This window comes from Salvia miltiorrhiza, chromosome 8 (assembly GCF_028751815.1).
Source record: "Salvia miltiorrhiza cultivar Shanhuang (shh) chromosome 8, IMPLAD_Smil_shh, whole genome shotgun sequence".
Taxonomy (NCBI): Eukaryota; Viridiplantae; Streptophyta; class Magnoliopsida; order Lamiales; family Lamiaceae; genus Salvia; species Salvia miltiorrhiza.
In genome coordinates, this window is record NC_080394.1 from 20,691,410 (window position 1) to 20,754,540 (window position 63,131).

The 63,131-nt window shown below is 34.5% G+C and overlaps 5 protein-coding genes across 5 annotated transcripts; 1 reads left to right on the top strand and 4 right to left on the bottom strand.

The window, feature by feature from the left end:
• Positions 1–17,206: 17,206 nt before the first annotated feature.
• On the bottom strand, positions 17,207–18,178 carry LOC130998180 (uncharacterized). The gene is made up of 2 exons (XM_057923611.1): positions 17,596–18,178; positions 17,207–17,487 (listed from the first exon to the last, which is right to left on the bottom strand). The coding sequence occupies exons 1-2, from the start codon at positions 18,176–18,178 to the stop codon at positions 17,207–17,209; spliced, it is 864 nt and encodes a 287-aa protein (XP_057779594.1).
• A 7,322-nt stretch (positions 18,179–25,500) lies between these two features.
• On the top strand, positions 25,501–30,558 carry LOC131001777 (auxin-responsive protein IAA9). Its single transcript, XM_057928355.1, has 6 exons — positions 25,501–25,891; positions 26,847–27,441; positions 27,567–27,793; positions 27,864–28,005; positions 29,081–29,142; positions 30,090–30,558. The coding sequence occupies exons 2-6, from the start codon at positions 26,888–26,890 to the stop codon at positions 30,125–30,127; spliced, it is 1,023 nt and encodes a 340-aa protein (XP_057784338.1). The 5' UTR covers positions 25,501–25,891; positions 26,847–26,887; the 3' UTR covers positions 30,128–30,558.
• Positions 30,559–45,989: 15,431 nt separating this feature from the next.
• Positions 45,990–46,968, bottom strand: LOC131001778 (uncharacterized). The gene is made up of 3 exons (XM_057928356.1): positions 46,834–46,968; positions 46,644–46,751; positions 45,990–46,554 (listed from the first exon to the last, which is right to left on the bottom strand). The coding sequence occupies exons 1-3, from the start codon at positions 46,915–46,917 to the stop codon at positions 46,123–46,125; spliced, it is 624 nt and encodes a 207-aa protein (XP_057784339.1). The 5' UTR covers positions 46,918–46,968; the 3' UTR covers positions 45,990–46,122.
• A 102-nt stretch (positions 46,969–47,070) lies between these two features.
• Positions 47,071–48,789, bottom strand: LOC130998181 (uncharacterized). The gene is made up of 5 exons (XM_057923612.1): positions 48,583–48,789; positions 48,409–48,502; positions 47,625–48,321; positions 47,293–47,525; positions 47,071–47,212 (listed from the first exon to the last, which is right to left on the bottom strand). The coding sequence occupies exons 3-5, from the start codon at positions 47,709–47,711 to the stop codon at positions 47,071–47,073; spliced, it is 462 nt and encodes a 153-aa protein (XP_057779595.1). The 5' UTR covers positions 47,712–48,321; positions 48,409–48,502; positions 48,583–48,789.
• A 9-nt stretch (positions 48,790–48,798) lies between these two features.
• Positions 48,799–52,304, bottom strand: LOC130998182 (uncharacterized). Its single transcript, XM_057923613.1, has 5 exons — positions 52,116–52,304; positions 51,960–52,026; positions 51,573–51,630; positions 48,967–51,217; positions 48,799–48,892 (listed from the first exon to the last, which is right to left on the bottom strand). Exons 4-5 carry the CDS (start codon positions 51,213–51,215, stop codon positions 48,799–48,801), a joined length of 2,343 nt encoding a protein of 780 aa, XP_057779596.1. The 5' UTR covers positions 51,216–51,217; positions 51,573–51,630; positions 51,960–52,026; positions 52,116–52,304.
• Between the last annotated feature and the right edge of the window lie 10,827 nt (positions 52,305–63,131).

Below are 63,131 nucleotides of genomic sequence, written 5' to 3' on the forward strand. Positions count from 1 at the left end.
ATGGTCTCCTCGAGTACCCCATCGAGGACCCGCGATGCGGGTGCTCTAAGTATCTCTTTTGTTTTCCTTTTTTCCTTTTTCTTTGAACTTGAGAAAAAGGTTAGAATAGAGTTTGAATACTCGTAGTAGACATTATGCATGCGTTTCCATTATAGTCCGTTGTTATTTTACAAGAGATGTTAATACAAATTCATAAAGTTGGAGTGTATATTTTAAGAAGGGTGACGATTTGATTTAGATAGTGAGTTGGCGTAGTGTGTGTTTGACGTAACCCAAACAAAAAACCATAATGTTTTCCACTTTCTCCATTTTCATTAATGCAGTTTCTTGAGCTGCAACTCAACTCATGTGTGTTGGTCCACCACTATCACCCGACCTACTCGCCTTTCGTCACCATATACTATTTCCTTTTTCTTTTATTTTTGGCAATCAAATAGTATAATTATTCAACACAATTTTGCCTAATAATTAACTGCTATTTTTTTAAAAAAAAGGAATAAGTGGTAATATTAATGTCAATTATAGTTTTTCTTTAGTACAAATATCGTTAGAGATGACAATTGAGCTTAACCTATTTGATTTTAGATAAGTTCATTATGTTTTTCGGCCCTAACTCTAACTTTTGGTTTTCAAGCTAGTTCATCGAGTCAGAAAATTTGTGAAAATTTTCTAATATGTATGAATTTTCTTGATGAATGTGCTCTTGTAACAAAAACTAAGTCGAGTTGTGTGCGTGTGATGCCTGGGCTTAAAGATCTCATGTTACGGTCCATCATCACTCGATCTCTTAAAATATTTATTTTGCATATTAAATAAAAATAAATCATGTTTTACCAATTTAAAAGCAAAGTGATGAATTTTAACAATGAAATAATAAAGAAAATTTTTAGTTAATTCTACCGCCTATTGAGCTCGGGCTAATTTCAATTTGAAGTAATCGATTTGAGTTATTTTTTATTATAAATAACTCTCTCTCTCTCTCTCTCTCTCTCTCTATATATATATATATATATATATATATATATATATATATATAGGGGACTGCTCCAATGAGACCCCCTAATTTTAGTGAGATATAGGACATGATCTGGTGCGTTTATTTTATCAATCCTATGGCTGATATTGTATCTGGAGGGTGACTTTTTTTTTTGCAGGGTTCGAATCCTGGAGGGAGCAAAATATTTTAAATTTTGTTATTCATCAGTATATACTGCATTGTTCATCAGTATATACAGCTCTGTTCATCAGTATATATGTCTTATTCATTACGAATTTTTAAAATTTTATTTTTCATCAGTATATACATCTTGTTCATTAGATATACGTTTTGTTCATTAGTATTATATGTCTTATTCATTGTACTCATGTTACACGAAAAATAAGGGGTCTCACTGGAGCGCGCCCCTATATATATATATATATATATATATATATATATATATACTAGCAGAAAGAACGTACGTTGTACATGTAATTAATGTTATTTTAATTGATAATTTATTATTTAAAAAAATTTATCAATTCATTATTTTTATTAGATAATTTATTGGATGGATATATTTATTTATAAGTCTTATCAATAACTATAAATATAAAGTATTATTTATAGATTTGGGTGACAAATAAATGTATATCAAAATAGATTTATATTTTATAAATATAATAATAAATATATAACAGGGATAAAATAGTCAATTCACAAATTGTGTCTTTCTTTTTCTATTAATATAGATATATACACTATTCGATCGGGACAAGTCGTAAAGTTTGAGGCAAAATTGACATACATATTTACCGATTTATATACTCATAATGGTAACATGTACGGAATTAAACTTCCGGCGGCATATTAATATTAATATTAATGTAGTGGTTTCTTAGCTGTGCAATGAATATGGAGTATTGTTTTGTTAAATTATTTGTGTTGGTTATTCGACAGTGCAGCGGCTACTCTTGTCGTCTATTTGTTTACTTTATAAAAAGAAATACAGCTATGCTTTGCCATGAGAATGCCGTACCAAAGACGTCCTTAAAATACCCTATTACTCTTCACTCTTAATTAATTCATCTCTCCCATCGTAAAAGTATGGAGTATGATTTAAGGACGATACGAATTTTAAAAAATAGTATTTAATAGATAATGTATCGGTGAAGAAAATAATTAATTTTTTTTAACAAAAATAATAATGTATGATAAATAATGTGTGGAGTGATCCTAAAATAGACGTGATACATTTTTATGGGATGAACGAAAATAGAAAAAATTGTACATTTTTTTATGGGATTGGGGGAGTATTAATTTTACTATTTTTATTATAAAATAAGTAATAAAATTATTATTATCTAATGAATTTTAAATTGAAAATTTATTGTGTACACTTTTTTAGAATAATAAATCCAAATAATCAATTTTATCTAAAAAAAATGCAAAATTAGATATAGAACAAAATATATTATAGATCCTAATTTAATTAATGATTTCCTTATTAGTTATTATAAATAAAACTATATTATAACATATTAAAATTTTAGAAGAAAAAAAGTTTATATGGACACTACAATTTGAACAGAGGATCCCAAATGGAGTTTCTATCAACTTTTTTGTTCTTACATAATTATACATCCTCCATCTCATTAAGTATGGCTCTCTATTTTTGGGCACGGTAATTAAGAAGTAGAATGATTAAATGATAAAAGTGATCACAACTTATTTTTGACAAGAGAGTAGTTTTCTTTTTTTGAATGGACCATTCTTAATGGGACAGACGAAAAAGGAAGTGAAATCATTATTAATGGGACGGAGGGAGTATCATTTAAGATTTTGGTCTAACGAGATGAGGTGATACATGTTTAATTTTCTTCATTTACTAGCAGAAATTTGTGATCGGTATCTAAAGCATCTCCAGTGCATGGCGCTAAGGGGTGGCGCTAATTGATGGTCCTCACTTTAGCGTCATCCCTCTCCAGTGCATTGGCGCTATAAGAGGAGGTGCTATGATCTTTATTTCCATATAATCTCATTTGTACTCTTTTATTTAAAATTCAACATTTCATTAAAATTAAAAATTCAACATTACATTAATTAAAATAAAATAAAAATTACATTAATTGAAATCACGATCCATTTCTCGAACTAATTTAGAGAGAATAATTTGAAATTAAAATTGAGGGAATAGATTGAAATGCGAAGAGAAAATTGTGTTGGATGTTAAAATATTTATGGGAAATATGTAGTATATATAGAGAAAGAAAAGAAAAAAAAAAAATGGAAGAAAGATACGTTGAGAGGGAACGGTAAAAAAAAAAAAAAAACAAACAAACAAACAACAAATTAAACAAAAATCGCTCATCAAACTTTTAAAATTAATAAATTTTTCTTTGTATGAGATGCGCATAACACTTTCGCGCGCATAACACTTTCGCCCCCGTGCCCGACACCATTATTAGCAGCAAGCTCGTGCTAAGTACGCGCTCGAGCGCTGCACTCCTCCACCAGCGCCGTCTCCGTCCGGCGTTATCAGCTGGAGATGCTCTAAGGATGCGCACAAAAACTGCACTATTTGTATGGGCAACCTAGATAGGTACGTAGAAGAAGGTCTATAACGTGTCCAAACACTTACTTATAAATTAGACAAAAACAAAGAAAAAAGATATTAAGACTTAAATAATTAAATAAGTACTTAATAATTTTTCCAATTGTGGACAAAACGAAAAATGTTATCATATGAAACCTTAATTCGTCAATTAGTGCAGCAAAAAAGGAGGCAAAAGCTGTGTAGTCTCCTCCTCCACCAATCAAAGATTCTACTAGAACGTCCCCTTGGGATGGCTTAGTGGTTGGGGTGGTTGCCTGTTGTCCAAGAGGTCACAGGTTCGAATACTCTCGGCCACAGGTGGGGTGTGTGTGTGGTCTGTATTATTTATAATATAATTTCATCAAAAAAAAAAGATTCTACTAGAACAAACTTGGATGGAACTTATTATTATTATTATTATTATTATTATTATTATTATTCCATGTGTATATATTAAATTAAAGCATGATTTGAAGGCGATTAGCTTCCTCAATGAATCATTGTTCATGTTTATTCTTGTAACTGTATATAGTAGTGTCGAATGCACGAATACAATTTGAAATTGAAGGAGCTAAATTCGAAAATATTCCTACAAAAAATACTATGATCGAGAAACTTTAAATTATGATTTAAAAAAAATGAATGGAGGATGCTTAAGCGCTCCCCATGCTTCAAAAGTAGCTCCAATATCCCTCATAATTGACGGTCACAATAACTTGTAATTCAATGGTGTTTTATTAAAATCTTTTTGAAGTAATGGTGTTTTTTCCGGATATTATAATATATATATATATATATATATGGTCGGCCGCCTAATTAATTATTGGATATATATGTAAATATATATACATACGCCCCATGCTAATGGCGTCCAATCTATATAAAACCATCCCATTTAATAGGGGAACCTATTTCTTCCTTTCTAGCTTACAGAACTGAGAAATTAAAGTAAAATTTTCACGTTTATCGACTGCAATTCTCCACATTTTTCATTGGACGACCATTTACAAGGTCGTTTTCGTCATTTTATGCTGTCTTCCAAGGGTTATACTTATGCTGCATAAATTTCTATATACACTCTTAACAAAAGTATTCATACATATATCTTTTTTTCTTCACAAAAACTGTGGATCACATAGCATAGGTGTGATTCCAAAAGAATACTATAAGACAAGAAAATAAGTTGTGAGGGGACATGTGAGGCCAAACTTTCATTTGAAATTGGGAAAGAGAGTGCTAGTTGTTGTTGGTATATATCGTGTTTGAAATTTTGGGGGACATCTTTGTTCATTCTAGAATTATGATAAATGCGGATAAATTGGAGTGGCCCCAAAATTCAACAAAAACATTATCATCGCCAATTTGCACGTCCTTTTCTACCCAATTTGGAAAATGATTTTCAACGAAATAAGCCCAAGCCTTTCTGAGATGCTTCCTCCCCTGTGATCCACTTGAGCTCACCTTGGACTTGCCTACAGTTTGTAAAATTACGAGAATCGCAAACAAACGTGTGTGTGTGTGTGAGAGAGAGAGAGAGATTGAAATATGAAACTGGAGAAGGTAGGATTTGAGATGATTTCCTACAAAGCTTTCTACTCAAATGAAGCATGTCAAATGCATTAACATCTGCAAATGATTCCACGAAAGCAAATGAATGCATACTATCAATTACTAATATATATAGAGAGGGAGAGTTGGAAATTTAGATAAATTGTTATTCACGGAATCACGGGAAGGAATCAAATGAATTGTCAAATCCATTTTTCTACGATCTAATTTAACTAACTCTAAAAGAAGTTCACTCAAAAAAGAAAAGGTCATAAATGAAAACGAAAGATGTTCTAAGAATTAAGTGATCATGAGAAAAGCTATAAAATTTTAAGATACTTGGGCTGGGCCTTTCTCAATCGAAAGTGGCTGCAAATTCTTATCTAGTTTTAAAAAAATCTTAAGGCCCAATGAATCTAGTCAAGCCCATGGGCTATATAATATGCCTTTTAAGTGGGCCTTAGCTGCTCTACTTTCCTAAATAGCACTAGTTTTAAGGAATGGTCATTCTATATTTCTTAATATAGAAAATAAAAAGTAATGAAATATTATTTTAATTTTTTTGAGGAAAAAGTAATGAAATATTATTAGATGCACAATTTTATCCATATAGTCCTGATTTAAATTCTTAATAACTTTAGCCTTAGAAATCTGAAAATGTACATTTCAAAAAAAAAAAGAAAAAAAGAAAATCTGAATAACAAAATCCTTCAGTATCGGAGTCTGTTCAAAATTTTGAAGTATTTATTACGCTCTAAATAATCTATATCCAATTGGTCCAAATGCTCTGCAAGCCTAGCCCAAAATCTCTGACCCAATATAAAAGAAGGGGTTATAGATTTTCAAATGGAGGATCTAACTAGATAAATTAAAAAAAGAAAAAAAAAAGAAAAAAGAATCATTTACAAACACCCGAGCGATGAACCACACTCATGTAAAAGGTGAGGTTCAAACTCATTTTCCTTAAAAATATTACTTCATCCGACCCACTATAAGTGACACAAAACTTTAGGGAACGCAAATTTAAAAAATAATATGTAAATAGAATAAAAGTTGTAGAGTCTACACATTTTCAAGTGTTAATTTTTGTCATTTATGAAAACAAACTACTTATAATGAGACAACTCCAAAATATAAAGCAGGTCATTTTTAGTGGAACAGAGTGAGTATTTAGAGATTACATCCATACATGCTTTAGTGCATAATTGTTAGTTGCTTCAATTGGCTTGTTGGATTATTTTCTCATAAATTAAACTAAATATTTACAGGAAGATGTACACATAAATTTACAGCAGTATGTGGGTGTTTATTTTGAGCCGTAAGATTGATAAATAGAAACAATGCAATATAGTCTACCACTTATTTTCATAAATTGATTAATTTTGAATTTATTCGACTATTTTATCTCTCAGATATACTCAGTTCTAAGTTGTATCAATTCATCCTATCATTCATAGTAAATGTCTACTTTGTGTAATATGCTGAGGTTGACTATGTTCTATGTACACCAAATTAATACTATATGTTATGACTACATAAAATGAAATGAAAGATATTCTACAAGTTTATATCGTATCTTGAAATTATATTATGTTGATATATTGATCCATTATCAAAAGCAATTATAGGGGATCTAGATTAAATTAAAGGGGAGATCGTAGAGTGGGCTAAAAAAAATGCAAAATGTTGGATGGCTGAGTTGAATATAAAGCAAGCGTGCAAAGCTAAGTGGCAACTAATCATTCTTGTGCCACCAAACAATAAACACTTTTTTACACTTAAATAAACTCAAAGTATAACTTTTTGAATCATCAAAAGAAGAGAGAGACGAGGTTGAAAGACCTATACTATAGTACATTTATAATTACGTAAAAATGTTTAACACCATATTTACAATCTATTTTTTTTTTTTTTTTGATAAGGAAAGTAAATATTATAGAACGAAAAGGCACCAGTAGTACCAAGAAGATTACAAAATCATCGGGGATTCATCATTCGACATCCACCTATGAAACCCAACTCCATCATTAACAAAACCAAAAATTCTACCCCAACTCCACACTCTAGCTTTGATTTCTCCAAACAAGTTTGCACTCTCCCATCTTTTGTTCTCAAATCTACTCTCATTCCGCATTTTCCAAATAAGCCAAGTAGTACAACACCAAAGAGCCATCAAGAGCTTCTTATTTCTTTTCCGGCCACTCAAACTAGTAAAGAACTGAAAGTGCGAGGGCACGTCATATGGCTGCGCCATGCTAACTCCGAGCCATTGAAAGATTGCTTCCCATACCTTCGAGGTCTTTGGGCAGTGGATCAACACGTGGTTCGTGGATTCCTGCCAATGAAAACAGGCGTTACATCCCACCTCGACTTCACACAACATCACATTTCTTCTCAAGAGGTTGTCACACGTCGGAATTCTGTTCTTCAAAATTCTCCATGCGGTAAGCTTGACTTTGTTTGGAATAGGGATCTTCCACACCTTCGTACTCGTATCAGTTTCCTCCACCGCCTCCGTAGTCTCGTTTGCTTGATCTTTAATAGCTTCATAAGCGGACTTGGTTGTAAAGCCTCTCCCAGTGTCGCCATTCCATGTCCATCCGTCCTTGTTACCTGCACACAGATTAGTACCAGAAACAAGGCTAAGCAGCTCCGAAACTCCTTCCCTCTCTCTCTCAAACAGCTCTCTTCTCCACCTTAAATCCCAACACCATCCAGTATCAGTCCATTCCCCAACTTCACAGATTGCAGCTTCTTTATTCGCACTCAACTGAAAAAGTCTAGGAAAAGTAAACTTCAACGGCTTTTGACCAACCCACCACTGAGTCCAGAATTTAAAGGTCTTCCCATCCCCCACCTTTGGCTTCAAATTTTGAACAAACCAAAAATTGCTCGCCCCTCCCGCCGCAGAAACGATCTTCGGCCACCACCCATCTCTAAATCTACCTTTCCCCGCGTTTTCCATACCTGTCTCTCCCCACTTAACCTCACCATAAATGGACCTAACAATTTTTGCCCAAAGCATATCCCTTCCAGTAAGGTACCGCCACAACCATTTAACGACTAGTGCCTGATTAAACCACTCAATATTTTTAAGCCCCAAGCCTCCTTCATCTTTTGAAGCACAAAGCACCTTCCACTTCACCCAAGCAATCGCACTTTTACTAGCACCCCCTCCCCACAGAAAATTACCAAGTAAAACATTTAGAGAACTCACAATTGATTTTGGTAAACAGGTAAAAGAGAGCTGATAAATCGGTATGGATTGAAGCACAGCCTTCACCAAGGTCACACGGCCCGCGAGAGAGAACTTCTCATTTTTCCACGAATCGATTTTCTTTCTCACCTTCTCAACCAAGTATTTCCAATCAGCAACCTTTTTGCCCTTTCTGCCCACTTTAATACCGAGGTAATTGAAAGGTAAGGAGCCCACATCACAACCCAAAACAGCCGCCATCCTCTCGATCGTATCCTCCTCGACCCCAACTCCGAAGAGACAGCATTTTTTGAAATTGACGGCAAGCCCTGATAGTAGCTGGAACACTCTGAGAACCATTTTAACTGCCACTGCATTTCTTTCATCATCCTCCATCAAGAAGACCGTGTCATCGGCGTATTGGAGGTGCGGAATTGAAATGTCATCATTTCCTACCTTTACCGGCTTAATCAGCTCCTTCTCAACAGCTCTCGTAATCAAAGAGTGGAGCCCCTCCGCTGCAACAAGAAAGAGAAACGGGGAAAGCGGATCCCCCTGCCGTAATCCTCTTTCTAAACACACCTCACCAGATGGAGATCCATTTACCAAAATATTCGTCGTCGCCGAGGAGATACAACCTCGGATCCATTTCCTCCATAATGGCTCAAAATCCATTCTTTCAAGCATTAAATCCAAGAAATCCCACTCAACGGAGTCATAGGCTTTCGCGAAATCCACCTTGAAGATAATCCTCCCCTTTCTCTTCTTAGAAGCCTCCGCGATTGCTTCATTTAGAACCACCACCCCATCTAGGATGTAACGGCCGCCAATGAAGGCACTCTGATTATCCGAAATAACTGAATCCATGACCTGTTTCATCCTATTCGCCAAAACCTTCGCAATGACTTTGTAGAGGCTACAAATAAGTGAAATAGGCCTAAACTCCTCAAGTGAGCAAGCTCCTTCTTTTTTAGGAATGAGAACGATGAATGAAGAGTTACATCCCCGAGGGATTTTGCCATTGGAGTGAAATTCAGTCATCACCTTTAAAAAATCTTTCTTGATAATCTCCCATGACGCTTTCCAGAACTTGAGGTTAAAGCCATCCGGTCCCGGGCTCTTGTCACCGTCACAGCTCCAAATGGCCTCTTTAATTTCTGATTCTAAAAAAGGTTTGATCAGCTCCGCATTATTTGCTGCAGAAATTTTCCGAGCAGTGAAATCTCCCGGTATTATAGGTAGGACGCGCGGCGTCTTCTTGAAGTGATTCTCGAAGAACGTTTTGACGTTCTCCTTAATGATCTTTGGATCCTCGATCCAGCAACCCCCAACATCAAGCCCTGCAATTTCATTCTTCTTTCTTCTCCCAACAATTGCTTTGTGATAAAAACTAGTATTCAGATCGCCCTCCTTGACCCATTTGACTTTCGCCTTTTGTTGGAGAAGACTACATTTTTCTTTGGATTTAAGGAAAATCTTTGCTCGTAATTCATTTCTCCTGATTGTCTCACTCTCCTCAAGACCAAAGGTGTCATCAAAAATGTCCAGCTCCTGAAGTTCATCCTTAAGATCTGTCAAGCCGTGCTCAATGTTGCCATAAATCCTCATATTCCACTCTTTCAACGCACTCTTCACCAATTTCAATTTCTCTTTGAACACAAAGCAACTCCATCCTTCAATCTTAGCTTCATCCCAAGATTTCCTTACCAACGCGCAAAAATCTGGGTGGGAGAGCCAAGAATTAAGGAACCTAAAAGGTTTGGGTCCCCAGTTCTTGGTTTTTGTAGTCAGGAAGATCGGACAATGGTCCGACACTGATCTCTGAAGCCCCCTTCCGACTGTGTCCGGCCATTCCTGCATCCATTTCTCGTTGACCATAAATCTGTCTAGTTTGCTTTTGCATCCTCCACCAGGTTGATACCACGTAAACTTTCTTCCCTGTGTTCTGATTTCCAGCAGATTACTTTGCCTAATAAAAGCGTCAAAAGACCTTGCATCACTATATATATATATATATATATATAGGAATACAATCATTAAGAAATTAAATATTTTGTAAAATTACGAAACTTTGAATAGATTAATAATTTTGATGAACATGTCAATAATTTTAATAACAAGCATTTTGATTTGAGGTTTGAATTTTGGAGTGTGAGTTTTTTAATAAATATATTTGTTTATTAATTTGGCATGTTCATCAAATTTTTTGATATGTTCAATGTTTCACAATTTCTTAATTCAACATTTCTCACATATACTGCAGAGAGGATCGAATGAAAAGATTTCCCTCGTACTATTTGAAAATCAATAGGCATAGTTGATCTTATAATCATTAAAAAGTATTATTATAATATACAAGAAAGCATTATCAGAAAAAAGCATTATTATAGTGTGTGTATATATATATATATATATAGGGTGGAGTTCTATGGAGACCACTTCTTATATAGAGAATGAAGACCAAATCTTGTGCGTCGATCTTGCTTAATCTAACGGTGATCATTCGTCCATTAATTATTGTAATTTTTCCATATTTATTTATTTCCCTAATTACAACTAATCAAATCTTTTATTTATTCCATCCCTCTCTCCAAACTCACGCTCTCTCTCTCTCTCCCACGCGTTCGTAGAAAATACTAATGAACATACTAATGTTCGTTGATATGTTCGTAGAAAAATAAACGAACATACTAAGTTCACATAGAAAATACTAATGAACGTACTAATGTTCGTTGCTATGTTCGTAGAAAATTTAGTATGTTCGTTTGTTTTTCTATGAACATATCAACGAACATTAGTATGTTCATCAGTATTTTCTACGAACGTGTGGGAGAGAGAGAGAGAGCGTGAGTTTGGAGAGAGGGACGGAATAGTGAGGGAGAGATTTGAGCAAAAATAAAAGATTTGATTAGTTGTAATTAGGGAAATAAATAAATATGGAAGGAAAAATTACAATAATTAATGGACGAATGATCACCGTTAGATTAAACAAGATCGACGCACAAGATTTGGTCTTCATTCTCTATATAAGAAGTGGTCTCCATAGAACTCCACCCTATATATATATATATATATATATATATATATATAATAAACATTAATTCACGTAAAAATCAATCATAATCATTCATTTTGTCTAGATTAATGATGTAGATTATCTTTTATTTACTTGATCTTATCGCTATGTGTGTGTAAATATTTGCATAAATACTTAGTAAACATCGTATATATTGTTAAGGTAATATTGACAAAGTCCTTTTACTATACACTATACAGTACAACCTAAAGGTAAACTTTTTATTTTGGGTAGTTGCACTTCATCTGATATTGTTGGAAGGTAAACTATTTCTTAATTTTAGTTTTCAATGGATCATCATCATAAATGTTTTTTTTTTTTTTAATTAGGTTCATCATAATTGTTAATGAATGTTTTCTTATACTCCCTCCGTCCCACCATTTTAGTCCCCTCCCACTTTTCACACATATTAAGAAAATGCATTTAATTTTTATATTTTTATCTTTTATACCCTTATTTATTATTTTCACACATCCTTTTCACATTTAAGTGAAGCATTAAATAAGGTTAATTTAGTAAAAACAATATTTTTATATAGTATTAATTAGAAAAGTGGACTATCTTTTTGGGACATCTCAAAATGGAATAAGAGACTAAAATGGTGGGACGGAGGGAGTACTATTGTCAATGAATCTTGCAAGAGTTATATCAAAGTGCAACTCTTGCAAAGTTAAGTGAAGAAGTGTTGAATTCAAAGTTTATATAAAGTTAGAATTTCAAGTAAAATCGAGGACAAATGTCACAAAATGGAGTTGACCTTCTTTATTTTTCAAATATTGTAATCTGTGAAAGTTTAATTGTGAAGATTAATTTTGATAGCTAAAAATAGTATGGTTAACTCCTTAATAAAATGGATTGCAACTTCGAGATATACTAAGGTCCATGATAATTTTTATCATTTGAGTTAATTTTGTTTGATTCATGTCTCATTAAAATAGTGAGATTGAAAATATCTTAATTATAAAGATATAAATACTTAACTCAATCATGCATTTTATCAATCATGAAAAGTAGACGTTCTTAAGACTAAAATCTAAAACTTACTTATGAAACAAACTAAAACGCTAATTGAATGTAATTATGGGGCAAATATCCTCTCACGATGTAAGGAGACTTTCGGTTTGAGTGATAAGACATGGTTGTTAAAATAATTCAACTTAATCAAATGTTTGGTTTGCATAGTTTGACCTGTAATAAATAATTTGATATGCACTCTAATTATCCAATTATATAATTATTTGTCACTTCAAACTTGGGTTGATTCTCAATTATTGCCTATCAATCTTATCTATATCATACACCAAATCAAATACACTAGACAACATAAAAAAAAATATTAAACAAAAAACCTAAATAACAGACAACACTCTATTTTCAATGTTTTTAATGTTTTTAAAATATCAATTTTGTAGGGAATTGAAGGTTTTAATAATTATTTGTGCTTAAATTATTTTATCTTGTGAAATATGATACTTGCTTGTATTTTGGTAAAATTTATGAAAATATTGAGGCTGGTTTAAGAAAAAAATATTAGAATAAAAATTGAAATTCATCTTGGTATGAGTTCGTGGGCGCAAATGGATCAAAAATCGAATTTCATACCAACATTTTGTTGAGTGAAGAAGAAAGTCGTACCATTCGTGCCAAGTGTGCGGGCGAAAATCTATTGAGTGAAGAAGACAATAATCTCCAATCATCCCTAGAATATGTCTCCAGTATAAAGATTCTCCGATGCCGTCAAACGACACCATCCTCTCTTCTCTTAAAAGAAAGTGAAGGAAATAAATAAATTGAAGATTTAGTTTTGGTATTTAGTTAAATCTGTGAGATTTCATGTTATTTTTGTGTTATTTATGAGATTTCCTGTTAATTTCCTCGTTTGATTTGTAATTGGGTTTGTTGAAAAATGAAGAATATGTTGATTCGAACTTTCTTGTACTTGAATTAGTTGGAACTAACTATAAGGCTATAGTTCTTATTTGTTAGAACAAATTGCAACAATTTTTTGGAACGAATGGTACGAAATGACCATTTTTGTCAAGTGTTGGCGCGACAGATCTTGGCACGAATGGTGCGAACATAACTTTTTATATCATTTGTATCAAATGATGGAGCGACATCTCTTGGCACGAATGGTGTGTAGGCTTTTTCGTATCTTTCGTACTAAGTGATAGTGTGACAGATCTTGGTATGAATAGGGCGAATTGACCAATGCGTACATTTGTACCAAGTGCTAGCACGACAGATCTTGGTACAAATGGTGCGAATAGATCATTTCGTATCATTCATTCTAAATGCAGGATCAAATAGTGTATGAGAATGCTGCGTGCCAGGACTAGTATGAATAACCCCTTTACTTACCAGATCTTAAATACAACTAAAACTGAGTATTTAAAATATATTTTGAGATGATGATCAAAAAAATATATTCGCCGAAAATAATAGAGGATTCGACGTCGCCGAATTTAATTAATGGAGAAGATGTTTGAAATATAAATACAAAGAAGAGAACAGATGATAAATAAACATGTGATGAAAGGAACGCTGCCTTCGCTCGAGAAAATCACCACCTCGTCACTAGAGAAAACATTCGAAAGAGAAAAATAATGTAAAGAGAACTTAATTTGAAAAAGATAAAATAGAGATAAAGATATAGCGAGAGCAAGAGATGAAAAAGAAATAGTAGTAATTCAAATAGATAAAGACTTGTGGCCTACGATATCACATCATAGTTGGTTCTTTGTATTTCATTCAAATGTAGTAACAACACTCGAAAATTATTGTAAAATAAAGATTAAAATCCAACAATATCTTTACTACGAGCACCAACAGATAAAAGAAATGGTCAGAGAAGCGGGCAGCAATCAAAAGATAAAGTTTATGTAAGATCAAAAAACACAATTAAAACTTCATACAAAATTGCTGCTCATAGTTCTCGCCCAATTTATTAGATCACTACTATTCCCACTCAGTCAAGACCTTCTTGATTAAATATAACTAGCATTTTCACCGTGCAATTCACGGATAATATTTTTATATTCTCTTCGTCCCACTATAAATGAGATCTTTTTTTTTAGCATGAGAATTAAGAAAAATGTTATTATGCGTGTAAGTGAACAAATAAAAAGGTGTTTAAAGGGTAAAAATTTTACCCAAAAAGGAAAGAGTCTCGCTTATGATGAGACACCCAAAATAGAAAAAGTCTCACTTATAGTGGGACGGATGGAGTATTTTATTTTTTTATATATAAATTTGATATTAATTTAATTATTACATAAAATTATAAATATTTGAATTTAATTTAAAAATATAAAGAAGAATTCATAATAATAAAAATTGACATTGTGAAAAAAAATAAAAAATAAGTTAAAAGAGAAAAATACAATAAAAAAGAATTAAACATATATTTATTCAAAAAAAAGAGGATAAGATATCGAATTTTCTTAAGTTTTAATTTTAAAATAATATCATTTTTATGTTATAAATCCAATACTTGCATAACATGTACTCCTTCCGTCCATAATATCGTTTCCAATTTTGTCATTTTGGTCTGTCCACAATATTATTCTCACTTTCATTCAAAGTAGTAGGGTCCACGTAATACTTTATTTTCCTCCACGCATTTATGGTGAGACCCAAGCTCCACTCACACTAATACTCGCTATTATCTATACACTATTTTCTTAAAATTTGTGGCCTCCAAAATATGGAAACGATATCGTGAACGGATGAAGCATCAAATTAAAATTCGTGTCATAATCTTTAACTAAAAATAAATCTTTAATTTGATATACATCTTAAATATTTTATAATTAGTCGAATTTTACAAAGTTAGAAAATAAATAAAATAAAAAATAAGAACTTAAGGAAAAAATAGTAAAAAAATTAAAAATAAATTTTTAATTTTATTATAATTAAAATTTATCATTTAATTTTGAAATTAAGTTCAACTAAATTTCAAAAAATTAACCTTTTAATATATTATAGATTAAAAATATTTACTTCCTTTAAAAAAAATAGACAAGATAATAAAAGTTTATCTTTTCTTCTTTTTGCGAGAGGGGGATTAGAAAAGGTTAATTAGGAGAGAGAAAGAGTGAGTAAAAAAAGGAAAATAGGAGAGAAGTGCGGTGGGGCAGGAGCGACAAATGAGGTTCAATTGCCGCTTTCTTGTCCCCTCAAAACAATCAATATTTATCCCACCCCCTGTTTTCCTCTGTCCCCTTTTCTCCCTTCCTAATCCTACTCCTCCTAATAAATATCCCCATTTTGCCCTCACCATTCATTTTCAACTCTCATAATCTCTCACCTGCTACCTTAATTTCAATGTCCTACACCATCATCATCCTCTAAAAAAATACTTCATACAACAAAAACGACTCCCTTGCTAAAATTGGGGCATCAAAAATTTTCTCCATCAAGAAATCATTAATAAAGTTCCACCAATAATATATTGGTTATATTTTATTTGATTTATTAAATTATATTTGCTTAATTATAGTATTTTATAATAGTATGATTGCTATTTGATTAAGTCATTGATGTATTATACAATTTTATGATATAATATGTATTTTATTTTATTTTTCTGAAAAAGGACCTACAACATCATATATATATATATATATATATATATATATATATATAGGGAGAGGTTCAAGAAAGAACCATAAATAAAAAAAGAACGGAGAACCATTTTCAGCCATTCGATCATCAAGATCTACGGTGGATACATCATCTTGTTGGATGAATGCAGATCCTGGGTTCGAATCCTGAAGGGAGCAATTTTTTTTATTTTTTTTAGTGCATTAATTTTAACAGCGAATGCATTAATTTTTACAGTGAATGCATTAGATTTAATGGTTCTCCCGTTCTCACAAATAATGTAGTTCTCTCTAGAACCACACCCTATATATATATATATATATATATATATATATATATATATGGGAGGGCTAGAATAAAAACACTCTTAAGTGTATAAAATATAAATGATTTTCAGCCCTTAGATCATCAAGATCTACGGTTGATTCGTAACCCTTTTGGATGAATTCGTAACCCTGTTGGATAAAATTCATACATTAAAAAACGTTTATATTTATATTTTAAGAAGTGTTTTTACTGTAGCCCTATATATATATATATATATATATATATATATATATATATATATATATATATATATATATAGGGTGGAGATCTACAAAGAATCTCCTTAGTGTAAAGATTAAAGAATTAATCTTAACCATACAATCTGAACAAATTAAGGGTGAGGATTACACCAAATTAATAATTATTTCCTTTTTTTTAATTCTGAAAAATTAAAACATACTATAAAAAAATCGGATGAGGGTGTATATGTAATTTTTGCTATTCAGATAACTGTCATTCCTAAATTAACGTCAGTAAATAAGGAATTCTCTCTCCTTTCCCATGACTTTTGCAAACCACCTCCACTCAATTCAGAAACCCTACAGCAGACGCGAATTCATCTCTTCAAGATTCGTCGTCGTCGCCTCTTCGTTCTATAATCTGGCGACGTTGTCGCTCTGCCTAAGTCCGGCGCCTCCCTGCACTTTAGCCAACCGTCGTCGCGGTCTAAGATCAGTAACTAGTCATCGCGTGCATCTGAAGGCGCCGCGGCGTGTCCGAATTTCATCCACTCGTCGGTATGGCCTCTGCCTGAAAACGCCGCCGCCGTCGGGACTGCAGGCTATCACCGAAGCCGGATTATATCCTCAATTTCCGTCGATGCTTTTTTTTTTGGTAAGAAAAACTTTCATTCAAAAAAAGGTACCAGGGGTACCGATCTTACAGAATCTGAGAGATTAAATCATTGGAGCTCCATGAGGAGAACTCCATCTCATTGTTCAAAATGCCAAAACATCTATTCCAACTCCAAAGTCTAGCTTTAAGCTCCAACACAAGATTCTTAGTCTCCCAATCTTTGCCCTCGAACCTCTTACCATTCCGTCTTTGCCACAACAACCAACAACATCCGACCCAGATCGCTTTCAACAACTTCCCAATCCTCTTGTCCTTGCAAAAGTAACAGAAGCTTCGCCAATGTTCGACCGGCGATGCAAGTCGAACTGTATGAATCCCAATCCAAAGCTAAATTTCATTCCACACCTCCTGTGTTGTTGAGCACAAGGTGAAAACGTAATTAATCGATTCATTGTGTGAACAGCACTGTTTACACACAACTTCCCCGTCACCAAGGTTGATATTCCGCTTTCTCAATTCATCACAGGTCGGGAGACGTTTCCTCATGATTCTCCATGCGTTGGCGACTGCTTTTTGTGGTGCAAGCGTCTGCCACACCGAAGCGGCTGCTTGTGTATCTGCACTTTGAGCAACATTCTGACTTCTTCTAGCTTGGATGACCTCATACGCCGATTTTGTGGTGAATTTTCCATCTGTGGACGCGCTCCATGTCCATCTGTCTTCCAAATCTGCATCCAGCAAAAACGAAAAGATAAAGGAGATTAAGAGATTAACGGCCTCCATCTCCGTCTCCCTGAGCGTCCGACACCACTTGAGCTCCCACTTCCATCTCCCCTCCTCCCATCTCCCACACTCATCGACTTTGACATCCCTCCTCAAGCTAAGTCTAAAGAGTCGAGGGAACTTGTGTTTTAAAGGTTCCGGTCCCGCCCATGGATGGTCCCAGAAAAGTGTTCCCCGCCCGTTTCCCAACCTGCGGCAAATATTCTCCCTGAACCATCCATTTGTTCCCCTCCCTCCCTCCTCAATCACTTTCGCCCACCATCCAGATTTCATCCCGCTTCTGCCCTTAAGTGCAAATCGCCCTCCCTCCCACTCAACCTCCCCATACAAGGATCTAACTACCCTTGCCCAGAGTAAGTCTTTCCTATCCCAATACCTCCAAATCCATTTAACAACCAAGGTCGAATTCACCCTCCCTAAATTTCGAAAACCCAGCCCCTCCTCATTTTTGCCCAAGCACAGCTCACTCCACTTCACCCAAGGTGAGAATTCACCAAGATAAAAACCTATATAAAAGGATGCTCTTACTCTCCATACCAAATACCCACATTTAATTGGTAAAGTGATTGAGATTAATACAATTTGAATTGCTTTGTCAATTTAAGTTGATTGAATTTATTTAATTAAATAAAAAAATATTTAATTTTATTTTTAAAAATAAATACTTGTATTAAATAAATTATTTCTATACTTCATTTTAATTTAATCACAAAATAAGATATTTTGCACATTAAAAAAAAATTGGATTAAACATTGATTTTTTTATGAAAATTTACCAATTGAAATACTAAATAAATTGATATGATATAATTTGAATCTAACATCAATTTTCTCAAGCCTTAGACGAGATAATTCTCAGAACTTAGTTATGGTCTTTCAAACTTTAAACTAGATGATGGTCACGAGTCAGTTTTATTTTCCAAACTCAAAATGGAATAATGTTTGAAACTTAGTTATGGTATTTTAAGCTTCAAATGTGATGATGCACAAAAGTTTGTTATGTTTTTTCAAACTTCTTATAAGATGATGTTTGAAAGTTAGTTATGATCTTACAGGCTTCACATTATATAATCTCACAAGTCAGCCCTGGTCTTTCAAGCTCATAATGAAAATGATGAATAGAAGTGAGTTATGATATTTAAAGCATAGGGGCCTAGACAAGAGAATGCTCAAAAGTTTGACGTTCAAAAATCATAGGAGTATATCATTTTTCGAGTTCTTAATGATTAAGAGGTCTTACAGAGTTGAGATGAGATGATGCTTAGATGACATATGAGATTTTAAATCAATTCTGATCTGTCAATATAGAAAAATTGTACTCCCTTCGTCCCAATAGTAACGTCCCATAAAATTAGCACGCAAATTAAGAATATGTAGATAAAGTACGGGAGAGATAAAGTAAATGAAGTGAGAGATAGATAGAGTAATGCAAAAGTAAGAGAGATATAAAGTAAATGAGGAGAGAGAAATAATAGATAAAGTAAAATGTTTCTTTTTTTGGATTAGGACATTATAAATGGGACGCTCAAAAAAGAAATTTGGGACGGAGAGAGTACAAAATTTATACTACAAAATAGTATTTTCATTATTCTAGCAAAAAGTTAACATTTAATTGACGAATATAATCGAGATTAATATACTCCCTTTGTTCCACATCAAATGACTCAATTTCTATTTTGGGTTGTCCCATTTCAAATGAACCAAATCAAATTTAGAAATAAAATGGGGCATTTTACACTACTTTTTTTGTTGTCCCACCATCACTTCACACCTTTATCATACATTTTTTAATTTTCGTGTCCAATTATTTTGGATAATTTAAAGCGGGACGGAAGGAGTAATATGAACTCTATAGCATCAAGCTAAATTAATTAAAAAATAATTATATTATATAAAAATAATATAAATAATTTGAATCATAATTTAAAATCCCGTCGAAATTCGACGGGTTACACACTAGTTATCATTATTAACAATACTATTTAAGTGGAGCCCTTTCTCCACTCACAATATAATAACCAGTTCTATTAAAACTCGTGTCGTCCACCTTTAGAACTATTTTTGGTGAACGAATGGAGTATATGTTATTGAACGTGAATGTGTCACGTTGGTTGACACTTGGATGATTGTGGCATTTCATAATATTACTAGCATTTGCATCATGTGCATTGCATGGAAAATATTTTTGTAGTTCTATATTTATCTAAAATTGATACCAACTCAATTGTCATATTTATAAATATAATAAAAAAATATTTTAGTTGAATATTGAAAGAATAAAAAATGATATTATGAAAAAGCAAAAAAAGAAAGTTGAAAAATGAAAATAAAAATAAAAAAGAATTGAAAATAGATTTATTCAAAAAAAGATGAGAGAGGAGATAGATTTTTTTAAAAAAAATTAATGTTTAAATAAGTAACTTTTATATTTTATATTAAATATTTACATCAAATATATCAAATTAAAACTCTAACAATGATGTTAATTTGATATGCATATTAAATAAATAATTCTGCAGTTTATTAAAATAAGATTTTATAAAAGAAAAATGAAAACCTAAACCCTTGAAAGCACATCGAAGCAGACTAAGGGTCGAGCCTCATTAAAACCTCAACTTGAGGAAAAAGAGTACTCGTCTAAAGAAGCGAAGAAAAACTGTGAGGGAGCGGAGTGAGACCACCTCAGAGACTCCGGCCTAACCATCGTCCCTAGATTGTCTCGGCTACCCAACACAGAAAAGAAAAAAAGAGAATAAACAAGAGCAGGAAACAAAAGAAACCAACAATAAGAGCAACAAAACCAAGTGTTATCCCAACGAAGCCAGCTCCGTTGTAATTATCGAATTTCACAATTTTAGAAAGAAATAAAACAAAAAAAAAATAAGAAGATAAAGAAGAAGGAAGCAAAAATAAAAAAAATAGTATATAAATAAATCTTCAATTTTATTATAACTACAAAATGCTACTCATTTTTAAAATTGATTTGAAATTGATTTCAAATTTAAAGTTATTTTTTAAATATATTATAGATGACTTATTTTGGATTATTGTAAATTTGTAATATTTTTAAGGGTTAATAGCCGGAAAATGCACGAACTTTCACCAAATTTGTAAATTGCATATGACCTTCAAAAATAGCCTCAGAATACATCGCCTTTTAATTTTGTTGCAAATTGCACACGCGTTGACCACCACTTTGATCGGTGTTAACGTGGCACCGGAATTTTCAGACATGGACTCACCGGCATTCAAAACGACGTCGTATTGAGTGAGTATAAATAAATAAAAAAAAGGAAAAAAAAAGGGGAAAAATCAGCCAAAATCTCCAACACCCCCCTTATCACTCCCAGCCGCCCCACCCCGCCGCACCCTGCACACCATCGCCGGACAGCAAATGTCGCCACCCTTTTCTTGCTTCGATTTCGCCGCCCAGACTCGTGCCGCCTCGATCTCCGGCGAGGACAGCAAATGGGTCGTCGCCACTTTTTTCACAAAACTCTAGATCCCCAAATTAGGGCTTCTACTTCGCAAGGCAAGGACGCCGCGCCAGATCAGGTCCGCTACTTTCGAGCTTCTCGCCACCGGCATTCCCCATCATCACATTTCTATTTTCTTCTTGTTTTCTCTTTCATTATCTTACTTTTCTATTTTCTGGGTTTTCTCTTTCCCAATCGTTGGAAAGGAGATGATATAGGGTTGGGGGATTCTTGATTTTTGAATTGTGGAGTGTGATTGGGTTAGCAGGGTGGGAGGCGGATTTTGTTGACTTGTTCAATCCATGTTTTTTTGTGCTTATTGTTGTTGCTTTAGGCGGTGGTGGTGTAAACAGGGTGTAAATGGATGAACCTTTGGTGGGGAATGTGAACCAGCCGCCGAAGACTGAGGCGGGTGGGCCGAGCCAGCCGATTCCTGAGGTTGTGAGATGTGGGCAAAATGGAAAGAAGCCTGAAATGGTGGGTTCCTCGTCATCAATGGCAGAAGATAACCAAGTGGTGATGACAGTTGAGAATGAGGAGGAAGATGAGAATGCACCACTGATAGGGATGGGGGAGTGCCGGATTTGCCAGGAGGAGGGCGGTCATGTTGCGGTGGTTGTGGTTGTGTTTCGAAGGGGCAGAGTCATGTTGCTCAACCTTTGAATCGGAAGGAGAGGCCGGTGATGGCTCGCCGGATTCTGGAAATGGTGACGGCGGCGCGGCGGACCACCTAGAGCAGGAAGAAGACAGTAGAATGGCTGCCGGATTTTAGGATTTTTTTTTCAGAAATTTTTCAAAATATCAAAACGACGTCGTTTTGCACACGTAGCTTGCCAGTGTGCAAAAAAACCACGTGGCTGTCCATGTCATCGCCGGTCAAACTTAAGAGTTGCCGGAATCTTCACCGTGTGCAATTTGCAACAAAATTAAAAGGTGATGTATTCTGAGGCTATTTTTAAAGGTCATGTGCAATTTGCAAATTTCGTGAAAGTTCATGTTTTTTTCGGCTATTAACCCTATTTTTAATGTATTATAGTATAATAAAAAGTGTTAATTGTATGTGAAAAGTGCCATATTTTATAAACTTAAGCATTTTATGCCCAAATTTGAGCGAAAACCTATTATAACATTTGATGTTGATGAGTTTGCATGATTTTTTGTGAAAAAAATCTTATACATTTGATCGATTTGATAGCTATCAGTAAAAAATGTATAAGAAAAATATAAAAAAATAACAATTTGACAGCTATCAGTTAAAAGTTCATATAGTCGATGGATAGATCATCTAGTCATCCAAGCGGCAAGATCATTTCACCTGGTGCTAGATGATTTGGCCAACCTGTGAAATGATCTGACCGTCCTGGCGGTAAATGATCTAGTCACCTATCAGCTAGATGAACTCTTGACTGATAACTATGAAATTGTTCTAGTTTTTAGATTTTTTTTACACATTTCTATTTAATAATTGTTAAATCGATCAAATGAGTAAGATTTTCGTAAAAAACATACAAAATCATCAATATTAAGGATATTTAAATCTTGAGCATAAAATATTTTTGTCTATAAAAAATGATACTCCCTCTGTCTCAAATTTTAGTATCCATATTTCTATTTTTGGATGTCCCACATTTTTGTATCAATTTTTATTTTTAGTTAAAGTAAGTAAAACTTTTACTCCACTTTAATTATTTTAATATTTACATAAAAAGTGAGACCCTTATTTCACTCATAATATATTAAATCACTTTATTAAAATTTATACACCCGTCTCAATTAGGTACTAAAAATTAAAATGAAGGAAGTATTTTTCATATATGCTCCGTTAAAGAGCATAACATTTTAAATTGTAATTTGAATAAAAACGTATAAGCAGGAAATGGCAAGAATCTCATCAAGGCTGAAGAAGCAGAAAATGAAATTCTCACAGCATCAAGATTGAGCTAAATAAAAGGGTTAATTGCCCATAAAATACTGAACTTTCGTCCAATTTTTGATTTTGCACACAAACTTTGAACTGTAGCGTGAAAATTACTAAACTTTAGATTTTATCTGATTTTGCTACTAATCCAAATTTCGGTCAAATATCAGGCTAATATGATGTGTCAATATTTGACGTGACGTATTTATTGTTAATTTATTATTAATAAAAAAAGAACACAAAGCAAATAACCCAAATTGTCAATAACTTAATATATCAAATCAAATAATAGTATTTTTTTAATTCTCAAGTTCAAATCAATTTTTTTCTAGTTCACTATTTCACAACTGATTACTCCAATATATAAAATAGAAGTAATTCAAATAGTATAAATATATGTAGTTTATAAAAAAATTAATCTTTAGATAATAAAAATTTAATAAACTTTATTACTTAGCTAAATATTTTTTGTATATATATTAAGTTATTGATAATTAAAATGTTCTTTGGCTGACACACCCAAATTCGAAGAATCCCCTTACTATTATTGAATTTATTCAATTAATTAATTCAACTAAAAAAATACTATTATTTGATTTGATATATTAAATTATTGACAATTTAAGTTATTTGTTTGTGTTAATATATAAGAGTAGCCACTTTAATATAGTAAAAATAAAATTTACCCACTAATATAAACACTTTAAAAATACCCACATCTACCATTTTACCCTTACATATAAATTTTTTACAAATACCCACTCTTCACTGGTTGTGAATTCAACTCGAATTCACAACTGAATTCAAGTATTGGTTGTGAATAACAAGTGTTGGTTGTGAATTCGCGTGAATTCACGACCAACACTATTTCATCAAGTTGTAAATTCACAACCGATAAAACTTTAATTCACAACCAACACTATTTCAAGTTGTGAATTCACAACCAATAAAACTTGAATTCACAATCAACACTATTTCAATTGTGAATTCACAACCAACGTCGATAATTCAGTTGTGAATTCATAAATCTGGTTGTGAATTCAAGAACATTTGTACAAAATTGCGCGATTTTCATCAATTTCTTCGTTACTTATATTTTTTTCCGATTAAATTCAAATTGAATTCAACTTTTCCTCAAATTTCTCTTCTAAATGGCATACTTTCTTAAAATAATTGAATAAGAACAATTCCCAAAATCTAGAATCCCTAAATCATTCTCATTCTCATCCCAATGATTCCAAGATGGAGAAATAATCTGAGATCCTTGTAGACGCTGACGGAGATCTTCAGATCTGTGTCTTACTCTAGCCGGAGCGAGGCGGCGATGCAGATCCAAGGCGGCGGCGCGGCCGAGGCCAGGCTCCACTGGACGCGATCGGAAGCAGAACAACACAACTGTTGGATTTCCGCAAGCAGGGATGAAGCCGACGACAGCAGCGGCGACGACACGGTGGTGGAGGCGGATGATTTACAGAGAGAGAGAAATCGGCGCCGGCTGAGATCGGAGAAGCGGAGACGGCGGATGCGCAGCCGCCGGGGTCGGTAGCTCTGCTGCTGGCCTTGTCGTGGGCGACGGAGTTGGCGGTGGTCGTGGGAGCAGGCGGCGGTGCTGCTTGGAAGAGAGAAATCCAGAGAGAGAGGAGAGAGCGTGTAGAGAGAGAGAGAGAAATGAGAGGAGGCTAGGGTTTGTCCATTTATATAGAAGGGTAATTTAGTCATTTAACACAAAAAGTAGGCATTTTTTATATTTTTATTTGAGTGGGTAAAATTTATTTTTACTATATAAAAGTGGCTATTTTCAAAATCCACTCTATGTGTTTTGTGTTCTTTTTTTATTGATAAGAAATTAAATAAAAAATATTATTTTGCCAATTAATTGTCACGCAAGTATAAATACGCCACGTCAAAATTGGCACACCATATTATATAGTATTAGCTTGGTATTTGGCCGGAATTTGGATTCGCAGTAAAATCAGATAAAATCAAAATTTAGTAATTATCACGCCACAATTCAAAGTTTATGTACAAAATTAGAATTGGATGAAAGTTCGGTATTTTATGGACAATTAACCTTAAATAAAAATATGGAAGTGAAATCTGAAAAGTTGGGTAGGGGCATATATGTCAAAATAGTGAGTCCGCACAGTGGCAGGAATTTCTATAACCAAAGAAGCAGAACACTGTCCTCAAGAAACTGTAAAAAGGCATAATTGGCTGTCACCATTTACCAACCTGCAGCAACCACAGGTAATTATTTTTCCTCTGCTCCCATCCTACGGCCATCATCCATTCCCATAGACCAATCCCAGCCGTTCAATAAATTAACTTCAATTACGCTTTTGCCCCCCCGTGCGGGCATTTTTTTAATTTTTTCTGCTTCGAGGTTCTCTCGCCCAAATATAAACAAAACAAACCTCCCTCTCTCTCTCTCTCTCCTGCTTTTGTTTTTAGCTTTCTGCTTGAATGGAGGGGCCTTAAAAATTCTCTCTGCTTTGCGATTCCTCCTTTTCCTACAGTGTGTTGCTCCGAGCTCTGATCCTCTTCTTCTTTTAAGCTGTTTTGTTGCTTCTGCTCTTGATAGTATATCTTCAGGTATGCTGTTGGTGTGCATGCAATTTCTGTTAAACTCAACAATTCAATTTCTTCTACCTCGAGATGTGTTTTTTTTCTCTGTTTCCTTAGCTTTATTGTTCTAGAAAAGGAGCTTAGATCTTGTAAAATTTTGCAATTATTTTCTGCCTTTTTTACGTTATTTCACTGTGACATGTTGCAGCTGGTATTCTGGATCTTCTTTTGATATATCTAGTCTTTAAATATTTTAATGCTTTGTGTTTTAAAGTTTATTTTGTTGCTGTGCAATTTTATTTTGAAGGGATTTTTCTTCTTGTCGATCAGTCTTCTGAGGTGTATATTTATATGATTTTTTCCATGCAAAATATGAAAACTTTCTATTCTCATGAGAGAGATATGGTGAAAGAGCGCCGGCTAGTACTTTTTGATGCTCATGTGTTGAATGCCGATATTAATATGCATCCGCCTCTTGTTTCGCAGGAAAAGCTATAGTACTTTTTTGGTAGAAAATGTGGAGTATATATTTGTGAGGGAGACATATTTTTGTTTCTTGGGTTAATTGATAATTTGATTTTGTTCCTATCATACCATTCATGTGTTAATTGATATTTTTGTTTCTTGGGTTTATCTTGGTAAAACTACAGTTTTCTATTTTATTTTATTTTTCTTTCCAGAAATCTGTTTCAATTTTACCTCTCATGTCTCAAGGATTTATTTCAAAGAAAATAATCCGTGTTAGAAAAAGTGAATGTTCCTCAACCTACTGAGACGACGTTTGTATGCATGTGAGGCTAGTAGTTGGTTACATAACTACTAACTTCCTGCCATTTTGGGATATTTGTTTTGTAATTTGGCAACGATGAAAAGATGCTCCTAGTAGTGCATTGCTGAAATTGTTATAACTGATTGAGATGAGGATTTTCTAGTCCTGAGTCAAAGGGTGTGACTGACCTTGATATGATTTTTGGTTTTGCAGATTCGTCGACGTTATAGAATTTTGAACTTAATGTTTCTGTGATGGCTTCATCATCGGATTGTATATCTCAGAGTGGTTCAGGGTTGAAAGAACGCAATTACTTTGGGTTGTCTGATTGTTCCTCTGTGGACAGCTCTGTGGTCTCAAGTGCGCCGGTCGAAAGCAAGAATAATCTGAATATGAAGGCCACAGAATTGAGGCTTGGTCTTCCAGGATCACAATCCCCCGATAGAGATTCTGACTTCTCCCTATTAAATGCAGTTAAGCTTGATGAGAAGCAGTTGTTCCCCTTGGTTCCTTCCAAGGATGGAATCTGCACTTTGTCACAAAAGGCAATAGCAACTGGAAACAAAAGAGGATTTGATGATACTGTCAATGGGTTTTCTGAATCCAAAAGTACCATTTTTACTGAAGGCAACTGGATGTTCAATGCTCCAGGTTCTGATCCTGGACAAGCAAAATTAGCTGGTAATGTGATTTCCAACAGGCCATCAGGGACTCAATCAACTATTAAATCTGAAGTACCGGTGAAAACATTACAAGAAAGCACTAACAAGATAATTGGTTCTAACACTGCTAGTGCACCTGCTGCTAAGTAAGTACAGAAGCATAAAGGGGGTCATTAGAGAAAAAATATTCTGTTAGCTGTCTATAGATTTGAGAGTGAGATTGGTTCTTAGCTCAAGAAGCTTGTAACTGCTATTTTATCTTCTCTTGCAGGGCTCAGGTTGTTGGTTGGCCTCCAATCAGATCTTTTAGGAAAAATTCTCTGGTCACAACCTCAAAGAACAATGATGAAGTTGATGGTAAACCTGGTCCAGCGGCTCTTTTTGTTAAGGTCAGCATGGATGGTGCTCCATATCTGAGGAAGGTGGATCTCAGAATGTACTCGACATATAAAGAACTTTCTTCTGCACTTGAGAAAATGTTCAGCTGCTTCACTATAGGTAATCTGGACTGTGAGATAAAGATTCTTTATCTATCCTTGCAAATCATGTGACGTTCCTTCTGGTTTAGGACAATGTGGACCTCAGGGAGCTCCAGCCAGGGAAATGCTAAGTGAGAGTAAGTTGAGGGATCTTCTTCATGGGTCGGAATATGTGCTGACTTATGAGGATAAGGATGGGGACTGGATGCTTGTTGGAGATGTTCCATGGGAGTAAGTTTGTACCCTTTTTCTTTCCTTATGTGTGCAAGTACTGATAAATTAGTGAAACAAATGTTGTAAAAAGGAAGCCATGACATCAGCCAAAATTGAAAATTACAGTTATCTTAAACTGTCCTGGGTGACACGTATCGTCAGTTTAATGTATTGGAACAGGAAATTTAGTGGGAGTTACTAGCTGTGGGGACTTGCTGTGGGGACTTCTATATCTTGGCCTTACTGAATTTGGTATGACCTGAGAGAGGATTAAGATGATTTAGTAATAAGTGTTGGCAACTTAGAAGTCCCCTCTCAGTGTAGATCTGTCATATTCTGTTTCCTTCCTATATATTCTGAGTTATTAACCCAGAGACTTATATCGGAGTAGTGCAATAGCTAAGTAGCCTTTTTATCCGCGTCGTTATTATTGTTTGCAAAACACTTGGAAAGATTGTTCTAGATCTGTCATATTATGTGTTCTTCCTATATTTCCTGTCTTGCTAACAAGAGACTTTTATCACTTTAATGCAATAGCTAAGAAGTCTTTTTATCATTGTTGTCATTATTATTGCAAAATGCATGGAAGGATCAGTACAACCTCCTTGTTGTCAACAAGTTGATTTGTCCGCCAATTAAATTTCTCTTTATGCAGGTGATCTCTTATTCATTTTGTTGAAAAAGTTCATGAGATCGGCCACTTTTTTTTATTTTCCCCGTTATTGATGATTGCAGTTCCAGCACAAAAATGTTTTACTCCCTGCATCCTTTTTTTTATCTTCTTTCTAAATTCTAGTTGTTGCAACTGCTTAGTTCATTGGATTTCCTCACCCCAGGATGCTATGTTTATGCATTATATATTTCAGAGTGCAACCTCCATTTTCTTACATTCTTTGCAGCTACAATTGGGGCCTAATCCATTTTCTTTAACTTAATTCATCTCATGCAGTTGGTTCCCTGTAATGCTGGCAGCATTAATGAACATGGACTCTTTTCATTATTGTTTCTCATTTGATAGAAGTCATATTTCATTGCATATGTTTAATTTTTATTTAATTGATTATCTAACTATTTCCTTGCGATACTGTTTTAGGATGTTCATTGCTTCATGCAAGAGACTCAAAATTATGAAAGGGTCTGATGCTATTGGATTAGGTGAGCATTGTCATAATGTGATTAATTAGTAATTTTTATGCCTTCCTCATCTGGCATGCTGGAGCTAAAATTTTACTCCATTATGTTTCAAAAAGCCTCTCTGTGGGATTAAGTCAAATAGTGCATCTACGCTTACATGAGTATACAGTTTGTATTTTAACTTCTTTATAACTTTACTTATTTGCCTATACAATTACAGCCTTGTACTGTATGAGATCTCTGTAAGAACCAATATCTCTTGCAAACAAATTTTGTATTTATGTTAACTCCTATTACTGACATAAGTTTTCAGCTTTACTATTTTTTAGACTGATATGTCAACTTGTGCATTTTGTGATTTCTCAAAAAAATATAAATAAAGCTGAAGATTCTTAAAATAATAGAGTTTTATGTATCCATTTTTTGTGTGGGACTTCTAGTGTATCCGTTTCTATAATTCTATAAGTACACTTTCAACTTATGTATGATAATAACTTCTATACAGCTCTTTATTGTATGAGTTCTTGTAAGGATTGAGAATGAAGGGATTCTTAAGGATGTTTTAAACACTTGTTCTTTTGATTTTGTTGTAGCCCGAGTAACTTGTTACTTTTGTTGTAAGATTTGAGGTCTTTTATTGACCCCTGCATACTGACTTGGTCTTCAGCTTTATTTTTTAATTGTTGTATCAACTTTTTGTGTGGGTTTATTTTGTGGGATTATTGTTTTGTGGTAGGAGTGGTCTAAGTCTCGTGTCATGAGGTTCATTATGTGCAATTTAAAAGAGAGAGCACAATAACATACTAAGGCTACTTCGGGGTTCCAATAAGCTGGGGCTGGTAACTGTTTTATGTGTTTGCACGGAGTATTTACTCTCTTCTGACATTCGTACTGACATGACTTGAAATCAATTAGATGCATTCATCTTGATACAAGGTTTCTCATTTTATTTTATAATATGGTTACAGCTCCCAGGGCTGTGGAGAAATCCAAGAACCGGAACTAAAACTCAATAAGGATGGTTGCTTTCTGTTGGCGTTGTCAGGTGTCATTTAGAGGATGAGCAGAAAAGCATCGAGTTTCCCATGATTAAGGGAGTGATGTGCCAGAATGGTTCGTCATGGGGTCAGATATCAATTTTAGATGTCTTCTCATATGTTTTCCTGCGTGCTTGCTACGTCTACATCTTTATTTGGTGTTTATCCTAAATCTCGATTTCTTAGTTGAGGCACAATAGTTCATACTTGAAATGTTTGTGAAGGTTATACTTCTATTGGAAGAAAGCTCTACCTTATGTGTGTGATCTAATACTTGTTAGATATGTTGCAATTGTTAGGTTGGGCTGCGGCGCAACTGTTTCTTTGTGTTGATTATATCACAATATGTTCGTTTGAATCAGGGATCGGTCTGTTGAGATTCTCTCTTCAGCCCAGATTTCACATAGTTTTCTCTACTTGCACATGACACAGAATTCTGTGGTGTTGTGATGCTACTTCATTTTTATGTGCTATAAAAAGTAGTGCAGGTGGAACTTATTTCACCAACAAAAGAACAACTAATTAATTGATCATGGCTAGTGGTTGGTGCAAAATTGCATTGATTGAGAAGAACTGAAAATAGAATTGCACAATGAATCTGAGGACTAAACTGCACTGATTCATCTCCCAAAAACGAGTAAAAAATGAACTACACAAGCTTTCGGTCGGTTTTACCGAATTGATCGAATTTTATTTTTTTTTTGTTTCTTTCGAAAAACTAATGTTTTATCCTAAATTACCAATTTTAAAAAATTCAATTTTTCTATCCTAAAATTCTGAAAATTGACCTGCATGTTGAAGTTATTGTTGTCGTGGGTTGCTGAAGGAAGGCCGAAGGGGTAAGGGCAGGGCAGGGCAGGGCTGGCGGAGCGAAGGTGCTGTGAGACGTGGGAAAAAGGCGAAAGGGGAACAGGAGAAACGGTGCTGCGTCGGGCGAGGGTGCTATGAGATGCGGCTCCGAAGATGGCTCCTTCGCACCGGTGAGGATGATTAAAATAATATTATATTTATATATTATAAAGATATAATCTATATATACTAATATTTTATTTTAAGGATAATTTTGTAAATTATATTATATAATTATAAAAATATATTAATTCATTAGATATTACATTAAATCTATTTGATATATACCTAGATCTAGATCTCATGTTATTATTATCTTAACTTTTCATTCTTGAAATCAAACTCCCTCCATCCCATAAATAATGGCCCGTTTCTTTTGGGCACAGAGATTAAGAAGTGTTGAATTAAGAAGATAAAGTGATGAGCCACATATTTAAAGATGTTATTAGTAAAATTAATTGTTAGCTAATCTAACATCAATTAAAGATGATGGCCCACCACCATTTCGCCCTCACTTTATCCGGCAAAAATCCGGTAACACCAGCTGTCCGACCGACTTTCTTCTTCAATACTCCAGCAAAAATCCGGCAACACCAGCCTCCCACCACTCCTCCACTTCCAACACCAACAAACCCATCCACCCCCCTCAAATTCCCTAATTTCTCATCATCTCCAATTTCTCTTCATCTCCAAGTAGGGCTCGGCATCACTAGCCCGACACCACCAAACCCAGCGCCAAAAATCCCAATTTCTTGCACAAAATTAGGGCTCTCTCCACCGTCGTTCTGCAGTTTCGAAATCTGACAAGCATAGTGGAGGAAAATGGAGCGATGGAGGCGAGCCCTACCGTGGCTGAGAAACAATGGAGGAGAGGGGGGGCAACGAGAAGAAAGTAGAGGAGAGAGGGAGAGGCAGTCGTCCGCCCCTTTGCCTAGTCTTCCATTCCCCAAGCTAGGAAGAGAGAGAGAGAGAGAGAGAGAGAGAGAGAGAGAGAGAGTACGATAGATGGAGAGACAAATGTGAGAGGGACATGGAGGCGGAGTGAGCGAGGAAGAGAGAGGGAAAAGAGGCGGCGGCGACCGCCGGCGCTGCATGGGCCGTCGCGAATAGGAGAGAAAAGAAGATCGAGAGGGAGAGCAAAGAGAGAAAGCGAGATCGAGATCGAGAGAGAAAGAATGGGGTAAGAGAAAAGAAATGAAGGAGGAAGAAGAAGAGGCGCCGGAGGCAGCGAGAACCGGCGATGTCGCCGGACGACAGAGAGCATAAAGGAAGAGGGAGTGTGTGTGTGTGTGGAGAGAGAGAGAGAGAAAATGTTTTGGGAACAAAAAGATAGAAAAATTAGGTGGGGCAGAAAAAGATTAGGATTTGATGGGTTTATTAAAAAATTTAATTAAATGTTAATTATAGCTCAAAAAGGAAACATGTCATTATATATGGGACAATCCAAAAAGGAAAAACAGACCATTATTATTGGGACGGAGGGATTATATTTATAACCATTCAATAAGAAACGTGCATTCATTAACTATAACTAAACTAATCTTTTATCGCTATATTAAAAAAAAATATTTGTGGTTTCACTTTATTTTTCTACTAAAAGAAGAATTAGATCCCAAAAATACTATAACAATATATTAATTTATTTAAAATACATTAAAAATCTAGCTTTGAATGAAAAGAATAATTTTTCAATTTTTTAGATATTAATTAATTACTATATATTGTGAAATTTAATATAATTATTCAACTCTATAATTATATAAAAGAGCAGCATAACGGTTATATTCTCTCGCCACTTTTAAAATATGTGATTCAATGTATTTGTGGGAAGTTATGTGTGTAAGAAAATGAATGAGAGCATTAAGTCGATAAAGCGATCCCATCCAGCAGTTGGAGTGACGGAAAAAGTGTCATCTTCGACTGCAGAGAAGTAAGCGAAGGACCGTCGAAAATTTATCCGTTCGATCGGTTTTTAGGATGTCAGGTTCGGTTCCTGCCCACCCCTAACCGTGATAAAAGTTGAGATGTTTTGGACGATCAGGTCGATTAGTTTCTTAAATATTTAAGAATCTTCAAAACCAATCTTAAAATTTGTATGCCGCTTCTATGAAGTTGATATTATTCAAACTTTAATAATTAAGTTGGCCTACAATGTCAAGATTTTCACTCGATAATGGGTTGGAATGTAATAAAGAAAATAAAATGAAGTGAATGGGCTGACTTGATGAAGTGTAAACACTTGTTTGTGGGCTTCATCATTGGGACAAGAATAATTTACTTAATGAGGGGTTTCTGTCTGACACCTACACTTAGCACCACAAATTTATTTACTCATGTAATCATCATTATCTTATCATGACTGTTACAAATTTAACATATAGTTATGGATTCATCATATCGAGTTTTATGATTTTCAGCAATCATGTCTACTCTACTATTCACACATTCAAATACAATATAGTCATTTAGCATCCGGATGATATTTGTCATTGCTGCGGCACCCACTACAGTCTTATGCCGCAATCAACGTTAAACTCTGCTTTTGTGCACCACCAAATCACACTCTAAATTTTCATAAAATATAGTAAAACGTAATAGTATAATTAACTCACGATAGTTTTATATCGAAACCATTAATATATAGATATATTTCTTTCATCCCATTTAATTTCACCTGTATTTTTTTTTGAGTTGTCTCGTTTAACTTGATATATCTTTTTTGGGCAATCAATTTTATAAATATGATACACATCTCTACACTATAATATCATTATTTTAAATAATCGTATCGAAAAGAATTAAATCACGTAAGATGGAAGAATATATCTTTAAGGGTGCATTTACTTCGATTGTAAAATTTTCATTGGAAAATGATGGATAAGAAAAGTTGAGAAAATATTATCATTATTTCCTTTTTTATCATATGTTTATTAAAGATGAAAAGATGAGAAAATATTGGAAATTATTTTCACACCCCTACCTTAGGATAATATTATTCAACATTGGAGAGAAAATGAGTAAAAATAGACTGTCCGAAAAAATATTTCAATCATATTTGAAGATTTTTTTTTTATCATAATAAACATATAAAAATGAGAAAAGAGGATGAAAATGCACGTTTTCTCTTCTTTTCTATCAAAATAAACACACCGACGCACCCTAAGAGTTAAAAGGGCCGGTTGCGTGTGGGAGGTGGTGAGGCCTCAAGAGTTGAGCTCAAATAAGTAAGACCTAATCCGAACTTAAATAAACGGGCCATTTCATGAAAATATTGGATACCTTAAAACAGTGAATTGATGAGTATATTATACAAGTGGTAGTAGTAATAAATATCGAGATCGAAGTGGGACATAGTCTGGTAGAAATAAGAGGTCCAATCACAAAAACGTACGTACACATGCCTGCCCCATAACTATCAGTAGTCAGCCCAATTAAATAATATTATAAAAAAATACATATGCATGCATGTCATCCTATTGGCTTATATATTTATTATATGTAAATGAGAATTTATTTTTTCTGAGTATCATCCATCACCTCAAATTCAATAATAGAATATACGTAAGAATTAAAGTAGGTAAATTGTTTTGTTGATTTGATGAACTGGGCTCCACCCAAAGAGTACTGTAGTTTTATCTTTGGTGAATTTTGTGTTAAAAAGTACAATCAAAAGATGCTTGCAATTTTGTAAATTGTACTACGACTCTCTGATGCAGCTGTTTCTGTTTAATTAACTTCCCACCTATCATAATATACTATTTCATCGATCACTTTTATTTGTTTTATTTATTGTGGATGGAATTGAGCCGTCATATATGTTATCAAATACAATAATGTTCATAATAAAATTGAAATTGAATTGGTTATAATCAATTGCAGAAATTAATTAATGTGAGTGGGTAATAAAGAGAGGGGACGTAAATGCTATGTCAGAACCGTGCATGGATCCTTAAAGAAAATGTGTTTGTCACACATATTGTTGCAATGGAATTGGACGATAGATATTAAATTAATTGAGATTCAACTACATCATTCAATGCCAATTCCGATTCTCTACATGCTCCCTAATCTGCCACATCTCCTTACTCCATACCTATTGTTGCATTGCATGAATCTATCGCCTTAATTTGTTTCCACACCCTTAAAAAAAAATCAAAATTGTAAAAAAAAAATATAAAAAGCTACTACAATGCATACAAAACGGTAAAATTAGCTCGATTCTATTTTTACTTTAAACAAAAAAATTTAAATACATTGAGTATATATATATAAATATATATACTATTATGGTCAAATAACATCACTTTACGAAATCCTACGTCGGTCTCACGATTTGATAATTAGACACTTGTCGGATTGGTGGAGTAACATAGGTTTTGATCCATCTTGATTTTTTTTTTTTAAATATATATCTTCATTGGAAGACTCGGTTCTTCATCAACTTGGACGTTTTTGTCCACATCAACGAGGGTTTGTGTATACATATAATGGTGAAAGATAGCATTCTTATTCATGATAATTACACTAATTCTGATTGCTACTCATACTTTGTCAAGGTTGCCCTAATTCATATATAGGTCGTCGGATATTTTTGACAATAGTTAAATCCAAACATTTTTTTGTCAGCTGTTTTATTTATATATAAGGTATGACTGAAAGGGGTCGGTTTGAGAAAAGGTAACACTTGGGCAACTAGAGGAGAAATTACTTTGTTGATGTCATGCATTAATTTTCTCTTCAATTTCAGTCGCCTACCATCCTAATAAGTTGTCTGAAAACATTCTAATTGAAAGGGGAAAAAGTTACAAAAATGGTTTGCATAGAAAACAAGAAATATATTGATAGAAAATAAAAACAAGACAACCGAAAAACTGAGAAGATTGATTCGATCGTGTATACATATCTATATGTGGCCTTAAATTGATTTCGATCCTTATTAAACTATAATATACTATCATATGTACTTTATTTGTACTACTTGCATGTTAATGTTACAATTCCATGATTTATTTTTTATTTCACTTGAATTATATATGTTGTACTTTCTCAATAATTACGCAGAAATAAATAGTGCAAACCAAAACGGAATAGAAAAGAAAATGTGTAAATTGTGGTTTGATTCATTTTCTAGTAGGATAGTTTTTCTTCTTCTTTTTACTTCCAATATATGCATTTTCCCAATCTGGTATAAACGTGTCATGTTAAATTTGAGATTCACGCAAGAACTTCTTCCAACTCCACCAATCTCTTAATTATTTGAACTAAAATGATTGATTTCCAACTGGTAAGAATATTCAAACTTGGTACTCCTAATTTATTGTCAGAGTTATTATCTAAACCTAGGCCATGATCACTATTTTTTTAGTTTTTATACAAAAAATCTTGATTTGCTATAGGCATCTTCTATCACTAGTATTAATTTCGAAACTCTTCAAATCAAACAAATATTAGTACAATTTTATTAATTAATTTATTTATTTCAATTGTTTTTTTCTAATTAATTAGCTGGATCAAATCATCGATTGACCAATTAGATACGTAACTTGATCACAAATCCTAATATTACTAAATTTAGATCCGAAAAAATTCGAACCAATAATGAAAGTTTCTTCTTTTCATCCCATCAACATTGCGCCGTTGAAAGTGAAAAAGGCTACATTTCAAAAATATTTCCTTCTTATAATATACTCCATGTATTATATCGTATCATTTAATCTGAAACGATAAAAAAAGCAAACACCATGATAAGATAACAATGGTTTCGGCAATTGAAATTATTTGGTCCTAAAAGTTAGGTGGCAATATTATGCCTTTGTTTCTGCACTTTTTAAACTGAACATCGAACCTTACCGTGGCACTTCGAATCCTCTCCAATACTTGATGTCACCAAAATAATTTTGTCGTAATGATTTTTAATCCTTCACTTTTCCATTATAACACCCTTCACTTTCCTTCATCAAAACACATGTATATGCAGTGCATAATTTGGATTTGATCAGAGAATCCATCAAATTCATGTCCTACCACTAACTAAAACCATCCAAATTCGAATCAAATACTAAATAACAAAATTAGGAATTTAAAAATTTATTCAGTCAAATACACTATATATAATTCATTTTGATAGGATTTTTTTATTGGTCTATATATAAAGATTGTATTATATTGTGTTCAAGCTAATTTGGTTCACAATTGATTCGAGCTTGATATATTCCATTGACTAGTCTTATAGAGCTCACTTATAATTAATTAGAGCTGTCAACTGACTATGCGGTTCGGGCGGGACTGGCTCAGCCCGATGGAAGTTACTATGCGGTTCGGGCTGGGCCTCCAAACAATGCCAATTAGCTTATTTTTTATAGCCCAACCCGTCTTAGAATACGATTTAGGGGACGTTTACTTTACATGATTGATAAGATAGATGATTGAGTAATTTTATCCTAAAAAGTAGGATTTCTCCGATCTCACTCTTTTGATGAGATAAAAATCAAGCAAAACTAGCTCAAATGAGAGATATTTTGTTTCACCACAGAAAATTATTTGATTCTTTGTTTTCAAAGAATTTCCACGATAGACCAGAACAAGCATTTATAGGATTTAATGATTCCTAAAAGTGAAAAGTAGATTCAGCTTTTTGACTATCTGTATAGGTATTTGGTACAGTCATTTGCATAGTAAGGCAATAGAAAAGACTAATGGCTTATTCGTCTATCTATGGCCAATCTACGGTAGAAGAGAAGGTTCCATCGGAACAATTATTTATTTCAGTTCGGGGTTTCTCGTCTCTTTTTTTTTTGAAAAAGGGGGGTGTGGGGAGAAATGACAAGAAGATATTGGAACATCAACTTGGAAGAGATGCTGGAGGCGGGAGTTCATTTTGGCCATGGTACTAGGAAATGGAATCCTAAAATGGCACCTTATATCTCTGCAAAGCGTAAAGGTATTCATATTACAAATCTTACTAAAACTGCTCGTTTTTTATCCGAAGCCTGCGATTTGGTTTTTGATGCAGCAAGTAGGGGAAAACAGTTCTTGATTGTTGGTACCAAAAAGAAAGCAGCTGATTCAGTAGCATGGGCTGCAATAAAAGCCCGGTGTCATTGTGTTAATAAAAAATGGCTCGGCGGGATGTTAACAAATTGGTCCACTACAGAAACGAGACTTCATAAGTTCAGGGACTTGAGAATGGAACAAAAAACGGGAAGACTCGACCGTCTTCCGAAAAGAGATGCGGCTGTGGTGAAAAGACAATTATCTCGCCTACAAACATGTTGGGTCCCGGAGGGTTTGCTGAACAGATGTAGGGGGGGGAGAAATACACCTGTAGGCTATTTTTGAGGAAAACAAGCAAACCAATCTTTAATTGGAAAATGGTTGTAGATACTGATACTGAGGAGGCTTCAGTATTTTGATTTCAGTCAAGCACAGAGCTATAACTGAGATCCACGTAAGGCTTCAGTCTAGAGTTTGTAAAACATAGTAGAGTTACAAATCTTACTGACTATCAGTTGATTGGTCAGTTAGACTAATAACTCAGCAACAGAAATTTAAACTTAATCCTAAATACCCTTTAGAAAGTTTGTCACTTAATAAAATCCTTAGTTATAATTTTCAGTTAAGCAGGTTCAGTTGTAAATAATTTTAGCGCAAATAAGTGTGATAAAAAAGTCTGGTGATGCTTTACTCTAAAAAATTTGGCCTTCTTCATTGAATAGAAATTTACCCCACATTCATTCACAAGCAGCTCAAAGATTGAACTTATTCTCATAAGAGAAAAGGGATATCACAATAGATATTAGTAGTACAATTAGTGGAATCAATACCAAAAGAAGCACTAAAGCAATAAAGAACTTTATCCAAAATTTGGTTATCCAACTCGGTGATAACATACCTACGTATGAGGGCTTGACCTAGGAAAAATGATCTACTAATTGATGTTAAGATACAAAAGACTTATACAATAAGATTATTTCTTACTAAGCGCAGATACCTTCCCAAAACTTCACCTGCGGTGGACAATTTGAAGTAAGTCTGCAACTTACAAGACATGAACTCAATTTGTTTATCACCTAATCTCTTATAAATACTTTACTAATCACTTAGTAAAGAAACGAACTCTTAAAATCTAAATAAAGTTATCACAGCAACTAGATCGAAGTCTTATAGCTAAAAGAATAATCACACTTATTGAACGTATGAATATATAATAAACCAACAATTCAAAGACTCAGGGTATACATTAGTGATCAATTTGAAACGATCTTCATGCCTTCTTGATGAGATAACCTTGCTAAGCTACATCATATCTTGCAAAGCCCTAGTCTCCACCTGATGAGATAATCCTTGATGAGGCTCAAAAGATTGTCTTGCAAAACTCTAGTCCACCTTTCCATATGTAAAGAGTAGACAAATCTTGATGAGATAATCAATATCTTCACTTAATAATCTCATCAAATTAATTACCAAACAAAACTAGGAACAAAATCCTGCCAAAGACGCGCAAGAATTAATATACTACATGATGTTTTCCAAGACCTGCATCAAAATAAGAAAACTGTCAAATGAAACATTACAAGATCAAGTAGGTACATGTGCAAATACTAGTATCACAAAATAGACGTCATATATGATTATACAATGACAAACAATAAGAGTGTATAAACCATACACTAACAATTCAGGCCAAGCTAGCCCCTAAATAGTACCAGCGGGCCAAAAGTCCTAGTCAGATCAATTTTGACAACTTTAATTACATGTGCACAACTATATATATATAAACTCAAATAGACAACTTTTGAATCAATAAAACAAATAGCTAGTGTTGTTTGAGTTTGGAACCTAAATGGAACCGTTTTATTTGTTAATTTCTTTTCTGGTTATGGTATGCAGATTAATTTAGATAGAACAAGAGGAGCATTAAATGTCTAGCTAGGTGATACTCCTTAATTTGGTAGTCTAATTATTGAGTTGGTGAAATGTTGTACCACCTTTTCTGATCACAATTGACAATTCTCAACCACTAAATTTGAACAGTACTGCCATACATATACATATATTTCCAACCAATAAATTTAATCCAATGAGATGCATCAATTATTAATCATACTACCTGTTACATTTTGCACCAAATCTCAAACAATTATGGGAAGCTAGAATATTGTTGCCGTAAATTCAAAAGTTGTTTGATAAAACACCCATTATTTTAAGTTGGAGTGGGATTTTTAATAATCTAACACAGTAATGAAAAATATTTGGGTTGTCTCAATAAGGCTCTTTGATTTTCATGTTGGCTTACACATTTCACTTTAATTTTGTTTTGTGGCGATGTATCCTCAAATTTTCTTCGAATACAAGAGGACAATATTAGGTTTCTAGCCCACTTAGAATATTGGCTTGCTTTAATTTTTCTTGGGTATTATATAGTGATCGATCTCACGCTTAATTACTTTTGTAATCGGATGCATAAATTCAAAACACACCCTAAATGTAAATCAAGTAATCAAATTTCCTCCTACTAGAATCCTGAGTGAGCCGAATGTACACTTGTTCAAGTTTTATTTGAAATGATATCCAATTTTAAAAATAATGTTTGAACTTGTTCGATTGCCTATAAATTATTTAAGCTCTCCAACGAGCTTTAGTTGAACCTAACATATATATTAGTCAAGCTTGAGAAGTTTTATTTATTTTTAGTTATAGGCATTCACTTTGATGGGAAATGAGAGAAAATATATATTTTCACAATTTTCCCATCATTTTTACATATTTACTATGATAGAGGCATACTGAAATATTTTCTCGGGCAACTTATTTTCTCTCCAATGTTGGATAATGTTATATTTGGATAGTGGTGTAAAAATATTTTCCAACATTTTCTCATCTTTTCATCTCTAGTAAACATATGATATCGAGTTATTACTCCCTCCATCTCATCGTCCCACTATAAGTGAGACTCTTTCTATATTCGGTATCCACCATAAGTGATACTCATTCCTTTTTTGGTAAAAGTTTTACCCTTTAAACAACTTTTCGCTTTTTCATTTACACACAAAATATATCTTTTTTAATTCACGTGCCCCAAAAAAGGGTTTCACTTATAGTGGGACGGAGTGAGTAATATTTTCTCATCTTTTCTTATCAATCCAATGAAAATTTTACGACCAAAGTAAATGGATCCTTACTTGCTTAAACGAGTTTTTAACTAACGTTTACAAGTTGAATATAGAGTTATTAATTTGGTATGATTTTCGTAACTATTCCCCATTATATTTACAACATACACAATAAAAATAAATTACACGCCATGCATGTAAAGAAAAGTATAGTATTTTGTTAGACATATATAGACTGATATATATTAAATCATAATTTGTTGTTCTAATATATTGCCTTATAAGAAGCCAAGGGCAGCAAACCATTTTTCATTAAAAAAAGATGATATTTTTGACAAAGCGCATCACACATGACCATGAGTTTTCGGAGAATAAATTAATGAAATGTAAAAAAGAAAAAGAGAATAAATTAGTGAAACGATACTTAATGAATAATAACATTGGAAAATATGAATTAAAAAAGTTAAAAAGTACTACTTTTTATTATACTAAGCGTGTTTCCTTAACTCTCTCTCTCCATTTCAGAATCTTTGATTTGAGAATAGGATTTGATGATAGATTATTAAGTGATAGTACTACTCACAAATAATGTTAAGACAAACTCATTTTGGATCTTTCTATTCTATTCTCTAATTATGTGGGCTTCTCGTGTGCAGATTAGCTTCTTTTTGTCCATTTATTTCATTTTCAATCAATCAATTATTTTTTGTTAATTTTAATATTAATTAAATCTTCTTAATTGTCTACAGCGCGCAAAATCTATCCAAAAGGGCACTAAGAAAAGATAAAAGAGAGGATGTGATTTGTACTTTTTTCTATATTTTTTTTTTAAAATTATAATATGGTGAGTATCCACATCAAATGTCTTTTTAATTGTCTAGATCAGATGTATTGGAATTCTCCGAGTGGGACTAAAATAAAACGTTGTTTGATCTTATTAATTATTATCATGACCATTATTTTCAATCATTTAGAAGTCAAAAAGGAAAATGGGGTTGGGTGTTGGAGATCACATTGCAATCTTTTTCTAATAATTTTTACATTATACTATAAAAGCCGGTAAATTAGTGAAGCACTGAATTAATGCTGCTTTTGTTTATATTGCAAGTGAATGAGCAATTAAATAAGCTATATTTTAATTTTTAATGCATAGAGTATATCTGGTCCAAAGCTGCTCCATGTGTTTTTGCTTTGAGAAATCCTAGTTAGAAGACAAAGGGCATATGTTGAGGCGGAAGATCTAATTTTGTTGGTCAAATTTTAGATTAATTTATATTAGTGATTCTCGATTTTTGTGTCTTCATTAAAAGTGTATATTATAGATGCACACATTGAATAGAACGGGTCGCTTGCTCATTGTAGCTTCATGATATTATTATTTTTCGTGAGATATCCATTTTTTTGTGAGAAGTGAGAATAATGACTAAGCTAATATATAGTGTTGAATAACGATATTAGAAAAATTAAAAGTGAGATTGTTATCTATGGAATTCAAACTCAAAACCATAAATTTGTCTCGAATTCGAACTCAGGTAAAATTTTCCCCCCTCCAGACAAATATCACCAATAGAATATACCTATAAATCAATTTAAAATCTCACCATATATATATATATATATATATATATATATATATATATGGGAAGACTACGGTATAAATACTTCTTAACATATAAATTATAAACTAATTAAAATGCATGAATTCTATGTAAAACACGTATGAATTCGCTGTGTAACTGTATGAATTGAGATTTTTTTTGCTACTTATGGGATTCGAACCCGTGACCATGAATTCATCCAACAAGGTGATGAATCAACCGTAGATCTTGAGCTGAAAACGGTTCCTATTTTATATTCTAAGTAGTGTTTTTATTTTAGCCCACCATATATATATATTAGTTCATCCGTCCATTGTAAGTATAACACGGCAATACAAAGCTTAAAGATAAAACACGGCAATACATATTAAACAACTAACTAATGTTATTTAATTAAATAAGAAAAGTATAAAGACAAAAATAACCTCAATCTAATTCAAAACATACAAACACGGTAATTTAAAATAAATGACGCCTAATTAGGCGGTTTTTAATTTGACTAAATCCTAACCATTAGATCTAAAATTTAAAAGGCCAAGATTAATTAGGTTTCTAGTTCTCATTTTAACATAGGTTTTTATTAGAACCTCTTCCTATATATATATATGTTTGAGATTCACTCTACACATTTTTTTCGTGAAGCTACTTCATATATTACCCCTCCATATTTTTTGTGCTGGAAAACCTCTATCACGTATCGTATTTTTATATTTTTACATGCATAAAATATATGGTTCAAATTTAAATCAATATATTATATAAGGAGGAATATCTACTAAGAGCTGACCCTTAATATATACATACGTTGTGTTTGAAAAGGAAATTATGCAGCTTGCATGTGGGCTTCACCATATGAAAACTGCAAGCATCGCCGACCTCCACCTCCCTAAACCACAATGCATGTGCAGCTTTGCTTATTCTACGTGTATGGTGGATTAGGTGCTAATTAAAGAGACCCCCTCATGTCTTATTAGAATTCCAATATACCATATTAATTAGATATGTGACACCACAAAATATAATAAGCTCATAAGGATATGAAACAAGCAATTTAACCTTTTTATTATCGATTGCCCTTAAGGAATTGAGTCCATATTGATTATATTGTTCAATGATGGATACGGTTTCATTACTCATTAGCTAAGCGATCAGATTCATAAAATTGAGGGCTTAAGACAGAAAAAAAAAAAAGTACGTACATATAAATTAAATTTTATGAAAATTTATTTTGCCTCATGCTTTTCTTGACTGTAGAAGTATTTTTAAATTTTTAATTTATAATTAAGGTGTTCCAACAAATTACTCTAAGGGTGCGTTTACTTTGATGGATAAATATTATCTATCCTTGAAGTGAAAATAAGTAAGAAAAAATGGTGAACTTCTCTTTTATGTAACATGTGGGAAAAGAAAAAAGACATTTAAATGTATAAATTTTTGTTATCCTCCTTTTCCCATGATAAATTTATCCATGAAAGTAGATGCACCCTAAACAAATAATATACTCAACACATTTAATTTATCTAAAAGTAGCACCCTATTCAATTCAGAATTATATAGTAAAAAGAAATTTTAACTATATGGATAAAATTATGGAAATAGTAACATTTCTGATCAAAATACACTTGTAGCGTGTAATAGTGTAAAATACATTGTTACACAATTTCCATGCAAAGTCATGTAATTGTCGCAAAAGTCTGTAACGATGTACTTTGCACTGTTACACACTTTTTCGCAATTACGCTTTTGCAAAAAAAGTGTGTACATTGTTACACACATTTTTCACTAAAGTGCGTAATAATAATAAAAGTGCATCATAATCGTTTGAGAGGCAATGGAGAGAGACGATAGAGATCAAAGCAATGGCGAGAGAGAGAGAGAGGGACTCGCCGCGGTGGCGGCAAGGGGATGCGGCGGCCAAAGTTAAAAGGAAGGCGTGCGCAGGCAATCAAGAAGAGAGGGAGAATTTCTGGAGAGGCGGTGAAACAGCGGCAAAGGGGGGAATAGCGAGGAGAGAATGAGAAGAATGCGACAGTGCAGGGGAGATGAAGGGGCAACAAGGGGATGTGGCGCATTTAGAAAGGGGTGGCACCGGTGGTGGCTACGCGAGTGGCGGTGGTGGCATCGAGATTCGGGAAAGGAAATGACAGCGCCTTGGGTAAGGGTTTGGGGGTAAGGGGGCAACTGATTTGGGGTTTGTTTTAGTAATTATTAAGAGCATAATAGTACATTTACAACAAAAAAGGATTATATTTCCTAAATTTTTTATCTTCATGAGTAATATATTTTTTTTACTAAGTGATAATGTATAAATAGATATATTAAGTCTTTATCTTATCACATGGTTGATTTTAGATAAGATTATTTATTTTAATTTTAAAAAACTTATTTTATCAGAAGAGGTATTGATTAGTAATATTCTATAAATTATTTATTAAAATAAGATTTTATTAATAAAGGAAAAGGTAAAGAACGAACCTAGAACCCTTGAGATTTTATTATTTATTATAAATAATAAATACATTAGGGAATGATTGAAATTTTTATAATATATCTAATGGTGTATTTTTGTTATGTCCAATATTTTTCCCGACAATCATAGCTCTTAAATAAATCAAGTTCGTCAATACTTAAATATTCTTCAAATTTTAGATAATTATCTTAGTTCAAACATAATATTCTTAGTTCATGATGTTCATCGTCATCTAAAGATTTAAAAAAAATTACATAAAATAAAAACTAAAAAAATAATCTCATATTATTTAAGCTGTTAAAATCTACTTTTCAAACAACTTCAAATGTCACTACAAGAAACTGCGCGAATAGCGACGGAAAATTCCGTCGCTAATCCCTAATTTTCCGTCGCTATTTTTAATCACCGACGGACGGCCGACGGACGGCCGTCTGTCGCCGTAAAATAGGTCGCTAACCGAATACCGACGGAATTTTGGTCCGTCGCTATTTTAGCGACGGAAATAACGACGGTTCGACCGTCGGCGGAAAAACGACGACGAAGGCGTCGTCAGTCAATAGCGACGGAAATAGCGACGGAATTTTCCGTCGCTAAATAGCGACGGACCAAAATTCCGTCGCTGTTTGTGCACCAATATTTAACGACGGACGACGATTCCGTCGTTATTTGTCCGCCCAATATTTAGCGACGGACTTAAATTCCGTCGCTAATTTTAATTTTTTTTTTTTTAATTTGCTCTATTCAGTTATCGACGTCCTGTTATACACTTTTATTCTACTATATTATCAATACATCAATCACCAAAAACACAAAATCAATCAAATATTAATATACTAAAATATCATTCACATATAGTTATAACATAACAAAATATTCAAGTGTTAAGAAACATAATAGAAATAGTCAAGTATTCAAAGTACAGAAACACAACATAATCAAGACGAAGGTCCGGTGGGTGGAGTGGGTCCCGCAGATCCAGGTGGAAGCCTAGCCAATATCTGGTCGAGCATACGCTGCTGAGCGTCCTCGAACATACGCTGCTGAGCCTCAAATCGAGCATCGGTCTGCTCTTCTTTCTGCATCATCTCCTCCTTCTGACGTGCTATCTCCGCTAAGGCATCCTGCAACTGCTGCTCCATGTCTACAAGTCGTTGTGGATCGACAGTATGGCCATGGAACTGAGATGTACCACTCGACTGCTCACTGCTCCTATAGCTGGCTGCAAGTCCACCAACTCCAAACATTCTCTTCTTCTTGTCGAGTCCACCAACAGCCTCCACATACACCTTGTTCATATCGATCTCTGGTGGATCAGAATCATCATCCACAGGCTGACTCTGAGAAGCAACTAATTCCTGCATCTTTTCCTACAATAATATATATATCACGAGTTATATTTAAGAATTAGAGCAATAAAAACAATACTTAAATACGTTTATAATACTTTACTACGTACTCCAATCTGTCTAGACTTCTCGTCTGTATAAGTACCATCCTTGTTCCTATGAAGGATCTCATAAGCATCGTAGAAACATTCAGTCGGCTCCACACCTTTCCTTTTAGCCTTTTAAAAAACGTAACAAATATAGATATTATTAATATGAATTTAAATGAAAAAAAATGATATGAATAAAATTTCAACGTACCACGTCTTCAGCATACTGAAGAATAGACCTCGAACCTCCCTTGTGCTTCACTTGACCGGTTCCAGGACCTAAAGGCTCAGACATCCTACACTTTTTTGCTATCTCTGATTTGGCTTTGAATTCATCAGAGTCCCAGTACTTGAATTAAACAACTTGAATTGCAGGTGGAGTGAGTTTCCAATTAAACAACTCACTAACTAATATGTATATGTATTTTGTTAAACAACTTGAATTAAATTATATTCGTACCTTAAATTCCTCAAAGTACGATGTCTTGATTGCAGGTGGAGTGAGTTTCCAATTGAAACCTTCTGGATTTTTAACTTGCTTGAAAATCTTAGTGACTGTGCCTGGAACCATCCCCAAGGGATGTAATTGGCTACAATTAACATTCAAAGTCATTAGTAATAAAACTAACATTTAATAATTCATAAGATTGTGTAACAATAAAAATTATACCCATGTCGTATGACGAGTGTAGTACGTCCAGTGGTGGGAGCCTCTGATGCCGCAGTAGGAACCGAATCCGAAGATGGAGGTGAATGAGTCAGCTGTATATCTCGTACAGATGCAGCAATCCCTCCATCTGATCCTGTGGATGATGTAGGGTTTGAGGATGATGGAGCACCGCTACCACTAGAACCTCCTCCTCTCCCACGTAAACCTCTCGCACTAGAAACTCCTCCCACCATCTTCAAAAACCAAAGAAAATTTACTATTAACAATTGTTGACAAAAATAATTTGATCTCACAAGTAAATTATCTTCATAAAAAAAGGTAAATAAACTAACTCTAATAGTCATCATCATCTCTATAACCATCATCATTATCTTCTTCTTCACTAATCGGTGTATCTTCCTCTTCTTCCTCTTCATCATCCATATCTATCAACTCGCCACTAGGATGAACTATGTTGGGTGCATCATCTATAATTGTGTGTATTGAGCTCATAAATTCATCCTGAAAGGGTTGGTCGACCTCCACAGTAGATGCTTCAGTTGGTACTTCAACTTTAGATCTCGCTTTTATCTTACACACCTCCCACCAATCTTTTTTAGATTGAGTTTTACTTGGATAAGTACAATAGTATACTTGAATTGCTTGATCTGCTAGCACAAAAGGTTCGTACTTTCCATACTTTTTGGTGTGATTTATAGACACCAACTTGTATTGGGGATGCACCAATGTCCCATTCCGTCCCGGATCAAACCAATCACACTTGAATAATGTGGTTGTCTTCTTTGGCAGACCTTGATACTCAAGCTCGCACACCTCTACCAAACGACCATAATAATCAAGCTCACAATTATTATATGCACCCCTAATGCACACTCCACTATTCATAGTGGCTCGAGATGTACCATGTGAAAGCGTATGAAATTTGAATCCATTAACAAAATAGCCGGGATATGTTGATATCATTGTTAAGGGCCCTTTAGAAAGACTAATAAGAAACTGATTCGTCACATTATTAACAGGGTTCGCCACCTAAAATATTGGAACAATGGATGAGTAAGGCAAAAAGGTTGGAAAGCAATTTGGAGTGGATTACTTAAATTGAAAAATAAAACTCACGTATGATTCGAACCATCTCGTAAATTCAGTTTCCATCTTACTATCAATTTAACCCTCGGACATTCCCAATATGCGCAATGATTCGACAAACAACCTTGAATCATATAATGTGTAAGTTAAATTCATATGTCCACATAATTTAATAAATAATACTAATATTAATGAAATACTTACTCGAGATATGTCTGGGTAACTTCTATACAATTCAATAGGACATATGTGTGAGCAGCATGATACTCTTTGCTATCAAGGTATCTCGTAGACATTTTCCCAAAAGTATGTCCCGTTTGTTTGAAAACGGTAAGTCTATCAGGATGCCCATCGAACCTAATAGGATCTTGAGTATCGAAATTACGTGGCACATTCCTATGTTTGGTTCTCACATGTTCCTCAAAATAATGCTTCTTCCACTATGTATGCATTGCAAATAGATCCTTCTACCCTAGCTTTATTCCTCACATTATTTTTCAACTTTCGCAGGTACCTATATAGAAATCACCACATGATTTTAAAAATATATTTGAAGCCTATATAATATATTTTAGGTTTATGGATTACCTCTCAAATGGGTACATCCATCGAAATTGTACAGGGCCTGCAAGTCGTGCTTCGTCAGCTAAATGGACGGGCAGATGTTCCATTGAATCAAAAAAGCTGGGAGGAAAAATCCGTTCAAGCTTGCATAAAGTGATAGGGATCATGTCATTAAGTCTGCACATATCTTCATTCTGAATGTTCCGGGAGCACAAGTCTTTAAAAAATAAACTGAGTTCTGTGATTGCATTCCATACATGGACGGGAAGCAATTCACGGAAAGCAATTGGTAAGATGCGCTGCATGAAAACATGACAGTCGTGACTCTTCATCCCAAACATCTTCAGCTTACTCAAATCAACACATCTCCCCATATTTGATACATAACCGTCAGGAAACCTCAGGGTTTTTACCCATTCACACAACACTCTCTTCTCATTTGTGTCAAGCGTGTAACAAGCTTTTGGGTACTTGTTTGTCTCTTGATTTCTCTTCAAAGCAGGCCTAGAACAGTATGTGTTAAGTTCTTCTCTGGACTTGGAAGTATCCTTTGTCCTTCCCGGAACATTCAACACTGTATTGAACACATTATCAAACACGTTCTTCTCAACATGCATGACATCCAAGTTGTGTCGAATTAAAAGAAACTTCCAATAAGGCAAATCCCAAAATATGCTGCGCTTTTTCCACCCCGTGCCATACCTACGAGCTGATGCCTTGTTAATTGCTTCTTGATTCTCTCCAGTTACTTTCACAAATCCCATCAATTCTATCTCTGCCAATATCTCTTGACCAGACTTTCCTTGAGGTGGTTGTGCAGTAACCACCTTATTTTTGGTGAAGCTTTTCTTGTCCTTTCGGAAAGGATGATTAATTGGTAGAAATTTTCGATGGTTGTCAAACCATGATTGCTTGCCACTATGTGATAAAGTGAAAGCTTCAGTTTCATCCATACAATGTGGACAAGCTAATCTTCCAGCCGTACTCCACCCGGATAACATTGAGTAGGCTGGAAAATCGCTAATTGTCCACAGTAAAGCTGCTCGCATCTGAAAATTCTGCTTCAACGACACATCATATGTAAGCACACCCACATTCCATAATTGTATAAGCTCTGCAATCAATGGTTGCAAAAAAACATCCAGTTTTTCCTTTGGATTGCGTGGTCCAGGGACCAAGATTGTAAGGAACATAAATTGTTCCTTCATACACATCCAGGGTGGGAGATTGTAAGGTGTAACAATCACTGGCCACGAGGAATATTGTTGGCCCGATTGACCAAAAGGTTGGAAACCGTCTGTGGATAAACCTAACCTAACATTCCTCACCTCTGTTGCAAAATCAGGAAAGATATCATTCAAATGCTTCCAAGTAGGTGAGTCTGCAGGATGGCGCATAACCCCGTCATCTATTGATGATGCATGCCAACGCATGTCTGCTGCCGTGGCTTTAGAAGCAAATAATCTTTGCAAACGTGGAGTTAAAGGGAAGTAGAACATTCGCTTTGCTGCTACCAATGTCTTTCTACTGCTTCTGGAGTCTCGATTATTTTTATAACGAGACTCGCCACAGTACTTACACTGAACCAAATCCCTATCATCCTCCCAATAAAGCATGCAATTATTTGGACAACAATCAATTCTTTGCACAGGTAGTCCCATCCCACTCAATAACTTTTTAGTCTCATAAAAACTAGTAGGAGCCAAATTATTTTCAGGAAGGATCTCTTTTATTAAATCAAGCCACTGATCAAAACATCTTTCAGACATATTCCCCTCTGCTTTTAAACTCATTACACGAGCAACGAGAGACAACTGTGAATGAGTTTTGCAACCGGGCCACAACTCTTTATCCGCAGCTTTCAACATATTATATAACAATTCTGCTTTCGGATTTGGGGGTTCTTCGATGTTTTGAATGTTATATTGGGATGCAGCAATATCCATAACCATATTCTGATAATTATCTTCATTATCCTCAATATCTTCAAAGTTATGATATTCAGTCGTCGGCATTTCAATTTCCCCATGAAACCTCCAAATATGGTAATCCCGCACAAATCCGTTCTTTGCTATGTGATACTGGACATTGTTTTTAGTATGGAAACGTATATTATCGCATTTCCTACACGGACACCTAATTTTTTCCCCATCCATTAAATCTCGTCTACTGCTAGCGTAGTCAATGAAACCTTGAAGACCTCTTTGAAAATCGGGATTCAAAGCTCCATCAGGTAGAAAACGTCGATACATCCACTCACGATTTTCACTCATTTCTACAATTTTGGTTCATTTAAGTGTGTTAGAAATTTTATATCTACATATTTTTAGAGTTTTATTAATCTTTAAGTCTATAGATACTATGATAATATAACACATGTTCAACACAAATTCTATAAATCAAATACAAAAACAAATACGCGGCTCCAAGCCATCACCACAGCAACAAAATGGGATGGAACACAGCCATCCCCCAACCTAATCTCCATTTACTACCTAGATACATGCTCGTCTAATATATACAAATAAAAAAAAATCCTAGATACATGCTCATCTAAAATTTAAAATTTTAACTATGACTACCATTTGAGCCATAGTACCAAAACAAGGGATAATATAATAAAAACTTACTTGTTTTTTCTTATTCTCGTTGACTTCTTCCTTTCTTCCTCACAAATTAAGAATCACCCTAACAATGATAACAAATCGGATCAATTTCAGTTTTTCTCAATCTAATAATTAGTTATAATTCATATATATATATATATATATATATATATATATATATATATCTCAACAGTTTGAGCAAAAAGTAATCTACCAATCTTACAAAATTAGATTAGTGGACGAATTTCTACAATTCTAGCATCATCATTGCATCAAATTACCTATTAAACCACCAATTTCAAAAATATACATTTTCGCAAACAACATTTCAATAGCAGCAACTTGTCAAATAATACAGTTTTATTAAAAATTAAAATATTGATGGATGACAAACTCTCCAAATCCACTTACCGGACAGCAGCGGTGACGGCGTCGGAGAAAGGGACGACCAATTGAGATTCTGGCAGATCTGCAGTTACTAAACAAAAAAAAAATTAATTTAATTTAGTTATCATAATTAACAGTTTAAAATTTAAAAACAAAAAAAAAGAGAAAGAACAAGCTCACCTCACCTGAATAGTGGCCAAGCGCGGTGCGGCGGTGCCGGAGCAGCTTCACGGGAGCAGACGTCCAGCGGCGGTGGTGGGAGGGACCTTCTCCAGCGACGGCGGCGGCGTTTGGCGTTTCGCAGCAGCGGCGGCGGCGTTCGGCGTTCAGCTTTCTCCAGCAGCGGCGGCGGCGTTCGGCGTTCAGCTTTCTCCAGCAGCCAGTGGCGGAGCCAAGGGGGGGCAGTGGGGTCACTGGACCCCCCTGGAATTTGGTAATTTTCGTAGGGGTATTTTAGTAATTTCATATATATTAATAAAAATTAAAAAAAAAGCAATTTTAGGGTTAATTTTCGCAGCCCTCACAACCTAACCTTTGAAACTCCTCCCCTTCTCCATTGCGCAGCTGCTTTTCCTCTCTCAATCGCCATTCCCAGGTGCCGCGCCGCTTTCCAACTTCTCTATTGGCTGCTGCCAGCCTGCCCCTGTCGACGCCGTCGCCGGCAATCTCTCTCCGTCGACAGCAATCTCTCTCCGGTGCGCCGTCTGTCTACAAGGTAAATTGTGTATATAAATTAATTATTTAGGATTTAATCTGAACTAGTTTTCTTCTTCTTTGAAATTAAAAATGGGAACTGCAACATTCATCGACATTATCATCGAAATTAAAAACATGTTTAAATCAATTGATCCTTTTTGTTTGTTCTTTTGTTTTTCTCTATTTATGTCTAAATCAGTAGTATTCACATTGTAATGTTCCTTTGGTATGAGAATTGTAATTTTAATTTATGTAAAAAAGAATCCAGAATGTTGACAATTGGATTTGGGGCTGCGTCCTGCTCCTGCGTGTTTGTTTGCTTCCAAATGAATAAGTTAATCACCCCAAATGAATTATTGAGCACTCTTGTAATTACCTAGTTCAATCCCCCTTATATTGACTGGTGATTTGCCTTATATATTTGTTGGCATTAATGCGTTTATATATTGACTGAAATGTATATATTTTTTATTCACAGGAAGTAGCTGAAAATGAAACGATTTTATAATCACATAGTTACTACAAGTGGGGCGGGTTCATCTTCAACGATTAATGGTCCTAATGCACGTGTGGAACCTGAAGCATCACCAAAAGAAGTGAATATTGAAGTTGATCTTCAGCTTGAATCATCTTCGAAAGTGGTTGATTTATTAAATCATCTTCAAAATTGTTTATTTTGTTTATTTGACTTGTTATGTAATTTAAATGACATTATAGTTGTATTAGTGATTATTATTTATTTCGAATTTTTTATTATTTATTTATTTATTTTATTAAAAAAAAATTGGACCCCCCTGAACTCAAAGTCTGGCTCCGCCACTGCCAGCAGCGGCGTTTTCCAGCAGCGGCGGCGTCCAATCGACGGCGTTCTCCAGTGGCGGCGGGGTCCGATCGACGGCGGGTTCCGATTGACGGCCTTCTGCAGCAGCGGCGCCGGGTCCGATTTGCAGTGGGAGTCGCTTTTGAGGGAAAGAGAGATTTTTGGAAAATTAGAATGAATTTCTCTTCATCCCGCGTCTATCTAGTAAATAGGGCCCACCGACGGAAATTACGACGGTTATGTCCGTCGCTGTTACCGACGGTTCCTTCTTTCCGTCGTTAAGTTATTTTTAATAACAGATAAATTTTAAAAAAATTAACGACGGAATTAAATTCCGTCGGTATCCGTAAAAAAAATAAAAAAAATAAAATTTAAAATGAATCTACGACGGAATTCGTCCGTCGGTATACAATTCCGTCGTTGTTCCGTCGTTATTTCCATCAGAGAATTTCCCGGGAGGTATTCGCGCCATCTTGAACCGACTCTCGGGAAATCCGTCGTTAATTCCGTCGGTAATTAAAGACGGAACATTTTCCGTCGGTGATTTCGTCGGTAATTAAAGACGGAAAAAATTCCGTCGGTAATTCCGTCGGTGTCCGACACATTTTCTTGTAGTGTGTATGGATCCAAAAAAAATACTCCATTCATCCGCCAAGATTATGTAAAAATTACTATATCGGGCGTTCGTCAAGATTATGTCACTTTCCTTTTAAGGCAATGGTCCCACCATCCCGTTTAATATTTTATCCTTACTAACACTATTTATCTACAAAAAACTCACTCCAAATTCAATCTCAACCACACATCACAAAAATGGTGGGACTCTTTCTCCACTACATCAAAATCATCACCAATTTTTATTAAATCTTGTGCCCAAGCAATTTTACATAATCTTGGCAGACGGAGGGAGTACCGTTTAAGGAAAATTAAATGATACTGTATTAAAGGGGATTCAAACAATAAACCTCTAAAATTAAAAATATTTCTATCAAAGATTATTCAAACAATAGATCTCTATGTTGGTCTTGAGGTAAGTATGTTCTGGTGTATGGGGGCGCAGGAAAATACACTAGATATCAACTTTTGCTCGTTTCTCAGAGTATTGAACAGTTTAGCTAATAATGAATCAGCTAGAGAAAGATATGTCAACTTCCTAAGAGCTACCTTATTAATAATTCAAGTACACTTACTAACAGAGCATGTGGACAGATAGTGAAGTTCATGTTCAAACACAAATGCAAAATTTGGTGAATAGCTAAACTGCTTTAATGTAAATTTTTTAGGTGTGTACAATATCAGTGACTTAAGTTAGACTGGTAAGGTTTATAAATCAGTATGTGCTAGTGCACTTTGTGTGATACATGAGGTCAGCTTGCTGAAAGGTTTGACAGATAGAGTAAGATTGAACTCAAATGCAAATTGTAAAAACACAATCAATTTTCTTTAATAGTTGTCTTGTTTATTTGGAGATAGTAGATATAGCAATATAAGAACAGATTCAACAAGACATAAAAAGAAAATATAAAATACAACACACAAACATTTTAACGTGGTTCCGGGCAATTATTCCTACGTCCACGACCTTGATAAACAGGGGAATCCCTTAACCTTGAATTCCTTGTTTAATCGCTGAAAGTCATCTTGAGCAGTCAGATCTCCTTAGACTGATCACACAAGATACGTGCCCGTGACCGTTTCTTAACAAAGTTACAATTTCGTTACTTAGCAATTTACATGGTTGCAATACTGTTCTTACTCATTTACGCGGTTGCAATATCGTACTTGGCAATTTACGCGGTTGCAATTCCGTTGCTTGGCAATTTGCGTGGCTGCAATCTCGTTTGATATTTCGTGGTAGCACTTATTCCTTTGTCAACTTTCAGACTTCTCACCCAAAGCTATTTGGATTGCTGAAATAGAAAATTTATTGAAAAAAGAAAAGTTCAAAACCCTTGAAAGCACAGGCGTAGACTAAGGGATGTGTTAGGTCCGGAGGGTCTCAAATAGGTGTATTGGGAGGGGGGGGAATACACCTATAGGCTATTTTTCTCCTCTAAATTAGAGGGATATCAAGATCGAGATCAAAACGAAACTTTTCATGCAAACTTAGACGCTTGTTGACTAAAAGGAGTTTTGACCAAACATGGTGAACGACTGATACTGAAATACTCTTCAGTAAGGAGTTATCAGTTAAGTCACTGGAACTTAACTGATGCACGTTAAGGCTTCAGTCAAGTTTGCTAAAACAGAGATGTTACAAGTCTTCCTGACTATCAGAGGATAGATCAGTCAGACTGATAGCATACGCAACGGAAATAACTTTGTTTCGTAATAGCCTTGGTTGAGCACATTGTTAGTCTTAGGTTTCTCTTTGTAGTTAATCAGAATTCAGTTTATCAAATGTAAGAATACAAGTATGAATGTAAAACTGAAAGCTGTAAATAACACAGAGAATTTTACGTGGTTCGGAAAACACTTCCTACATCCACGGTCGGTTGATCAGACCAACAATCCACTCTGCAAGTGCTTAACTGGTGCACTGCAAACCTATCCGTGTGCTTAGAAGGGTGCACACAACCGAATCAACTGAAGATCCAATCTTCAGTACCAACACTTCACTCGCGTTGGATTTCTCACTCCTAGCACGACCTTGCACTAGGATTTCACGGAGTCAGAGTACCTTCCTGAACTCCTTTTCAGCTCAAACACTCAATTCTGTAACTCGAAGGGAGGTTTGAAATCTTGCCAACTAAACTTCAAAGAACAAGTTCTTTGGAGTTATTTTGACCTAGGCTTTGGGTAAACAGAGGTTTGCCTAAGGTCTAAGAGAATGTGTGTAATCAGCAGTGACTGATATTTTGGCAGAGTTTCAGCTTATGTTGTTGAATCGGTTTAAATTGAAGTGATCCTCGAGCGCTATTTATAGGAGAGGTCTTGAATAGATCCGTTGGCGGAGAACATCTTCAAGATTTCATCTGTTGGAGAGCTTTTCGAATTTGGGCTGAGGCTTCAATCTTCGAGGTTCCTTGTTTGGTGAGAACGGCTATGTTGAAGAGCAGGAGATGTGACCTCTTTGATAAAGTAGCCACCAAATAGGAATGACCTCTGCAGAGAGGGATGATCCTGAGATCTCTGCATTTAATGCGGCTGTACTTTTGGAGTACGTGGCTTCCTTTGAACGTTGGAGGTTCAGTCCGAGGAAGAATGTTTAACTGATACTTCACTTTAGTATCAGTCCACTGAATCCACGTGGCACACATTAAGTAATCAGTTCCGAACTGATTCTTCAACTGATACTTCAGTTGGTGTCTTCAGTCTTCAGTCTTTCGTTCTTCAGTCTTCATTCTTCAGAACCGCAAACTAAACTAGAAACGAACTCTAACACTTGAGTTCAAAAGGTTCTAGTCTATTACAATTAAGGCCTATGGATTTTGGTATCATCAAAACAAGGATTAGGATATTCCATAAAGTTTCCAACAGGATGAGTCTCAAGGAAGAGAGCTCAAGCAAAACAAACAAACAACCAAAAAGAACCAAAAGAGAACAAAACGGGAAGGGGCGGAAAGTCAACCGCAGAAGCTCCGGTCGAACCATTGCCCATAGGAAATCGGCCCCCAAAACCCGAAACATAAACCCAAACAAAAACCATAGAAAAAATCGACAGCCAGACCGACTGAAGCAAGAAAACACCTGAAGCAGCAGGAGCAAGACGCTCCAAACCAGATACCCAAAAACACAAGAAGACCACAAGAAAAGCCACGAAAACAGAAACACAAAACACAAGCACCGAAGTCCAAAGCACCCCAGGAACCTGCAAAACCAAATGAGAACACAGAAAAAGCCGAGCAAAATAGAGAGAAACACAGAAAGCCAAACTAATGAGCCCAACCACAACCCACAAAAACCAACAAAGGAGAACAACCCTTCCAAACATGACCTAAGCAAGCCCCAAACATCCACGTCCAGATCAGAGAAAGAACACAAGTGATTCCAACCAAACAAGTCTCAAGCCAGACCAAGTCCCTCAAGAAACTACAATCTCGAAAAAGTGTGCAAAGTTAAGGCTTTGAGAAGCAACAACAAGATGATACAACTCAATCCGATCAGGCCCAATTCTCTGCTAGGAGTGAATTTCCTAATGCAATTACCTTTATAATCAATCTCAACCATTTAAAAAATGATCAGAAGATAACAAATAACAAGTCTTTCATTCTCAACGGTAGGCTTTAAAACAGCGAAATCATGAGCCGGGACGTCCGCAGGAAATCCCGAAGAACATGTAAGAGTCTCTGCAAACGACTTCCTTAGAGGAGGAATCTATCCCTCGGAATGAATGACCTGCAGCCGGACGTCTTCTCCTGAACAATCAAACACGACGAACCTCTCGCCGGTAAAAGAACGTTACCCACCACCGAGGAGGCCTGATGTCCTAAAGACAAAGCCGGAGAACCGACGGTAAACAAATGCTGGTCCGTACCATTCCTAGCTTTGGAAACCAAAGCAGAATCCGAACTCACAATCTGGAGGTTTTGTGAAGAGGCCCCTGTTGACTGATCTACCTTTGCAACAGCCGAAGAAGGCAAGCCTGGATGATTTGAAGAACCAGACGGCAGAACAGGCTGCCGACCGGAAGAAGTATTGACGCAATTGGGCAATCAACAGAGATAATAGTCGAGGATAAAAAATTCGGCCCTCTAGTCTCGCAGAAAGAGGTATGCAACCAACTAATTTGAAACCCTAAAACTGGAGAAACCCCACCTAGGCACAAACCAGACGCCGGCTGAGGCGACTCGACAGCAATAGACGTCACTAAACCTAAAGCTGCGACTCTCGTCGTGATCGCAAAATCATGAAGTTCGCCGTGACCGCAAAAAGGTATTGAAACCCTAGCACCATGATCACCATGAACCCTAGCCGCAAGCGCCAAAGTCTATGATTCCGAAGCCGCAATTTTTGGAAATAAAAGGCCGTCCGAAGAAGAACGGAGAGCAAGAGCAGAGCCGTCAGTTGTAGAAGAAATTGGAGCTTGAAGAGCCGATGTGATTGAAGAAAGTTTCGAATGAGGAAATGGTGGAAAATTAGAGTCCGAGAGGTTGAAGACACTTGGATTGGAAACCGGTGAAAGGTTGGACGAGAACATGACAGCTGGCCGGTGAAAACCAAAATCCGGCCGGCGACGGGAACCAAACACTGCCCTACAGCCGTCGCAACTGCATGGCGAAGGGGAGAAGGGAGAGCGCGCCTAGGGTTTTTCGGAGACTACAATATCTTAAGAAATAGTAAATACCAATTCCCCCATGACCCAAAGCTATTTGGACAAAATATGTCTGGATAAAAAATGGTCAAATACATTTAAAAAATGATTTATTTTAAAATTTTGGTTTTATTATTTTATCCAGATTATAGTTATCATTGTAATTTATGAATCACAAATAATTATTTTATATTACTCATAATTAATTCAGTAATTATAATCCAATTACCATACATCAGCCATCAAAATTTCTCTATCTTACTTTATTAATTAAAATTTGTATTGGTTTTGCACTTATTTTGATTAATATACTATTTTGAAAAATTACCCTTCCCAAGGTTAATTATAAATTACTACTATTCATTTTTTAAATTTCATACCTAGACTTTTGAGTTCTATTAAAATGGGTCGGATAATATAGAATCTAGAAATGGAAGGGGTCACCCACAAACTAATATAATAAGAAAATTTTAATTTATTTAATTTATTTTTTTAATAAAAATAAGATTTAGTTATTTTATTATATTATCATTAAAATAAAAACTTAAAAAGAAAATATAAAAAATTTAATGTAGAAAATATAATAAAATAATTAAATTTTATTTTTATTTTAAAAAATAAGTTACATAAATTAAATTATTTTTTGTTTAGGTAAATTGGGATCGGTTACTCTTGTTGTTAATGTTGTATAGTTAAAAAACCTCGGTACTCATCACGACGACTTCTGACTTTGCATTTACTGCTTCTGATTCTGTGTGTCTGCAACCCCCAATCACCCCTCCTAGCCCTGTCCACCCAATCACGTGGCACTTCTACTCTCTCTCTCTCTCTCCAACATGTGTAGTGCAGTGGTGCAATTAAGAGAGAGAGAGAGGTACAGACATAATTACGCCGCGAGGAGAACATTAAGCTTTGATAATTAAGGTTACTTAGGTTAGGTAGAAATTATTTGCCAATAATTACCCTGCAGAACCTCCGCCTCTTCCAATTTTAATTACTTTGGGGGAAACTCATTAAATTCACTTTTTTGCTACTTTTACTGTGTGATGCGACTGGATTGCAATTATTCACCATGTCTCTAATTTCTTCTTCTTCTTTTTCTAGGCAAAACATGTCTCTAATTTCAATTGTTTGCTTGTAGGAAATAAATTGAAATGCCTAGTAAAGTATCTATTACTCCATTTATTTTTCTATGTATAAATGATAGGTTATTATTAATTCATACTTCCTCCGTCCACTAAAAGAGTTTTTTAAAAAATTAATAGATAATGTATTCAGTGAAAATAAATGGTTACAATTAAAATTATTGTGAATTATGTAAAACTGAGTAGATGTGATTAAAAGTAGAAAGTGAGATAATGTCGCAAAATAGAAGAGATATTTTCTTATAGAACATGCGATAATGAAAAATATGATACTCTCTTCGTCTCATAAGAGTGTGCATCTCTTTCTACTTTAAGACATCCACAAGAGCGTGCATTTGCTATTTTTGGATACTATCTCACCACTAACTCCTTATTTCTTACTCTTACTTTATAATGGATCACTTTCTCCACTCCTAATACACTCATCTGATATTTTATTAAGGGGTAATTGTCCCTAAATACATTATATTTCCCCATTTTCTAGAATTGCACACCACCTTTAAAATTCGCCTCATAATACATTGCTTTTTTTTCTTTGTTGGAATTGCACATGGTCAGCCAACCACCGATCGGAAAGATGGCGTGGATGCCGGAAACACTACATATACACGCCTGAAAATAAAAATTTAATTGATGTGGCAGCCATATACACTAAATCTACATGGCTGCCACATCAATTAATTTTTTTTTTCAAGCGCGTATATGTGGCGTTTCCGATGTCCACGTCATCTTTCCGATCGGTGGTTGGCTGACAATGTGCAATTCCAGGAAGAAAAAAAAAGGTAATGTATTATGAGACAGATTTTAAAGGTGATGTGCAATTCCAGAAAATGGGGAAAATTAACGTATTTAGGGGCAATTACCCCTTTTATTAAACATGTGCCACCAAAAGTGATGCACACTCTTGTGGGACGAAGGGAGCACTTTTTTTTATAGGACATAGGGAGTATATTCAAATTATAACATTAGTGCCAAATGTATACCTGAACTCGCGTGCAACCCGATCTGGTCCCCCCAATTTAAATGAAATACAGTCCGAAATTGTAAAGAATGACTAAAATTTGTGTTTTTAAGATGGACAGCCAAATATTGAGTTTCAATCCCCAATATGGTAGATGAGTGCATATTCTCAAAAATCAATGTGTAATCAATTTTTTTAAAAAACAAATTGTACAAAATATCTTATTTTATGAACAAATTAAAATGAAGAAATAATTTATTTAATCACAAGTATTTATTTTTAAAATTAAATTTAAATAATTTTTTATTTAATTAAATAAATTTGATCAACTTAAATTGACAAAGTAATTCAAATTGTATTAATTTCAATCACTCCACCAATTAAATATGGGTTTTTGATGTGGAGAGTAAGAGCATCCTTTTATATAAGTTTTATTTTAATGAAATCTCATTAAAAAAAATCAATGTGGAATAAGAAGATTTAGATAAATAGGAATAAATAAATATAAAAATATTTGGAGAATTAAGAAAAATAAAAATACAAAAATACGGTGATACTAGATAGGAATATTCCATTTTTCCATGTGATAGTTTAGTAATTTATCGAAGAGATTAAATGAGAATCACATATTTGGATGAGAATTAATAATTAATCACAATTCTTGATCCATTTAATCAAGTGGCTACAATTAATTACTCAACTATGATGTTTCGCATAATTCAAATCAGAATTTCGTATAATCAAAAAATATGTTATTCGTATAATTACTTAACTTATGCTTGCAAAGAGTTTTGACGAGTATTCTTTTTTTCTTTTTTTGGATTTTCTTTTTGGGTTTTCGAGAAAGAATATTTTAACGAGGTTCAATCCTTAGCCCGCATTTATGTGCTTGCAAGGATTTTTCTTTTATTTTTTATGAATAAAATCTCTATTTAATAAAAAAATAATTATATAATGTATTCATGTGCATGTAAATGATTACATCATACAAGGATAAGTTACACAAATTATTGACGAAATCCAAATTTTAAATTTTTTTGTGTCATGTCTACGTTCTCATCGAGTCATTTTTTATTCGTTTTTGCATGTTTTGTACCTAGAAGGACACACTAATGGATCATGGAAAAGAGTGGCGAATATAGGCAATATGAAGCTAATTTGTGAGAAAGATGAGAAACTTAAGATACGATAATATCCTAAGCAAGGTAAATTAAAATTCACGGCTCGAATGGAATACAACTGACGGAGGACAAATGAGTTAGACCTCTACCCACCCATGTACCACTAAGACTTCAAAACTTCGAAGGTGGCATGAGGGCAGTTGATCGGAGTCAAGACAGAAAACTAACAAAGAAGGAGAAAATGAGGAGTAATAATAGGCAAGATGTTGATTTGGCCAAATCTTATCAAATCGCGAACGCAAATAAGGGAGAATCATTTCCTTCATTAGAACCAAAAAAAATCAACAAGAATTTGGGTAGGATGTATTTGACGAAGGCTAATATGGGAATAAAGCTAGAAGATTCTGGGCGAGTTAAAGTTGAGTATTCTACAAGGATAAAAGGATCAGACCCTAGCAGTCAGCCCACGATTTGCAACCCACTTTAACTCTCTCTATAAATATCAGTTGCGTACACTCGCGAATTAGACACTAGATTTTAGAGAAGAACCTAAAACCCTTTGCATTTTTTTTTTGAGGCGTTACTGGCAAGACGACGCTAGTTTAGTTTCATATATTTGTTGTCAACAACGTTAGTGCATGCTGTATTTTTTTTTTTTAGGTTCAATAGTAATTTATTTACTTAATGTCTTTATTTATTTTTATATTTTCTATTTATTTTACATCTAGAAATAGTAAAATTTTTCATAAAATTTAATTAAATAAATAGTTTTGGGTTGTGACAGAAGATTTATGATGTATTCATCACTTTGTTAAATGAATTCGTGATTTTGGATTCGAATTCTATGAAAGCGAAAACTTTATTTTATTTAACGTATCATATTTCACAATGAATTCGTCATGTTCCACGATAAAATCATCATGCATTCATGGTTTCCGTAGTTTATATTTTCAAATATGTTTGTAGGATGCGGATTCATCATGTTTAACGAAAAATTCATCAAATGTTCACAGTTTGTAATTTATATTTGTTCACTTTAATCATCTCTTGTTCATATGAATTTTATATATTAGTGGATATGTTTTTACTTCTTACCTAAAAGTTCTCTCCTCCCTCAATTTTCCCTACCAAAATTTTCACCTATTATTTTATTTTAATTCTTTTCAAAAAATCGTTCTCCACTTCATGAAAAAAAAAAA

Bases quoted from the DNA above. Each gene is read 5' to 3' on its own strand.
- LOC130998180 (XM_057923611.1), bottom strand. From the start codon at position 18,178: ATGAAATCTGGATGGTGGGCGAAAGTGATTGAGGAGGGAGGGAGGGGA. The intron at 17,488-17,595 runs GTAAACAGTGCT...GGATTCATACAG, and splicing joins TGGTGACGGGGAAGTTGTGT to TTCGACTTGCATCGCCGGTC.
- LOC131001777 (XM_057928355.1), top strand. From the start codon at position 26,888: ATGGCTTCATCATCGGATTGTATATCTCAGAGTGGTTCAGGGTTGAAA. The intron at 27,794-27,863 runs GTAATCTGGACT...CTTCTGGTTTAG, and splicing joins GTTCAGCTGCTTCACTATAG to GACAATGTGGACCTCAGGGA. The intron at 28,006-29,080 runs GTAAGTTTGTAC...ATACTGTTTTAG, and splicing joins GTTGGAGATGTTCCATGGGA to GATGTTCATTGCTTCATGCA.
- LOC131001778 (XM_057928356.1), bottom strand. From the start codon at position 46,917: ATGTCTGAGCCTTTAGGTCCTGGAACCGGTCAAGTGAAGCACAAGGGA. The intron at 46,752-46,833 runs GTACGTTGAAAT...GTTTTTTAAAAG, and splicing joins TTCAGTATGCTGAAGACGTG to GCTAAAAGGAAAGGTGTGGA. The intron at 46,555-46,643 runs GTACGTAGTAAA...ATATTATTGTAG, and splicing joins AGAAGTCTAGACAGATTGGA to GAAAAGATGCAGGAATTAGT.
- LOC130998181 (XM_057923612.1), bottom strand. From the start codon at position 47,711: ATGATGAAGAGGAAGAAGAGGAAGATACACCGATTAGTGAAGAAGAAG. The intron at 47,526-47,624 runs GTTAGTTTATTT...TGGTTTTTGAAG, and splicing joins AGATGATGATGACTATTAGA to ATGGTGGGAGGAGTTTCTAG. The intron at 47,213-47,292 runs GTATAATTTTTA...TGTTAATTGTAG, and splicing joins ACACTCGTCATACGACATGG to CCAATTACATCCCTTGGGGA.
- LOC130998182 (XM_057923613.1), bottom strand. From the start codon at position 51,215: ATGAGTGAAAATCGTGAGTGGATGTATCGACGTTTTCTACCTGATGGA. The intron at 48,893-48,966 runs GTAATCCATAAA...ATTTCTATATAG, and splicing joins TGGATGTACCCATTTGAGAG to GTACCTGCGAAAGTTGAAAA.